At 37.6% G+C, this 72,089-nt stretch overlaps 1 long non-coding RNA gene across 1 annotated transcript; it reads right to left on the reverse strand.

Moving 5' to 3' along the window:
- Positions 1–30,369: 30,369 nt before the first annotated feature.
- LOC128283516 (uncharacterized) lies at positions 30,370–38,581 on the reverse strand. Its single transcript, XR_008273878.1, has 2 exons — positions 38,511–38,581; positions 30,370–31,388 (listed from the first exon to the last, which is right to left on the reverse strand). It is a non-coding gene; the product is annotated as an uncharacterized LOC128283516 (long non-coding RNA).
- Positions 38,582–72,089: the final 33,508 nt, after the last annotated feature.

The following is a 72,089-nucleotide window of genomic DNA, read 5'->3' on the forward strand; positions in this document are numbered from 1 at the left end:
ATAAGAAAATTAGTAGTCAAATTTTACCTTTTATGTAATTTAGTCCCTAAACTTGAAACTTGTAATTTCACCATTTTTAACCATAAATCATGCTAGCCATTTTTTACCCAATCTTATAACAGCCCATATTTATCAACAATTTATAATATTTTCCTTGAATTTTACCATTTTCATAAATAAGTCCCTAAACCTTTAAATCATCAAAATTACTTAACAAAATATGTTCATTTAACAACCAAACTTAACAATCATCATAAAACTTCAAAAACATATTAAATTCATCCATGACACAATTTATAACGTTTAACAATTTTACAATTTAACCTAGGGGACATGACTATCCTAAAAAACTAAACAAATATAACCATGCGCAAGGGAGAGCTTGGCTGAACCTCACACGCTAAGAAATGGTGGTTTTTCGGCACCTAGAAGATGAACATAAACAAAATAATAGAGATTTTACCTTTTTGTTTCTTAATATATTACTTTACTTTATTTTCATTTATTTTAACATATAAAATAAATCAAATTAAGGCACCAACCGTACCTAACATGAAATTATGGAATAATAACCACATAAAAGCTTAAAAATTTAGTAATTTAACAATTTAACCCTTTAACTATTAGATTTTAACATTTGTGCATTTTTCAATTTAGCCTTTTTACTTAATTAACTATTTAAACCTTAAAATTTCTTAACTAAATTTTAATACCACCCTAATAACCTCCTGTAAATATTTAATAGAAATATTTACCGGCTCAATTTATAGAAACAAGGTCTGATACCTCATTTTCTAAAACTACTTAACTTTAAGGATTTACCACTTGAACCAAATTACTATTTCAAATAACATAATTTATCAAATCAAAATTTATTATAATATTATATTTTACTTGTCAATATTAAATAATAATATTTATAAATCCAGTCATCAGATTTGTGGCCCCAAAATCACTATTTCCAACACCACTGAAAAATGGGTTGTTACAGTTGTCGACGAATAGCTCAGAGTTTATGATTTGTGTTTCTATAATTCAAACTCTTTGTAAATTATTTCATTTTGAAATGTTTGTGTATGGTAAAAATACTAGTTGAGTCATTTGCGATGAAGAAATGATTTGGGATGAATTGAATTGATTGATATATTTAAGGACTAAATTGAATGTTTATGAAAAATGTATATATATTATTCAAATATGAAATTGAGTATGTAGTGTGATGGTATAATGCTGTTATATGTAAAATTATATGTTTATAATGGAAATAAACGTGAAATCAGATATTTGAAGCTAATGGAATACGAAATGGGAACCCACTGTTCAGGTAGAGTCAGATATAGTTGGCATTCCATCAGATAGAAAGAGTTTAGGGTTACTTCGACTATGAGTCGATGAGGCAATGGGTTCCAATTTGCTCTAGTTTAACCGATGAGACACTGGGTTCCAATTTACTTTGGTTTAACTGATGAGACATTGGGTGTCAAACTTATTTATAGCATTGGGCACAACTATTGGCTTCGAATTTATCTGAAAAGGCACTGGTTGCCAATTTGGTGTGTTGGTTGGATCTGTGTATCCATCTGATGTAACACCCCGAACCCGAGACCATCGCCGGTGTCGGACACGAGGGGTTAGCAAGCCAAGTTCACTTGTTTTGCCCATCCATTGGACATTTCCAGTCAGGCTGGAAAAACTGCGTCACTGTCGCCTTAAAAATCATATCTCGAGTTTCAAAACTCGGAAACTGGTTTCGTAAATTTTCCCTGAATTTAGACTCATATATCCATCCATGGATTTATTTCTAGAATTTTTGGTCGGGCCAATTGGTACAGTTTATTAGTTAAAGTCACCCATGTTACAGGGATCGACTGCTCTGACCTTCGCGCGGTATAACTTGAATATCTCTCTGTACAGGGCTTTAATGCTGGTGCCGTTTGTTTCAAATGAAACTAGACTCAAAATGGAATCTGTACATATAAGGTATGTCGCCTAATTCTTTCTGGATAATTTATAGTAAATTTTAAAGTTGCGACAGGGAACCCAGAAACCATTCTGGCCCTGTCTCACAATAGCTTTAATATCTCTTAACCTGTAACTCCTATGACCATTTCGTTTCTTCCATAAGAAAATAGACTCATCAAGGTTCATTTACATAGCTTATTCACTATTTAATTCCATTCCTATGAATTTTGGTGATTTTTCACATTCACGCCACTGCAGCTGGCAGCATCTGTTTTAAGGTAGGTCTTACCTATTTGGTAGTCTCCATGAACCAACTAGTCTTGCCATACATAGGTTCATATATGATCATTTTAACCATGCCAATGGCTGATCATATGACCAACATTCCCATTTCCAATCCATAGCCACATCATGACACCAAATATATACATACAAACCACAATTAGTCTAAGTTCATGCTTCCTTTTCGAGCCATTTTCGCATGGCCGTACATACTTACATTACAACATATTTAACAAACAAGAGGTAGTCCTATACATGCCATCTCAAGTTCAACCAAAATTTATACCAAAATGGAGGCTTGATAGTGTGGATGACTTCGACTTCAACGATCCCGAATCCGATTGCTATCGAGCGAAATCTAGAAAACCGAGAGCCAAAGCAATGAGTAAGCATTTTTATGCTTAGTAAGTCTCAAGGAATATAATCAACTCTAATTACAGCAATACATTCACATAGTTAAATGCATCATTTCATTAATGCACATTCACATAATCATACTTACTTCACCATCCCAACTCTTATGTTCATACACAAATAACGGCTTCATTAAGGCCGATAACTCGTTCCATCATAGGAGCGGATATTCACACGCTCTTACTCCTAGCGCAAAGCACACACCGCACTTACCTTGTCATTGGGAAATTTCACAAGTGCATTAGCTGAAATTTTCCAGCAAGCTTATAATTTTCAAATCACATACCTTCGAGTTTAACCGGATGTCGCTACTCGATCAATCGCCTTGGGACATAGCCCGTTATGGTAACCCGTACCAAGGCCTACGGACTTAACCCGGATATCACGATTTGCACAAATGCCTTCGGTCTTAGCCGGATAGAATGACTCGCACGAATGCCTTCGGTCTTAGCCCGGATGTAGCCACTAGCACAATTGCCTTCGGTCTTAACCCGGTTATAATTTCCAGCATAATTGTCTTCGGCTTAGCCCGGATATCATTCAATTTCTCATGCACACATACATCAATAATCATTGGACATACATATTTCATTTTCACGTTACTAAGGCTCAAACACAATTATAATCATTAGCATATTCGCCGGGACTTAGCCCGGTGGAATTCAAATACTCATACACACATAATCAATAATCATACACATCCATATTTCATCTCACCTAATTCAAGTAAGGTCACTTCTTGAGGACTTACCTCGGATGTTGTCGAACGGCTTTTACGGCTATTCGATTACTTTTTCCTTCCCTTGTCCAATTGTGGCCCTCTTAGCTCTTGAGCTAATTCAAACAAATTCAATTTATCAAAACCTCATTGTGCTAGCTTATGGCGAATATGACAAGGAATTTAAATGGTCATATGGCCACCCTTTAGCTTGAATACACAATGGTCATGCACATTTTATACTACATCAAGCAATTCAATACAATTTATTCGAGCATCAAGGAAAAGCTAAGGCCTTCAATAGGCTACCCAAGGCCGAATATTCATGTACATGTTGAGGTCAATTTTGCACTTAATACCTCACAAAACAGCATGCAATTTACTAATTAATGCTTTGCACATTGTGGCTCAAAACTTATAATATAGCATCAAGCACTTATATGTGTGCTAGGCGAATTGTGCTTGCAATTTCACAAGCATTCTTCCACATTTTCTTCTTTAAACCAATATATTCATCACTTAGTTCATAACCAAACATAATGTGCAATCATATATATGCGTATATGAGCATGGCGAATTTTCAAGGTGTCCATAGCCATCCAAAACACAAATTTTTAACTAACATGCAAGAAGCATGAATCATGCTCAAGAATGCATCATGGCGAATATGACAATCATGCTCCTTTTCAATTTCAATCATGATAAAACAAAGAGAAAACTCAAAATCTTACTCAAGAGTAGACAATCCATCATTGCATGCATCATCATCAAGCTTCACACTTAGCATGCAATGGCTTTATCACCATAACAACTTTGGCCAAATACCATTTCCATGGCTTAACAAAGATTTGAGCCATGGCTAACATGCACATCAAGTTAGCAACCAAAGCATGCATGAAACTCCTAACACAACCTCATACATACCTTAATCTTGATGCAAACTTAGCCAAATCTCCTTCTAGATCTCTTCCAAACCAAGCATGAAGCAAAAATCCTCCTTCTTCCTTAGTTTTGGCTCAAAGAAAGGATGAACAAAATTTTTTCTTTCCTTCTCTACAACTCACGGCAATGGGGGATTACCACACTCACACACATTTTTTTTCATTTTTTATCACCCATACACCTTTGTTTATTATTTCACCCTAATGCACCAACAAAACATGTTTCATGACATGTTTAGCCCATCCTCCTTGTCATGGCGGCCACCACCTATAAAGGGGAATTTGACATGCAAGTCCATTATTTTGCATGCATGCTTTAATTAGTCATCACACATTTCCTATCATACTTTCAAAGTTCATTACTAAGTCCTTTCTTGTGGAATTCACCCTTATAACACTAAATCAATCATCATAAAATGTCATACATGAGCACACACATATTATAGGCATCAAAATAAATTTTAATTATTTTTATGCCTCGGTTTTGTGGTCCCGAGACCACCTTCCGACTAGGGTCAATTTTGGGTGTCACAACTCTCCCCACTTAAGAAATTTTCGTCCCGAAAATCTTACCGTAAATAGGTTTGGATATCGCTCTTTCATAGAGTTCTCGGTCTCCCAAGTAGCTTCTTCTATCCCGTGCTTGAGCCATAACACTTTTACTAGCGGAACCCACTTGTTTCACAACTCTTTCACTTCTCGTGATAGGATACGAATCGGTTCTTCCTCATAACTCATATTAGCTTGAATTTCAATTTCGATGGACTAATCACGTGCGATGGATCGGATCTATAGCGTCAAGCATCGAAGCGTGAAAGACATCGTGAACCTTTTCGAGTTCGGGGCAAAATCAAACGATATGCCACTGGATCGACTCGCTTCGGATATCTCATATGGCCCAACGAACCTCGGGCTCAACTTGCCCTTACGGCCGAATCGAGTATCTTTTTCCAAGGCGATACCTTGAGAAACACTTTATCACCCACCGATACTCGATATCCTTACGCTTCAGTCCGCGTCGACTTCTCGACGATCGGAGGCTATCTTCGACTTTCACGGATTACTTTCACTTTCATTCAGCATCCCTAATCAAATCCACCGAAAATCTTGCTTTCACCGAGCTCGGTCCAAAACAATGGTGTACGGCATTTACGACCGTACAAGGCCTCGTAGGGTGCCATCTTAATACTTGATTGAAAGCTGTTGTTGTGCGAATTCAATCAATGGCAAATACCGCTCCCATAAACCACTAAACTCGAGGACGCAACATCTTAACATATCCTCAAGTATCTGAATTATCCGCCGGATTGACCATCGGTTTGGGGGTGAAAGGCGGTCTGAAATGCAACTTGGTACCCAAAGCCTCTTGTAATTTTTTTCCAAAATCGCGACGTAATCTTGGGTCTCTATCCGACACGATAGAAATAGGCACCCCATTCAATCGAATAATTTGGGAGACGATAATTCGCCAATTTATCGAGCGAAAAATCCGTGCGGACAGGATAAAATGAGCGGACTTGGTCGATCTATCAACAATGACCCAAATCGCATCTTTCTTACTTGCCGACACCGGTAATCCGGATATAAAATCCATTGTCACTCGATCCCATTTCTATTCGGTATCATGATTGGTGAAGTAATCCCGATGGCACTTGATGTTCACTTTCACTTGTTGACATATCGACACCTTGAAACAAATTGAAATATCTTATTTCATACGGGCCACCAAAATTGGCGTTTGGTCATTGTACATTTTAGTACTACCGGGTGGATTGACATTCGACTCTGTGAGCCTCGCTCAAAATCATCGAAACAAGTTCGAATCCTTGGAATACATAATCGACCCTTGAACGTCAAGCGGTCATTGTCGTCAATCTGAAATTCGATTCTTCATCCAAAACACATTCGCTCGCTTAGCGACCAATTCAGCGTCGACCTTTTGAGATTCAAGTATTTGATGAATCAATAATGGTTTGGCCTCTAATTCGACTACTAGCACCTCCTCGGGTGAAACGGATAAATGAGCATCCATCGCTCTCAAAGCGAGCGGTGCCTTGCGACTTAAAGCATCGGCCACCACGTTGGCCTTTCCGGTGATAATCAATGCTTTGAGTTCATAGTCTTTCAACAACTCAAGCCAACGTCGTTGTCGCAGTTTAAATCTTTCGAGTCATCAAATATTTTAGACTCTTGTGGTCCGAATAAATATGACACCTTTCTCCAAACAAGTAATGCCGCCATATCTTCAAGGCGAACACTATGGTGCTAGTTCAAGGTCATGGGTCGGATAGTTTCTCTCATGCGGCTTTAGTTGTCTCGACGCGTAAGCCACAACTCGACCTTCTTGCATCAACACACAACCTAACCCAAGCAAGGATGCGTCATCAGATATGACAAACTCTTTACCGGACTCATTTGTACTAGCACTGGGGCCTCGGTTAAACAAGTTTTTAGTCGATCGAAACTTTCTTGACAACGTTTCGACCACTCGAACTCAACATCTTTTTGGAGTAGTTTCGTCATCGACGCAACTATCATCGAAAAACCTTTCACAAATCGTCGATAGTATCCGCAAGCCCCAAAAGCTCCTAACCGGTAACATTCCTTGGAGGTTTCCAATTGACTATGGTCGAAATTTTGTTCGGGTCCACCCCGACACCGTCGCGGACACCACATGCCCCAAAAAACTAACCTCTTTCACCAAAATTCACATTTACCGAACTTTGCGATAATCGCTTATCTCGTAAGATTTGCAACACTAGCCTCGGTGTTCGGTTTCATCTCGAATTGACCTAAATGTCATCGATAAATACAACTACGAACCAATCCAAGTATGGTCTGAAAATTCTATTCATTAAATCCATAAACACCGTAGGGCATTAGTGAGCCCAAACGGCATCACTAGGAACTCATAGTGACCATATCTCGCTCAAGGCGTCTTGGGTACGTCCGAATCTCGGATTCGCAATTGATAATAGCCCGATCTCAAATCTATTTTCGAGAACACCGAGGCCCCTTTAGTTGATCGAACAAGTCATCGATACGTGGCAACGGATATTTGTTCTTTATTGTCGCTTTATTAAGTCGACGATAATCGATGCACATATATTGGTTCCATCCTTCTTTTCACGAACAACACCGGCGCACCCAAGGCGAAAAACTCGGGTGAGCAAAACCTCTATCCACCAATTCTTGCAACCGAGCTTCCAACTCCTTTAATTCCGTTAATGCCATACGATACGGAGCTATCGAATCGGAATGGTACCAGTACCAATTCGATGCCAAATTCTACTTCCGAACGGTGGTAAGCCGGCAATTCTTCGGGAAAACATCCGGTATTCACAAACCACGAGCACAGATTCGGGTTTCTTTTCGATTCCTTGTCATCGAAAGCACGACGCAAGGTACGCCGCCCCTTTTCTTACATATTTCGGGCCAACATCGCCGATATTACGGTGGCAACTCCTTTAAGTCCGTAGACTCAACCCAGTATTATCTTGTTATTCGAGCTCCTCAAATCGATAGTCTTGCTCTTTCAATTTACAACCGCATCGTGCATGGTCAACCAATCCAGACCAAGAATAACGTCGAACTCATCGAACGGCAAAAGCATCAAGTTCGCCGGAAAACAAGAACCTCGGAACACTAGGGGACTTTTCTTGCACACTTTGTTGACAAGCACGTAATGACCCAAGGGTTTGACACCGAATTACAAACTCGATGAGACTCAATAGGAAAAGTCTTCTTTGGATGCTAAGGTTTCACATATATAAGATTGAGTAGAACCAGGTCAATCAAAGCAATCACATTAGTATTGAAAAGAGTGAAAGCACCGTAATGACATCCGAGAGGCAACATCCTCGCGTGCGCGTATGGCATAAGTCCTCGCAGAGCACGAGCCTCGAGATCGATGGTAGCATCTCTAGATCCTCTCGACCGCCATCGACATTGCCCATATTTCTAGGTGGCCTACCTCGAGCAGCGAGAGTACCCGAGTTTCCACTCGACTCACATTCTGCTCAAGCATCCTCGGGCAATCCTTCCTAAAGTGGTCGGCCGATCCACACTTATAGCAGGAGCGATCACGAAACCAACAGCTCCCGAATGCCATTTGCCACAATGTTGACACTCCGCCTCTCTCGGCGATCATTTCCACCATGGCGATCGAAGTGACTCGTGTGGTCACAGGGGTCGATCGCGTCCTCGTCTAGAAAAGCCCAAAGCGCCTCTAGACCGGTTCACATCATCTCGAAATCTCTTGATTGCTGTTGAAGAGACTTTCCGAGGACCTCTTCGAATTCTCCAGTTCCCATATCACTTTTGTTTCTCCTTTCTAAGCTCTTCGACTTTACAAGCTCGCTCAACAAGTACTACGATCTCGTATTTCGAGAATGCCAACGAACATCCTTATATCATCATTCAGCCCATCCTCGAAGCGTTTACACATAATAGCTTCGGACGAAATGCATTCTCGCGTGTACCGGCTAAGCCTCACAAACTTTCGTTCGTAGTCGGTAACGGACATAGAACCTTGCTTAAGATCAAGGAATTCCCTCCGCTTTTGGTCGATGAATCTCTGACTAATATACTTTTTTCGGAACTCGGTTAGAAAGAATTCCCAAGTCACTTGTTCTCTAGGCACCACAGAAGTCAGAGTACTCCACCAATAGTAGGTGGAATCACGTAGCAAGGAGATGGTACACTTTAAGCACTCATCGGGTGTACAAGATAGCTCATCGAGCACCGGATAGTGTTGTCCAACCAAAATTCAGCTCGTTCGGCATCATCATCATCCGTAGCTTTAAATTCAGTGGCCCCATGTTTTCGAATCCTATCGACTGGGGGCTTACTTGACCTTATTTGGTCAGTTACCAGAGGTATTGTATGTGCGGGGGTTGCATTTGTCGGGAATGGAGGTTGTGGGACAGCCGTGTTAGTTCGAATGTATTGATTAAACCATTCGTTCATCACACTATAAAAGGCTTGCCTAGCCTCATCATTCGGATTGCTGGCCATAGGTTGAGAGTCATGGCGCTGTCCCTTGTACGGAGCAGCGCCACACTCTCCACATCATCAGCTATTGCTCGGTTGGGATCGGGATCCATTGCTATAAACAAACTCAAAGTCAAATTGTCAGAAATCACCACACTATCGATTCATCATTTAATGGCATGTATAGCTAGACCCCAAACACCTCACGGTAGTCCTAGAATCGACTAAACCGTGGCTCGATACCAATAAAATTGTAACACCCGAACCCGAGACCATCGCCGTGTCGGACACGAGGGGTTAGCAAGCCAAGTTCACTTGTTTTGCCCATCCATTGGACATTTCCAGTCAGGCTGGAAAAACTGCGTCACTGTCGCCTTAAAATCATATCTCGAGTTTCAAAACTCGGAAACTGGTTTCGTAAATTTTCCTGAATTTAGACTCATATATCCATCCATGGATTTATTTCTAGAATTTTTGGTCGGGCCAATTGGTACAGTTTATTAGTTAAAGTCACCCATGTTACAGGGATCGACTGCTCTGACCTTCGCGCGGTATAACTTGAATATCTCTCTGTACAGGGCTTTAATGTTGGTGCCGTTTGTTTCAAATGAAACTAGACTCAAAATGGAATCTGTACATATAAGGTATGTCGCCTAATTCTTTCTGGATAATTTATAGTAAATTTTAAAGTTGCGACAGGGAACCCAGAAACCATTCTGGCCCTGTCTCACAATAGCTTTAATATCTCTTAACCTGTAACTCCTATGACCATTTCGTTTCTTCCATAAGAAAATAGACTCATCAAGGTTCATTTACATAGCTTATTCACTATTTAATTCCATTCCTATGAATTTTGGTGATTTTTCACATTCACGCCACTGCAGCTGGCAGCATCTGTTTTAAGGTAGGTCTTACCTATTTGGTAGTCTCCATGAACCAACTAGTCTTGCCATACATAGGTTCATATATGATCATTTTAACCATGCCAATGGCTGATCATATGACCAACATTCCCATTTCCAATCCATAGCCACATCATGACACCAAATATATACATACAAACCACAATTAGTCTAAGTTCATGCTTCCCTTTTCGAGCCATTTTCGCATGGCCGTACATACTTACATTACAACATATTTAACAAACAAGAGGTAGTCCTATACATGCCATCTCAAGTTCAACCAAAATTTATACCAAAATGGAGGCTTGATAGTGTGGATGACTTGACTTCAACGATCCCGAATCCGATTGCTATCGAGCGAAATCTAGAAAACCGAGAGCCAAAGCAAATGAGTAAGCATTTTTATGCTTAGTAAGTCTCAAGGAATATAATCAACTCTAATTACAGCAATACATTCACATAGTTAAATGCATCATTTCATTAATGCACATTCACATAATCATACTTACTTCACCATCCCAACTCTTATGTTCATACACAAATAACGGCTTCATTAAGGCCGATAACTCGTTCCATCATAGGAGCGGATATTCACACGCTCTTACTCCTAGCGCGCAAAGCACACACCGCACTTACCTTGTCATTGGGAAATTTCACAAGTGCATTAGCTGAAATTTTCCAGCAAGCTTATAATTTTCAAATCACATACCTTGAGTTTAACCGGATGTCGCTACTCGATCAATCGCCGGGACATAGCCCGGTTATGGTAACCCGTACCAAGGCCTCACGGACTTAACCCGGATATCACGATTTGCACAAATGCCTTGGTCTTAGCCCGGATAGAATGACTTCGCACGAATGCCTTGGTCTTAGCCCGGATGTAGCCACTAGCACAATTGCCTTCGGTCTTAACCGGTTATAATTTCCAGCATAATTGTCTTGGGCTTAGCCGGATATCATTCAATTTCTCATGCACACATACATCAATAATCATTGGACATACATATTTCATTTTCGTTACTAAGGCTCAAACACAATTATAATCATTAGCATATTCGCCCGGGACTTAGCCCGGTGGAATTCAAATACTCATACACACATAATCAATAATCATACACATCCATATTTCATCTCACCTAATTCAAGTAAGGTCACTTCTTGAGGACTTACCTCGGATGTTGTCGAACGGCTTTTACGGCTATTCGATTACTTTTTCCTTCCCTTGTCCAATTGTGGCCCTCTTAGCTCTTGAGCTAATTCAAACAAATTCAATTTATCAAAACCTCATTGTGCTAGCTTATGGCGAATATGACAAGGAATTTAAATGGTCATATGGCCACCCTTTAGCTTGAATACACAATGGTCATGCACATTTTATACTACATCAAGCAATTCAATACAATTTATTCGAGCATCAAGGAAAAGCTAAGGCCTTCAATAGGCTACCCAAGGCGAATATTCATGTACATGTTGAGGTCAATTTTGCACTTAATACCTCACAAAACAGCATGCAATTTACTAATTAATGCTTTGCACATTGTGGCTCAAAACTTATAATATAGCATCAAGCACTTATATGTGTGCTAGGGCAATTGTGCTTGCAATTTCACAAGCATTCTTCCACATTTTCTTCTTTAAACCAATATATTCATCACTTAGTTCATAACCAAACATAATGTGCAATCATATATATGCGTATATGAGCATGGCGAATTTTCAAGGTGTCCATAGCCATCCAAAACACAAATTTTAACTAACATGCAAGAAGCATGAATCATGCTCAAGAATGCATCATGGCGAATATGACAATCATGCTCCTTTTCAATTTCAATCATGATAAAACAAAGAGAAAACTCAAAATCTTACTCAAGAGTAGACAATCCATCATTGCATGCATCATCATCAAGCTTCACACTTAGCATGCAATGGCTTTATCACCATAACAACTTTGGCCAAATACCATTTCCATGGCTTAACAAAGATTTGAGCCATGGCTAACATGCACATCAAGTTAGCAACCAAAGCATGCATGAAACTCCTAACACAACCTCATACATACCTTAATCTTGATGCAAACTTAGCCAAATCTCCTTCTAGATCTCTTCCAAACCAAGCATGAAGCAAAAATCCTCCTTCTTCCTTAGTTTTGGCTCAAAGAAAGGATGAACAAAATTTTTTCTTTCCTTCTCTACAACTCACGGCAATGGGGGATTACCACACTCACACACATTTTTTTTCATTTTTTATCACCCATACACCTTTGTTTATTATTTCACCCTAATGCACCAACAAAACATGTTTCATGACATGTTTAGCCCATCCTCCTTGTCATGGCCGGCCACCACCTATAAAGGGGGAATTTGACATGCAAGTCCATTATTTTGCATGCATGCTTTAATTAGTCATCACACATTTCCTATCATACTTTCAAAGTTCATTACTAAGTCCTTTCTTGTGGAATTCACCCTTATAACACTAAATCAATCATCATAAAATGTCATACATGAGCACACACATATTATAGGCATCAAAATAAATTTTTAATTATTTTTATGCCTCGGTTTTGTGGTCCCGAGACCACCTTCCGACTAGGGTCAATTTTGGGCTGTCACATCTGAGTCCGAGTCGTGTTAATAGGGAAACAAATGGTAAAATCGAGATATTTGATATTGAAATGGAAAAATGTTGAGAAATGGAAGTGATATGTGAAATGAAATATGAAATGGTGGATTGAACTATGAATATTGATTGTGTTTGTTCAATGAACACTTGAAATGATGAATTGAAATGAAATGTGTCATTACATTAGTTGAATTTGAAAATGACTTATGAAATGTGATTGTCATGTCTTAATATTGGAAAAATAAGCATGTTGGCCTATTGAATTTACATATTGCATATCATCTTTATTAGGTTTAGGCATCATTATAACTTATATTATTTTTTAAATGTTTGGATTATAGAAATACCACCGAGTTATACCCAACGTATGATTTTGATTTTCTGTGTGCAGGTTAGGTACTTAGTGATTCAATCATCGACTCAGCATCCAACGATAATCCCGAATTCAAGTGTTGGTGAATTATTCTTTTACTCTTGGCATGTACCTAGGGATGTTTCTATGCTTATACTGATTATTTTTGTTTTGTTGTTGGTATTTTTAAGGCTATGTATAAATGTGTATAACTAGTATGACAATAGTCATGTTGGTGATGATTGTTAGGTTGCTTAAATCGTATGCCTAATGTCCTCATAGATTAGAAAATATCATGTTATGCAATGTGTTTTGATTTATGCTTGGATACAGAATGATGGATGATATACTTAGGTTATGTTTAGGAAATGTTTTGGTAAGTTTGATACTTAAATATGTGATGGTTGAATGTAAAAATGTGTGTGGCTTGATTATTTGAGGTACCATTGAAGGTATATTGGCATGAATAAATGTAGTCATTTGGCTAGTTTTGAATTATTGATTGAGGTGCCAGTTCTGGTATATTGGTTAGGCACTTAGGATGGTTGTTTAAATTATGATTTTGACTTGAATTGAATGCTTATGAATAGGTTGAAATGTGGCTTAAATGGTAGCTTGTGGCATAAGTGTTTCATGGTTGAATAGCTTGTTTTGGAAGGTATTTTCCAATTACACATGGCTTAAGCCACGACCGTGTGCCATACATGGGCTCATGGAATGACCATGTGCCATACATGGGCTCATGACACGACTGCGTGGTCTGTAAAAATTTAAGTGATTTTGGTTCACACGAGCATAGAAAGTTACACGGTTTGCTCACATGGTTGTGACCCACCCATACGGCCATGTGACCTATTCACACAAGCATGACTCTTGTACATGATTTAGTGACACAACCGTGTGGTTCATCACACACGGGCTAAGCTTTTGCACACGTCCAGGGGACATGACTATGTGACCCCTGTATGTAGTTTTTCCTATTTTTTTGAATTTGTTTCAATTTGATCCCTAATGAGGCTTGCTTAGTTTTTACCTTTCATAACCTTGATATTAAATTGAAATTGATTGAAATGTATTTTAACTTGATTATTTATGAATTATTTGAAAATTAATTGAGATTTTAAATTATAAATTGCTTGTAATTTCTTAGTATTTGTTCGTAGCATCCTATTACTCGGGTCTGGCGGTCGAACTAGGTGAGAGGTATTATAGATACTCCTTAATTGTGCGTTGTTGCATAAGCCAATGTAAATTAGCCCAAGCCTCCTCCCCAGAATACTCTGAGTAATACTTCCCCTTGAATTCACCATGGAACTCTTCCCAAGTCCCAAAAAAGGTACCACCTCGTCTCTCATCTGTGGACCTACGGCACCACTATAACAAAGAAACATAAAAAAAATACATGGTAGCAGTATCTACATTGGCAACATCATTCATGATGCCTTTGGCACGAAAGGATTGCTCTATTCTCCACAAAAAGTTATCCATATCCTTTGCGGACCTCATCCCATTGAACTCTTTTGGCTTCAGGACATCTACCTTAGGCTTGGGTGCTACAGATAACACCCCATTACCCAAATTACCTTTGCAAATATTGAGCTCCTCTTGAGCTCTTCAATCTGTTCCTTCAAGGCCAACACTATAGCCTTGAGAGCATCGTTCTTCTCAGTTAGTTCACCGATAGTGTTATTAACGATCCCATTCTTCACAAACAATACACAAGGTTAGGATATGGACTTGGCATTGAAAGGTCTCAGCTTAGATTATTTTTGTTAAAGCATTTTAGACATAATATTATAATTTTTGTTATTTAGGAACAACAATGTCTTCTATATTTACTATAGCATGGGATTTTTAATTTAGGGTTTATTTACCATGCATGTCATTTAAATTGATTTTAGGCTGTTGAAATATGGATTTTGAGTTAATTTTATTGCAAATATGATTTTCATTAAAATTATGTTAAATATCAATTTTCCATTGCGATATTATGTAAATGAGAATTTGAAAAGTAAATAAATTAGAAATCAATTAACTTTTCAAAAATAGTCACCATAATAAGGAAAATGTTGAAATCAAATTGTTTTAAAAAATCATAAGTTTTTGTGAAAAAGAGATATGATGCTAAGTTTTTCTTCAAAGGTAAATAAGTGTTTTAAAAAGACTGTTTTAAAAACTCTGGTAATTTTACTAGGCTATTTTAGTGGCTAACTTAGCCTTCAAAATTCAGTCGTAAAGTTTAGGTCGAGTTAGAGAGGTTACATTTGGTGGTATCAGAGTCACGTTCAAAACTCGAACTATAGATTTTTGAATGAGTCTACGTGAATGTCTTAAAAATGGGGTATTTTTGGAAAAACCAAGCCACAAACTTTTGAAAAAGGATTTTCTTCAAAGAAATTAAATTCGAGACTCCGATGCCAATCCTGACTTATTTACTATTATTTCTGAAAACTATAGTCAAACTTTGGACTAGAAATTGTAACCTTTAGATTATAAACACTCAAGAAAATAATTAATTCTTGAACTTTTATTTGAAAACTATAGATATACTCTAGACACTAAATTTTTGGGAATTCATTATGAGTACCCGAGGCAGACGTGGTAGAGGTAGGCCGTATAGGGTTGCTCCTGTTGAGCCGATTATCACTTAGGATGAAAGCCCAATTCCTGAGGTGGATTACATAGAGGATTTATCTACCATTGGTGGTAGATAGTATGATAATGGTGATGATGCAGTATCGTAAGCGATGCTAAGGGTTCTTCAAAAGGTTGTTGGAGCCCAAACTTGATCTGGGAACCATGGATCTGTTATTGAGAGGCTCCGGTCTAATGGGTCTTAAAAATGGGGTATTTTTGGAAAAACCAAGCCACAAACTTTTGAAAAAGGATTTTCTTCAAAGAAATTAAATTCGAGACTCCGATGCCAATCCTAACTTATTTATTGTTATTTCTTAAAACTGTAGTCAAACATTAGACTAGAAACTGTAAACTTTAGAATATAAACACTTAAGAAAATAACTAATTCTTGAACTTTTATTTGAAAATTATAGATATACTTTAGACTTTAAATTTTTGGGAATTCATTATGAGTACCCAAGGTAGACGTGGTAGAGGTAGGCCGCATAAGGTTGCTCCTGTTAAGCTGCTTATCACTTAGGATGAAAGCCTAACTCCTGAGGTGGATTACATAGAGGATTTATTTGCCATTAGTGACTAATGGTATGATAATGGTGATGATACAGTATCGCAAGTGATGCTAAGGGTTCTTCAAAGGGTTGTTAGAGCCCAAACTTGATCTAGGAACCATGGATCTATTATTGAGAGGCTCCAGTCTAATTGGGCTGAATTATTTAGGGATGTTGCTGGTACGACCCCTACTGTGGCAGTACTAGATGGATACCATAGATGTAACACCCCGAATTTGGGCCTAGAAGTATTGGGCCTTGAATGGGGGTCCGTAAGGAGGTTGTATATAGGTATTTAATTGTGCAATGAAATGACACAATTAAATGTCCGCTTTGGTGGTTAATGGCCCTGAGAAGTGTTAGAGAAATCTTGGGTTCAAACTTGGGCTTTAGCAAAAATTTTGGTATTAAGTGAAAAAACCTGGATGTTTGGATGAGGGTTTTAAATTATTGTGTTAAATAAATGACACAAGGAAGCTTGTAGTCTAGTGGTTGTGGCGTCATTAAGGTTGTATGGGAGCCCGGGTTCGTGCCTTGGCTCTTGCAATTTATTTTGGGTTTTTAAAGGAACCGGACTTTGGCCTCTAGACCTTATAATTAATTGGGGATAAAATATGACACAAAAAGCCTTGTGGCTTAGTGGCAAATAGCGTGTGGAGCATCTAAGGGGAGGCATGGGTTGAATCCCATGGCAAGCAAGGAGCATTTATTTTACTAACGGGGGCAAGAGTTGGTGTTGAATTTAAACTCTAATGTTGGAGGATCCCACATCGGAAGCTAACATAAGAGTGGATACAAAGCTGGCTTTAAATAGAGGGAACCATGAGGAGAGTAAAGGCACCTTTCTTGGCTGATCCCTTTCGTTGTATGGCGTGCTCGTTTGGGTTGGGCATCGGCTAAGAGTGCTCGGAGTGTGGATTAACTCCGGTCTCCTATCGTGTGTATTTCTTACTACTCTAGTGTAGGATGGCTACTTTGCATGATGGGTCGAAAGGGGTCGTGGGCCTAATGGGCCTACAAGCCCAATTGGATAAGTTGTTTGATTGTGTAGTAAATTTGGGCTAGGCTAGGTGAATCTAATATTTGTGGCTAGATTTGGGCTAAAAGGGCCACACGAGCGTGTGGGCCCATTTAATGAGAATGGGCTTTAGAGCCTTAGTATTGTTATCCATGTTTAGAATACTTTAGTTTACTAAAATTACCGAAATACCCTTAGTTTGTAAAAATATTGAAATACCCTCGATTTGTAAAATTACTGAAATACCTTCGACTTGTAAAATTACCAAAGTACCCCCGATTTACAGAATTATCGTTTTACCCCCGATTTACATAATTACCATTTTACCCCTGATTTACATAATTATCGTTTTACCCTCGACTTACAGAATTATCGTTTTACCCTCGATTTACAGAATTACAGTTTTACCTCGATTTATAGAATTACTATTTTACCCTTGATTTACGTAATTACTATTTTACCCTCGATTTATAAAATTACTAAAATACCCTTAGTTTGTAAAATTACCAAAATACCCCTAGTTTGTAAAATTATCAAAATACCCTTGGTTTGTGAAATTACCGAAATACCTCAATTTGTAAAATTACCAAAATACCCCGATTTACAAAGTTATAGAAATACCCTTGACTTTCTAAAATTATAGAAATACCATTGGTTAACAAAATTTGAAATACCCTTGGTTTGTAGATTTACCAAAACACCCTTGTAGGATGAAATGACTAAAATACCCTATTAGGTAAAAAGACCGTAAAGCCCTCGTAGGGTAAAGTGGTATAATACCCCGTATGGTAAAATGACGAATATGCCCTTATGTTCCGTATGGTGATGTGCTTAGGATTTACATATATTGATATTGGAATAGTTAAGTTTGAGTGATGTGGTGGTTATCGAGGTGATTGATTATGGAAACGTTTCAACTTCAACCCGTAATGTGTGTACTAACCTCGTAATAGCTTAGATTAATATTTCTTTGAAAAGCGAAAGCTTCATATTTTAGTGATTTGGGAATTAATATTTAGATCTATTTTCACGCACGTTTAAGTTGGATTCACAACGGATATGGGGTAGGAAGGTATTTGGAACGTTCTTCAACGAGTAGATCTCTTGGTAAGTATTCAACCTTCTTTCCATTTGTATCTTGTGGTTTAAGAAAAGTGAAAACCCTCTATCGACTAAGGCTAAAAGGGTTTTGGTGTTATTTGGTTTGTTGGTGCTAGTGAGGATTAAAGGCTACCAATCGAGGAGTGTGTGAAAAGCTTGGATCATCGGAGTGACTAAATCTAGTCATCAACTTGGCAAAGGTATGAACCCAAGGGTCATTGTGGATGGTGGCGAATGTGTAAGTGATTATAATAGGTAGTTTTCGATTTGGTTTAATAATAACATGGTCTAATCTATAAGTGGTTGATTATAGGAGAAATCGCATAGGAGATCTCGTCAAGGAATATCGCAAATCGGTGTGTAACGAACCCTTTTCATAGCTTAAAGTGATAAATGTTAAAAGCGAAATGCCAAATTTCGGCATTTCGAGGACTTGTGAGCAAGTTTAACGCTCACTAGTTAGTTAGAATCGATGAGATGATGATTGGGAGTAATGGAAACGAAGGACGTGATTTTGGCGTTCACAGGTAGGTTGGGCCTCGAGGGGCTGAATTAGGGCCCAATAGGCTTTCGGGCCCATTTGGGTAAATTTGGTAGAAAATGGGAAATCTGTTAAATTGCATGATAAGACTGTTAAAACCGTTATGGAATATAGGCTAAATGGGCCTAGATGACAAAATCGGCTAAGTAGGGCCATTAGGGGTTTTAAGCCCAATAACTCGATTTCGCTAAAAAAATGGGCCAGAATCACTGTTTGCACCCATGAATTGTTGTAAACGTTAATGAACATGGAAACCCTAATTTTTGGTAAAATTACAAGATTACCCTTATAATATGAAAATGACCGTTTTGCCCCTAGGTAAAAATGACCATTATACCCCTAGGGTTTATACATGAACTTAATGCATGGGATTTTGATAAACATGATATGTATGATATGCACATGATATGTATGATATGCACATGACACGTATGATATGCACATGATATGTATGATATGCACACGAGATGTTCATAAATGCATTGGGTTGGGTATTTATATGGATGGAGGAAGTGCAAAAGGGCTTATGCCCCGCTTATTAAAGGGCTTATGCCCGCTTATTAAAGGGCTTATGCCCCGCTTATTAAAAAGGGCTTTGCCCGATTATTAAAAGAGGCTAGGCCTCAGTTATATGATAAAGCAACTATCTTTGCCAAAGGAGAGTTATGGCGGGTGGGTCGAGTTAATCCCACATGGTGTGTTGGTTGGTACGGTGGAGAGTAGCGGATGGTGGGTTGAGTAGTCTCCCCAAATGGGTTGCATTCTTTCATTGACATTATATGTGATATTGAAATGGGCCTATGGGCCATACCGTTTCTGAGAAAGGCTTGACCAAAGTGTTATGAAATGTGAAATGTGAAAAGGGCTATGGCCCAGTGCATGTTTGAGATTGGATTTGGGATTTGGGCTTAGACCCAACAGGCAGTTATTGTTTTGGGCTCTGAAAGGGGCTTGTTGCACACTGAGTTTCCAAACTCACCCCCTTTCCTTAACCTTGCAGGTGAGCCTTGATGTGGGGACTTGGGCCGGAGGGGATTCAGAGTGGCCACGGTGATTGTCTTTGGACTTTTAAATAAGCGTTGGTTTTCATTAAATTTCCTTTATTATTTATTTTTGGTTTGTAATAAAGCCATTTTTAACTTTTCTTTCATTTCTTTTCGGGATTATTTTATTTTCAATAACTTTAAAATTGGTTGATAATTATTCAAAAGGGGCTAGACTTAGGACGTGATTTCAAAACAATATTTGATTTCAAAATATCACAACACCACGATTAATCGATTTATCAAAGACGTCCACTTAAACAAACTTAAACTCGATATAACAAAGTGTGGCTATGGTTGTAGGCATGTCTAGGATTGGATCCAATCAAAGAGCTTGGTACTTAAGTAGCCTTCATGGCTCACCTCCTCTGTCTCGGATACCTACCTGGTGCCCAGCTTCCATACACTTTGTTAACTCAACAAAATATATGGTTTTTAAAACACTAAAACGGAACATGGGTTTTCAACTCCAATGTGGCACGTCAAATTTGGCCATAACATCTGGGCCGGGTTTGGGGTGTTACAATAGAGAGGATTCTGGAGAACCTGGATTGTACTTTAGAATGGAAATTAAAGGGTACTGTGTCCTTGTTAAGGGATGGGGTCTACCATTGGTGGTAGTCTATTGTAAGGGGCACACAGGCTTAACAGTTGACCGAGGAATATTTTCAGGAAGTTTTTCGGAAAAAGTATGTGGGCATGAGGTATGTGGAGGACCACTGACTTGAGATCATTGAGTTCAAACCTGAAGCTAATATTTTGGTTGAATATGAGACCAAATTTCTAAGGCTCAATCGCTATGTTCAGGGTATGGTTACTACTAAGCAGGATAAATGTGTAAGGTTTGTTTGATAGACTGCGTTATGACCTCAAGATTGAGGTTACTTTACACTAGGAAAGGGTATTTGAGACTCTAGTGGAGAAAATTCAGACTGTAAAAGAAATTAAGCGTGTGGAAAGTAAAAAATAAGAGAAAAATAAAGTCTCGATTAAGAGATATTCTAGTCCCACTAGTTCAATTTCCAGTCCCTTGAAACGGGCCTGAGAGGCTAGACCACAATAATGGTTTGTTGTAGCTAGTTTTAGGGTAGGACTCCCAACTATGCGTATTTTGATAAGCGCCATTCGAGAGAGTGTTGAAAGAATCTAGGTGTTTGTCCGAGATGTGGGTCAACTGAGCATAGAATAAAAGATTATACTCGTCGGGTCGATCATGTGCAAGCTTTGACTCAGAATTAGGCCCAGAATCAGAGAATGGGTCAGTTACCTTCAAGGGGCCGAGGTCAAAATAAGGTCATAAATATTGTTATGACTGGTAATCAGGGTCAGTAAGCACTAGGTCATGGTGCGAACAGAACTGAAGCTAGGCAGTCAACTCTTGTATATGCTTCTAAGGGTCGTTAGGATAGAAATGCGTCCGATGTTATACTAGGTAATTTTATCATCCATTCTATATTGATTAAGAAGGAGAGTTCACCAAATTAGTAGTATGTGTTTGGCATGAACAGTTAGCTTTCAGTTATGTATTGAAATTTCTTAAAGTTAGAAAAATTTTGAGGATGAAATTTTGTTAAGGGGAGGAGAGTTGTCACATCCCAAGTTTAGCGGGTCTAAGATTTAGGCATATTCTAGTAAAAAATTTGTTCGGCGAAGTGTGATCCACCAAATTGTTTCTTTTGGCATATGTGTGGGTGTATAGTAATGGTCATATAAGTAAGTGAAGATTTCATTTCAGGTTATTCTGCTATTTAAAGAAAAATGTTTTCTTAAGAGAAAATGTAATTATGGTATGAGTTATCGCCAAAGGTATAGTACACCCTATTTGTTTGAAGGAAAGTGCTAGTTAGCCTGTAAAGTAACCTGGTTAGGAATCAATTGGATAGACCGGTCTGATATTTATTATGCAAGACTCTTATTTAAGTCTCTCTCAGAAACTAAAGGGAAAGTCCTAAAATTTGTGACACTTGTTAAGTTCCACTATGAGTAAGATGGGTCATATTTATATGTATGAAAAAGGTTCTGTGAAAAGCTTTTCCTTTCTTGAATACACTACCCTCTGGTTCTTTTTCTTTAATTCAATGGCACATTTTCGTCATTAAACTAGAAGCTACAGTTTTGGATCTAATCAGTGCTTATTCCATCTCTAGGTAAGTATTACAACTCTGCATGTTAGGTGTCTTGAATGAGCAATTTTGTAAAATGTATATGAACAGTAAGTTGTAAGTATAAGTTTTTGCATGGGGGTTATCAGAGTTTGAGATGATAGTAATTTGTATGTAAATGAGTTTTAATGGTGGTCTTATGTTCTGTAAGCAGTTGTTGTTGCTGGTTCGAAAAGGATGTCTGAGTTTGGAGCTTAGAATTGTATTAGATGAGTATCAGGTGAGTCTTTATACTGACTCTTTTATGCAAATTGTTCAAATAAGAAGCATATGTATATATGGGGTGATGATGTCTACAAAAATTTGTAAGAGTATGAGTACAGTAAAGATGAGAGATGTGCTATGATGGTATGTATATAGTTCTGTTAAAAAGAATAATGTTTGGTAAGCATACAGGTAAGGTCTGATATATGAGATGTATGAACCAGTAAAAAGGTGATCATCTAGGTAAGTGAATGTTGAGCAAGTGTTCCCCTGTGATGCCTCTATTAGTGCAGTTATATTGCTAACTAGAATGTCAAATCACAATATGACAACAAATGTAAGATCATTAGGTTGAGACCCATGGCATCTTAATATGATTTGGAAACACTCATGGTGTAGCTTCCAGTAAGATGAAGACTGGATTAACAGATTACAATATATGAATGTGTGCAAGTCCATGTGGTTGAGACCCATGGCAAGATACTTATGTATGTTCATGGTGTAGCGTTGATAATGTGTAAATCAAATTGGCAGATCACGATACATGAAATTATGGAAAAAGTCCATGAGGAATAAAACCCATGGCATCTTCTGTGAAAGTCTATCGGGATAGTAAACATGTGAATCTGTAGGTTTGTGTAACAACCTATTTTCTAATAGTGTCGAAAATAGTGGTTTTGGGACCACAATTTTGACGTGTGTGTCCATAAATGTTAATTATTTACTACTTACGAGGTCATTAGTGTCATATAAAAAATTGGTTAATAAGTTGTAATGTTTAGATAGTTAATTAAGGAAAAAGGACTAAATAGTAAAAAAGTACAAAGTTAGTTTCTAATAGTTAAATGTGTTAAATGGCTATTGAAATGTGAGTTGATTAAACTATATAAAAAGTTAGTGGACAAATATGGACAAACCTTGGTTAGTTGTAAAGTTATATTTATAAGGGTAAAATAGTAAATTAATAATTAAGAACACATAAACTAAAAATAAGACATAATTTATCAGCATTTTCATGCTTACCACCAAAAATATAAAGGAGAAAACACCTTAGTTGAAAAAGATTCGACCAAGCTAGGTTGGGTGCATTAAGTGATTTTTGGTTCCATTTTTAGTAATTTTTATGTTTCTATAATCGTTTTAGCTTAATCTATCTAACCCATGGGTTAATTTGTAAAACTGTTAAATGTTTTGGAAGATGTCATTAATGAGTTTGATGTCATTTTGAAGTTTAATGGTAGAATATTAAGCTTGGTTGTTAAATAGAATTATTTTGTAAAGTATTTTTGTATAATTTTTAAGTTTAGGATTTAATTGAAAATAATGAAAATGACATGTTTTTGTTGTGAAATTTTAACTTATGAGGATTTATTTGGGACGTTTATGAATAAGGTTCAATGGGTATAAGGTTTAATTGTGAAAATAATCATATTTTGGTCTTAAGGATCAAATTGAATAAGATGTAAAAGTTTGGGGCAAATGTAAAAAATTGTAAATAGGAAGTCATATGCATTAAATTGAATATAATTTAATGTTGAAGAAAATAAATTGAAATAAACTACTTTATAGATCTAGAACAAGTAGATAATCTTGGAAAAGGGAAAGTTGCTGACTAGTCCCTAAAATTTTTAATATCTCTGCAGTTTAACGTTGGTAAGTTTGTTCGATTTAGTTTAGTATAATTTGAAATGTTATATTGATTGTGAATTTTAGTTGCTGAATATTTTTGGTATAATTGATTTGTTATAAACTGTTGTGAGTTGAGAAAGTAATTGACTTGAATATTCTTAAAACGATGAAATATTTTGAGCCCGGATGAACGTAGGATAGGGTACAATTGACATGTCAATTGTTATATTGTGCACTGTACGAGATTGAATTGTGATGAGATGATGATTCCTCACTTGTTATTATCCACTGGATATACCAGAGTTCAACATTTGTTGCAGACTATCATGTTATATTTATAGTGATTATGGCGTGTTATCAGGGGCAAATGTAAAGCCTTCAGGCTTGGCACTTGGTGCCGAGGCGTATTTTCGGAAGGATCTTAGCCTATGGGCTAGGCACTTGGTGCCAAGGCATGTTCTTGATTGGTTTGGCTCCTTTGAGCTTTCTAGTGTGTTTCGGGTGGATAACCACATACCTGTATCTGTTATATTGTTGATTGGGAAAATTTCTAGTGGTAGATGACTTTTTACTGAATCATATAAATTTTTGCACAATTTTTCGATATTATCGTGACTTGATGTTGAATGATCTTGTGTGATTGAGTAGATTATGAAACTAGTGTATGTATATATAAACTCACATGTTGAATGATTATTGTAACACCCCAAATCCCGCCTAGCTGTTATGGCCGAATCTGGAGATGTCACAAAGAATTCTGAAAACAAGTTGACTCCATTAACTAATCACTAATAAAACTCACATTCCTTCATGTTTATTACAGAAAACATTATTTTAATAGTTCATTTTCCAAAACACTTGTCACAACGGAAGTTAAACAAAACCAGAACATTTTAGAAACCCATTTCGTACTTTTAGAAAACCTCTTTTTAGCCTAAAATCCATTTCCGTAAAATATTTTATCAAGCATGTAACATATCGAGCATATCAAACCAAATCAAGTTAAAAACCAAAATAGTCCAAAGAGTCCCAAAAATTACAATCTCTCATAATTATATCCCAAATTATTAAATAAACCATAAATTAATAAATCTAAACAGCTTTATGGAAGAGTGGTCACCGTCGAGTCCCTGCCGCACCGATCCGCCTAAGACTGTGGATTACTTGATGGTACAGAAAAATAGATGTGAGTTTGCGTAAACTCAGTGTGTAACCCAGCAGAGTTAAGCATGCAATCATACAGAATCATGTACACAGTTGAAAACAGATACAGATACAGATTCGGGCTCAAGCCCATTTCAATTACAGATACAGTAAACAGAATTAGACAATTAGAATCCTACCCCCATCCTCTACACACCATCTCCGACCATCCCAAAACACCATGTGGGGTTAAAAACACTCACCCATCCCTACACACCAGATTGTGCCGTTACCACACGTATCAGATATAGTGCAGCCAAGCTGCTAGATAATAGGCAATGATTGCCAGGCATAACACTTCCTCCATCAATACAAAACCCACCCCACAATCATATACTGAACAGATACAGAATAACCTACTAGACATGTTCAACATGTTATGTACAGATATCAGAATAATTAAAAATGCATGGTATTATCATACTCAGAACAAATCATCAGTCTATCAAATCTACAGTTTTGGGGTTACGTTAGCCCTTACCAATCCTACGGTAGGCCCACTATTGATTGGGATGACCTGTGCGACCCTAGGAGAAATTTTAGAAATTCTGGCCCACATGCCCATGAGGCTTGCCGTGTAGGCCCACACGCCCATGTGGCCTACATACCCAGATTTGCCTTGCCAGTGTGGCCCACACGGCCTGGCCCAGAATCCACACCCGCGTGTCATGCTCGTGTAGACCTACAATGCCCAACTCGGCCTAACTCGTGTGGTCCACACGGTGACACTCGTTCCATTGCACGGTCATATGCTGCACACAACCATGCCTTCGTCGACCGTACGGTCGTGTTCTCGCACACGGCCTACCACATGGGTGACCACACGCCCGTGTGGCATCGACAGAACTATGTTTTGGCTTTTTCTAAAACCTTGATTTTTGTATTTTGGGTACACACCTGGGATTGATTTGATACGAAATCACACCCGAGCCTTCCAGAACCTAGAATCAACATTTCCAAAGTTTGAATTTAGTACCACTCACAAATCTCCACCGAGACAATTTCACAACGGAACCTTACAACATTAAACAACGTACGCGAATACTTACTGCTAATGAACAGCACCCCGAAAACTTAAATCATCGCAGAAACCTCAATCGATCCTTGACCTTTGCCTAAATCAAGAGTAACAAACAAACCCTCTCATTAAACACTTAATCTAAAAATGTTAAAATTCTAACAATACAAACTTACCAAAACGAGTGCAGTCAAACATTGCACAAAAAGAACGAGATAGATTCAGAAAAGAAATTAAAAAGAAGTGGGGAAGGGAGAGACAGAATTTCCGCAAAGAGGAGAAGAGAAAGAACGTTAGTTTTTTTTCTGGAAACAATTTTGAAAAAAAAAGAATAAAACAGAATTATGCCAAATCCCCATTTTTCTCCCACTAACTCCCTAACATCCAACATCTTCAGACTTTCAATTCAACCAAAACTCCTTCTGACAACCGAACAAAAAATAATTACCTAAACTAACGCAAGAATTTGAACACAGGACCTCCAACACACCACTCCCTTACCACCTGAACCAGCAGGCTTATTCTGATATGAGTTTACGGGCAATTAAATATAAGCTCGCTGACGAAGGATAAGGCTTAGATTCAAAATAACCAAAATTTGCTAAAGGTAGAACTTGAACTTGGGACCTCTCACACACACCCAAAACACTTAACCACTGAAGCAAATACACATTTTTGTCGAAAACTTACAAAAACAGAAATAAGAAAATCAAGGTGTCACAACTCTACCCCTTAAAAGAAATTTCGACCTTGAAATTTACCTAATCAGAACAGATAGGGATACTGCTGACGGATCAACTCCTCAGGTTCCCATGTAGCCTTCTCAGCACCATGATTCCTCCACAGAACTTTTACTAACGGAATGGACTTCCTCCTCAGAACCTTGATGTCACGATCCAGAATCTGAACCGACTCCTCCTCAAAGGTCAAATTTGGCCTAACCTTGATCTCCTCAACAGAAACAACATGAGAAGGGTCAGACCGATACCGCCTCAACATCTAAACATGGAAGACATCGTGGATATGGTCCAACTCTAGAGGTAGCTCTAACTGATAAGCGACCGGTCCCACACGCTTCAAAATCTGATACGGCCCAATGAACCTAGGGCTCAACTTACCCTTACGACCGGATCTCAGAACTTTCTTCCACGAAGAAACCGTAAGAAAGATGAAATCCCTCATAGAATACTCAATATCACATCTCTTCAAATCCGCATATATCAGAAGCCACCTTTAGTCTATCTTGAATTAGCCTAACCTTGTCTTCGATCTCAAAAACAAACTCAAGACCCAAAACCCAACGTTCACCCAACTCAGTCCAACACAACGGAGTACGACACTTACAACCATATAATGCCTCGTAAAGTGCCATTTGAATGCTAGACTAGAAGCTGTTATTGTAGGCGAACTCTGCTAACAGCAGATAATCCTCCCAACTACATCAAAAATCAATCATGCAACTTTGAAGCATGTCCTCCAGCATCTGAATCACCCTCTCCAATTGACTATATGTCTGAGGATGGAACGCAATACTGAAGTCCAACCTCAAATCGAAAGCCTCATGCTACTTTTTCCAAAACTGAGATGTGAAGCAATGATCCCTATTAGAAATAATCAACACAGGAACCCCATGCAGTCTAACTATCTCGAAGATATAGAGCTTCGCTAACTTCACAGAGAGTAGTCTATCTGAACCAGAATGAAGTGAGCAGACTTGGTCAAATGATCTATGATGACCCAAACAGAATTCTTCCTAGTAGGTGTTAAAGGCAGCCCACTAATGAAGTCCATTATTACTCGTTCCCATTTCCACAAAGGAATCTTAATGGGTTGGAGCAAACCTGAGGGCAACTGATGATCAACTTTAACTTGCTGTCATGTCGGACAACAAGCAACGAAATCAGTAACCTCACGCTTCAAACTCAGCCACCAGTACAATTCACAGAGATCTTGATACATCTTATTACCACTGGGATGCATAGCATAAGAGCTACTATGTGCCTCCCTCAGAATCAATTGCTTCAAATCAGAATCAATCGGCATGCGGATTCGACCTCAAAATCATAGCACACCATCATTATTCAGCCCAAAATCTGAAGTACTGCCACTCTCAATCTGACAGAGCCATAAACCCAGAGTCTCATCCCCTAACTGCTTATCTTGAATATGCTCAATCCAAGTCGGCTTAACTTGCAACTCGGCTAACAGACTCCCATCATCAAACAGACTAAGGTAAGCGAACATCGCCTTCAAATCAGTCATCGCTCTACGGCTTAGAGCATCGGCCACCACATTGGCCTTACTAGGGTGATACTCTATCGTGCAATCATAGTCTTTGGGCATTTCAATCCATCGACACTGCCTAAGATTCAACTCCTTCTGAGTAAGGAGGTACTTGAGGCACTTATGATTAGTGTAGATAATACATTTTTCACCATACAGATAATGCCTCCAGATTTTTAATGCAAAGACTGCTGCAGCCAATGCGAGATCTTGCGTCGGATAGTTCCCTTTGTATGTCTTAAGCTAACAGGATGCATAAGCCACAACCTTACCATCCTGCATCAAAACGCAACCCAAACCAATGTGCGAAACATCACTGTAGACCACAAACTCGTTATCTGATTTAGGCTGTATCAAAAAAGGAGCCTGAGTCAGAACAGACTTGAGCTTCTCAAAGCTCGATTGTTGTGCCTTCGTCTAGACAAACGACACACCTTTACACAGAAACTTAGTCAAGGGAGCTGCAATTAGAGAGAATCCCTTGACAAACCAACGATAATAACCCGTCAAACCCAGAAAGCTGCTAATCTATGACACATTCTTAGGCTGTTTCCAATCTAGTACAGCCCCAATCTTCCTCAGATCTACATGAATCCCCTCAAAAGACACCATATGCCCCAAGAATGTTACCTCTCACAGCCAGAACTCGCACTTACTCAACTTAGTGTAGAGTTGCTTTTCTTAGAGAATCTGACGCACAACTCTAAGATGCTTATCATGCTCATCCTCAGTCTTAGAGTAAACCAGAATGTCATCGATGAAGACTACAATGAACTAATCTAGATAAGGCTGAAACATTCGGTTCATTAGATCCATGAATATAGCCAGAGCATTTGTCAGTCCAAAAGGCATAACTAGGAACTCATAATGTCTATATCGAGTCCTAAATGCAATGTTATAAAAATCAGTTTCCTTAACCCTCACTGATGATACCTAGATCAAAGATCAGTCTTAGAGAACACTGAAGCTCCTCGAAACTGATCAAACAAGTCGTCGATCCTCTAAAGTGGATATTTATTTTTCACAGTCAGCTTATTCAACTGTCGGTAGTCAATAGACATCCTCATGCTCCCATCCTTTTTCTTAACGAACAGAACTGGTGCCCTATACAGAGACACACTAGGACTGTAACACCCCGAACCCGTGACCGTCGCCGGTGTCGGACACGAGGGGTTAATGGGCCAAATCTTCTCAAGGTACCAACCAATTTGGCATTTCCAGACAGGCTGGGAAACTGCGTCACTGTCGCCATAAAAATCATATCTCGAGTTTCAAACCTCGGAAACTGATTCCATAAATTTTTCCTGAATTTAGACTCATATATCTATCCATGGATTTATTTCTAGAATTTTTGGTTGGGCCAATTGGTACAGTTTATTAGTTAAAGTCACCAATGTTACAGGAGTCGACTACACTGACCTTCGCGCGTTAAAACTTGAATATCTCTCTGTACAGGGATTTAATACTGGTTACGTTTGTTTCTAATGAAACTAGACTCAAAATGGAATCTGCACATATAAGGCATGACTTCTAATTCTTTCTGGATAATTTATAGTAAATTTTCAAAGTCACGACAGGGGACCCAGAAACCGTTCTGGCCCTGTCTCACGAGAACTTTAATATCTCTCAATATACTGCTCATATGGTCGTTTCGTTCCATCCATATTAAACTAGATTCATCAGGGTTCAATTGCATAATTTATTCACTATTTAATTCTACTTCTACTAGTTTTAGTGATTTTTCAATCTCACCTCACTGCTGCTGTCTGCAACAGTTACTGCAGTAGACTATGCCAATTTCATGAATCTTTCCTTGGCCTTAATCATCCATCAAACATGACACAAATTATGGCCACCTTATCAAAATTAAAGTTTCTAAGACTCGTGGCTATAGGTTCTAGCATCCCACTCGACGACCACATAGGCCATTTTCACATGGCTTAAAGTTTACAACCCACAGTTCAACAAAATATAATAGCCTATACATGCCAATTGTTCTTCAACAACGAAGACAATACCAAAATATTTCAGCCGGTGTGATGACTTCAACGACGGTTCCGAGCACGCAACAATACGAGTCCACGAGACCTAAAATGGGTGACAAGAAAACACCGAGTGAGTTTATAACTCAGTAAGTCATAAGCACTTTACAATTATCCATTAGCTAAATTCATCACAAAGTGAAACAATGAAACAAGGCTAGGTACTTCATCCATATCGGAACTATACCATAATTCCTCGGACCTTTCGGTTCAATCTCATACCAAGCCATACATCCACATTTCATATTTATACGATAAGATATTTGAGGCATTTTCACACACTAACTCATTTTCACCACAATCACACAATTGCAATCATCACATAGATTTAAAGCTTACCAAGCTCAACCCCGAGCATGAACATATTGTCTATTCGTCATGAGCTCAAGGTACTTACCCGATTCGCTGTCCGGGATTAACTCGATAATGTCGCACACTCAGTGCCAATTGTAATACAAGAGCATATAGTGAATCCGCACACTTAGTGCTATATATTTTCAGCTCGCACACTAAGTGCTATAGAATCAAACTCGCACACTTAGTGCTGTACAATTTTATACCCGCACACTTAGTGCCAATCTTGTCACCGTCTCCATTTATACCCGCACACTTAGTGCCGTGACCAATACCTTATGCATTTTGCTGCCTTTATACATTCAACAATGGCATCATTCCATACACATACATTTTCATTTACACATCAATTCATTAAACACAATTGCATATATATTATGATCATTTAAATCAATACAAAATATATGCTTAATGACTTACCTCGGATGTTGTCGCACGCTTTCAATGGCTATTCGATTACTTTGTCTTTCCCTTGTCCAACTTTGGTCCTTTGAGTTCTTGAGCTAGTTCACACAAATTTAACTTATTAAAACCTCATTATGCTAGCTTATGGCCGAATATGACAAGGAGTTTAAATGGTCATATGGCCACCCTTTTGCTTGGATACACATTGGTCATGCACATTTTATATTACATCAAGCAATTCAATACAATTCATTCAAGCATCAAGGAAAAGCTAAGGCCCTCAATAGGCTACCTAAGGCCGAATATACACATCAACATATGTATTCGCTCATGTGGCCGAACATACACATTCATGTTAAGGCCGATTTCCACACTTGATACATTCAACAAGTAAGGTCGCTTGTATCGACTTAACACCAATTTGATTCAAGTTCACAACTAGGCTAGTATGCATATATACACTAGTAAATCAAACACTAACATTTGTACTTCACCTTACTAGCACTTCTCATTCAAATGACATGAACAACGAACATAGTTTCCTTTTATTTCCTACCATGGCCAAATGCCATACAACACCATACCATGCATCATTACAAGCTTTACCTTTAGCATGCAAATAACATCCACAAATCCACCTTAGTTGAACCTTAACTCATCTTCATGCCTCACCACCACAACATCAAACATCAAACATCAATGATACCAAGAAGACAACACCCATGGCCGAATATCATCCCCATTTCATGGTAAAGGTTTAGACCATGGGTTAGGTGGAACTCAAACTATCAACTAAAAACATGCATAAATCTCATGGATAACATCAACATACCTTAGTCTAGCAAACTCCCATGGCTGATTTTCTCAAGCTTCCCCTTTCTTCTTAGTACATTCGCCAAGCAAGTAGAAAATGAGAGAATGAACACTTTTTTTTTTTCTTTCTTTCTTTGTTTTGTTTCTCCCATGTACTGCAAGGGGGAGGAAAGCATCCACACTTTTTTTTTTTTTTGTTATCATCATTATCTTTTTTCCATTTCTTTAATGCTAACTTTCTTAATTTATTGTTTCCTACATGCATCACTAGTCTAACATGTTGGAGACATGTTTCCACCCATAGTATGGCCGCCATCATGCTTCATTTTGGCTAATTTGACATGCAAGGACAACACTTTCCCACATGTATTAATAGGCCACCTTACATTTGCCTAGCACGTTTCTAAATTTTCTCACATAAGTCCTATTTGATAAAAATTCACTTACAATTAACAAAATCCAAACATGAAATTTTCACACATGCATATATACATATAATGAGCATCAATTATGATGGTTAATTATTATTATGACTCGGTTTAGTGGTCCCGAAACCACTTTCCGACTAGGGTCAATTTAGGGATGTCACAGCTCTCCCCCACTTAAGAAATTTTCGTCCCCGAAAATCTTACCGGTAAATAGGCTCGGGTATCGCTCTTTCATAGAGTCCTCAAGTTCCCAAGTGGCTTCTTCCATTCCGTGTTTATGCCACAACACCTTCACTAACGGGATTTTCCTATTGCGCAACTCTTTTACTTCACGCCTCATAATGCGAACCGGTTCATCTTCATAGCTCAAATTAGGTGAATCTCAATCTCGATGGAGCAATTACGTGCGATGGATCGACCTATATCGTCAAGCATCGAGACATGAAAACGCTAGAATCCTTTCGAGCTCGGGGGCAAAATTAATCGATATGCGATCGCCCAACTCGTTCGGATACTTCATATGGCCCGATGAACCTCGGACTCAATTTGCCCTTACGACCAAATCTAAGCACCTTCTTCCAAGGTGAAACTTTGAGAAAGACCTTGTCTCCAACTTGATATTCAACATCTTTTCTTTTCAAATCCGCATACGACTTTTGGCGATCCGGGCGACTTTCAAACTTTCCCGAATTACTCGAACTTTTGCTCGGCATCCTTAACCAAATCAACCTCAAGAATTTACCTTCACTAAGTTCACCCGTAATAATGGGGTACGACATTTACGATCAGTATAAAGCCTCGTAAGGCGCCATCTTAATACTTGATTGAAAGCTACCGTTGTAAGCGAATTCAATCAAAGGCGATACCGCTCCCATGAACCACTAAACTCAAGGATACAACATCTCAACATATCCTCGAGTATTTGAATTATCCGCTCGGATTGACCATCGGTTTGGGGGTGGAAGGCGGTTGAAATGCAACTTGGTACCCAAAGCTTCTTGCAACTTCTTCCAAAATCGCGAGGTAAATCTCGGATCTCTATCCGACACGATGGAAATAGGCACCCGTGTAATCTCACAATCGAGAAACGCATAATTGGCTAGTTTGTCCATTGAAAATCCGTGACGACGGGATAAAGTGAGCCGACTTAGTCACCATCGACAACGACCCAAATCGCATCCTTCTTACTCACCGACAATGGCAATCAATACAAAGTCCATTGTGACTCGATCCCATTTCCACTCGGGTATCGTGATCGGTGAAGTAATCCTCAAGGCACTTGATGTTCCGCTTTCACTTGTTGACATATTAAACATCTCAAACAAAATCGAGATGTCTCGCTTCATACCATGCCACCAAAACCGACGCGTTTCAAATCGTTGTACATCTTCGTACTCCCGGTGGATTGCCATTCGGCTACAATGGGCTTCGTTCAAAATTATTGGAATAAGTTCAATTCTTTGGAACACACGACGACTTCAACCTCAAACAATCGTCATCATCGATTTGAAATTCGAGTCCTTGTTCGAACACACTCATCCCGCTTTTGCAACCAACTCATCGTCGACTTTCTCGAGCTTCACGAATTTGACGATCAATAATGGTTTGGCTTTCAATTCACTACTAACACATTGTCGGGTAGGATAGACAAGTGTACATTCATCGTCATAAAGCAAATAGTGATTTCGACTTAAGGCATCCGCAACCACATTAGCCCTTCCCGGTGATAATCAATGACGAGCTCATAATCTTTTAACAACTCGAGCCATCGCTTTGTCGCAGATTTAAGTCTCTTTGGGTCATCAAATATTTGAGACTTTTGTGATCCGAATACACATGGCACTTCTCACCAAATAAGTAATGTCGCCATATCTTTAAGGCGAATACGATGGCGACCAATTCGAGATCATGGGTCGGATAATTTTTCTCATGTGGCTTTAATTGTCTCGACGATAGGCCACAACTCGCCCTTCTTGCATCAATACGCAACCCAACCCAAGTAGGGATGCGCCACTATAAATGACAAACTCTTTGCCCGATTCGGGTTGCACTAGAATTGGGGCTTCATCAAATAAGCTTTCATTGATCGAAACTTTTTCGACATTTCTCCGTCCATTCGAACTTAACATCCTTTTGGAGTAAGCCGTCATTGGCGTGGCTATCGTTGAGAAACCTTTACAAATCATCGGTAATAACCGCAAGCCCCAAAAAGCTCCTAACTTCGGTAACATTCCTTGGTGGTTTCCAATCGACTATGGCGAATTTTGTTCGGGTCCACCGACTCCGATGCGACACCACGTGCCCTAAAAAGCTAACCTCTTTCAACCAAAATTCACATTTATGAACTTTATGATAACGCTTATCTCGTAAGATTTGCAACACTAGCCTCGGTGTTCAAGATGTTCGGGTTTCATCTCTCGAATAGACCAAAATGTCATCGATAAATACAACTACGAACCGATCCAAGTATGGCCTGAAAATTCTATTCATTAGATCCATAAACACCGTAGGGCATTAGTGAGCCCAAACGGCATCACCAAGAATTCAGAGTGACCGTACTCGCTCTAAAAGCGGTTTTGGGTATGTCCGATTCTCGGACCTCAACCGATAGTACCCGACCTCAAATCTATCTTTGAAAACACCGAGGCTCCCTTTAATTGATCAAACAAATCGTCAATTCGTGGCAATGGATATTTATTCTTTATCGTCACTTTATTGAGTTGACGATAGTCGATGCACAACCTCATAGTTCCGCCCTTCTTCTTCACAAACAATACAAAGGCCCCATGGAGAAAAACTCGGTCGAGCGAAACCTCTATCCGTCAATTCTTGCAATTGAACCTTCAATTCCTTTAATTCCGTTAATGCCATACGACACGGGCTATTGAAATCGGCGAGTACCCGGTACAACTTCGATGTCAATTCCACTTCTCGAACCGGTGGCAATCTCGGTAACTCCTCGGGAAAAACATCCGAATACTCACAAACCACTGGTACCGATTCGAGTTTCCTTTCCGTCTCTTTACTTCCAAACACATACGCAAGGTATGTTTCACACCCTTTTCACATACCTCCGAGCGGTCATAGAAGATATTATCGTTGGCGCTCCTTTTAAATCAAGAGACTCGACTCGGACTACCTCATTATTTGCACTCCTCAAATCAATGGTTTTCCTTTTGTAGTCCACCATCAGATCATGTACGGTCAGCCAATCCATACCAAGAATAACATCGAATTCATGAAATGGTAGAAGCATCGATCGGCGGAAAACAGATTCTCAATTATTAGGGGCATCTCTTGCACACTTTATCAACGAGCACGTATTGACCCAAAGGGTTTGACACTGAATTACGAACTCAAGAGACTCAACCGGTAGAGTCTTTATCGATGCTAAGGTTTCACATACATATGAGTGAGTAGAGCGGGGTCAATCAATGCAATCACAATAGTATCAAAGAGAGTAAAAGTACCGGTGATAACGTCGGGAGGATGCCTCCTCTCGTGCGTGGATGGCATATGCTCTAGCAGAGCACGGGTCTCGGATCGGACGGCCAGATTAGAGGCTCCTCTCGATTACCACCCCTACCTCCAGAGATTCTCGGGGCCTACCTCCACCGTCGCTCCACTAGGTCTTGCACATTGCGCCTTATTCCTCTCATCTAGCTCAGTGCAATCTCTAATGAAGTGGTCCTTCAACCGCATCCATAACAGCCCTATTAATGCAGACTTACCCCAACATTCACCTAGGTGTCGTCTTCCACATTGGGGCATTCGTGTCTCTCTTGACGATTATTGCCCACACTAGCTATCAAGTAGCTCTGGAGTCCGTCAATGGTCGGGCTCTAATGGAAATTCTCGCGATCGTCCTCGACTTCGGGTGTCCTCCCGAACCTCTTTACTGTACCGAGAACGGAGCTTTACTCGTCGATCTTTTACGGTAATCTCTTGCTTCAAATTCAGCCTTCTTCTTCTCCTTCCCAAGTTCTTCCGCCTTGCAGCTCGTTCGACTAGTGTCACGAACTCCTTTATCTCCAAAATTCCCACTAGTAACTTTAACTCTTCATTCAATCCTTCTTCAAATCTTTTGCACATCGCAACCTCATCAGCCACACACTCCGAGTATACTGACTAAGTCTTACGAACTCATGTTCAGATTCGATATCTGGCCATCCGCCTTGCTTGAGTTCCAAGAATTCCTTACGCTTCGATCGATGAACTGTTGACTAATGTATTTCTTTGAAATTGGATTGAAAGAAATCCCAAGTAACTCGCTCATTTGGGACTATGGAAATTAAAGTCCTCCACCAATAGTAAGTGAGTCTCATAACAAGGATATAGCACACTTAAGACATTCATCGGTGTGCATGATAGTTCATCTAACACTCTAATGGTGTTATCGAGCGTAACTCGGCCTTTTCGGCATCATCAAGAACTATGGCCTTGAACTCCTCGCCCCACGCTTCCTAATCAAGTCCACGGTGGTTTACTCACCTCACGGTGATCAAGAATCGGAGGCATTGCGGGCTCTTGGGGTGGAGTATTTAAATTCAGGAATGGTTGGACAGTAGGGTTGGTTCGGGCATATTGCGCGACCCACTCATTCATCATGGTGAAGAAGGCTTGTTTCGCCCCTTCATTTTGATTATTCATGATGACTGAGGCTCAACGGGCGGTGTCCCTTGCGCAGAGCAGCCGCTACACTTTCAACGTCATTCGCCAAGGGTCTCTACCCGGGTTCCATTGCTAATCAAAACAAAAAAATTTCAACCGTCAAGTCATCACATTATTAAGCACTAACAATTTGGCATGTATAGCTAGACTCACACGCTATGGTAGTCCTAGAACCGACTAAACCATGGCTCGATACCAATAAATGTAACACCCGAACCGTGACCGTCGCCGTGTCGGACACGAGGGGTTAATGGGCCAAATCTTCTCAAGGTACCAACCAATTTGGCATTTCCAGACAGGCTGGGAAACTGCGTCACTGTCGCCATAAAAATCATATCTCGAGTTTCAAACCTCGGAAACCGATTCCGTAAATTTTCCCTGAATTTAGACTCATATATCTATCCATGGATTTATTTCTAGAATTTTTTGTTGGGCCAATTGGTACAGTTTATTAGTTAAAGTCACCAATGTTACAGGAGTCGACTACACTGACCTTCGCGCGTTAAAACTTGAATATCTCTCTGTACAGGGATTTAATACTGGTGCCGTTTGTTTCTAATGAAACTAGACTCAAAATGGAATCTGCACATATAAGGCATGACTTCTAATTCTTTCTGGATAATTTATAGTAAATTTTCAAAGTCACGACAGGGGACCCAGAAACCGTTCTGGCCCTGTCTCACGAGAACTTTAATATCTCTCAATATACTGCTCATATGGTCGTTTCGTTCCATCCATATTAAACTAGATTCATCAGGGTTCAATTGCATAATTTATTCACTATTTAATTCTACTTCTACTAGTTTTAGTGATTTTTCAATCTCACCTCACTGCTGCTGTCTGCAACAGTTACTGCAGTAGACTATGCCAATTTCATGAATCTTTCCTTGGCCTTAATCATCCATCAAACATGACACAAATTATGGCCACCTTATCAAAATTAAAGTTTCTAAGACTCGTGGCTATAGGTTCTAGCATCCCACTCGACGACCACATAGGCCATTTTCACATGGCTTAAAGTTTACAACCCACAGTTCAACAAAATATAATAGCCTATACATGCCAATTGTTCTTCAACAACGAAGACAATACCAAAATATTTCAGCCGGTGTGATGACTTCAACGACGGTTCCGAGCACGCAACAATACGAGTCCACGAGACCTAAAATGGGTGACAAGAAAACACCGAGTGAGTTTATAACTCAGTAAGTCATAAGCACTTTACAATTATCCATTAGCTAAATTCATCACAAAGTGAAACAATGAAACAAGGCTAGGTACTTCATCCATATCGAACTATACCATAATTCCTCTGACCTTTCAGTTCAATCTCATACCAAGCCATACATCCACATTTCATATTTATACGATAAGATATTTGAGGCATTTTCACACACTAACTCATTTTCACCACAATCACACAATTGCAATCATCACATAGATTTAAAGCTTACCAAGCTCAACCCCGAGCATGAACATATTGTCTATTCGTCATGAGCTCAAGGTACTTACCCGATTCGCTGTCCGGGATTAACTCGATAATGTCGCACACTCAGTGCCAATTGTAATACAAGAGCATATAGTGAATCCGCACACTTAGTGCTATATATTTTCAGCTCGCACACTTAGTGCTATAGAATCAAACTCGCACACTTAGTGCTGTACAATTTTATACCCGCACACTTAGTGCCAATCTTGTCACCGTCTCCATTTATACCCGCACACTTAGTGCCGTGACCAATACCTTATGCATTTTGCTGCCTTTATACATTCAACAATGGCATCATTCCATACACATACATTTTCATTTACACATCAATTCATTAAACACAATTGCATATATATTATGATCATTTAAATCAATACAAAATATATGCTTAATGACTTACCTCGGATGTTGTCGCACGCTTTCAATGGCTATTCGATTACTTTGTCTTTCCCTTGTCCAACTTTGGTCCTTTGAGTTCTTGAGCTAGTTCACACAAATTTAACTTATTAAAACCTCATTATGCTAGCTTATGGCGAATATGACAAGGAGTTTAAATGGTCATATGGCCACCCTTTTGCTTGGATACACATTGGTCATGCACATTTTATATTACATCAAGCAATTCAATACAATTCATTCAAGCATCAAGGAAAAGCTAAGGCCCTCAATAGGCTACCTAAGGCCGAATATACACATCAACATATGTATTCGCTCATGTGGCCGAACATACACATTCATGTTAAGGCCGATTTCCACACTTGATACATTCAACAAGTAAGGTCGCTTGTATCGACTTAACACCAATTTGATTCAAGTTCACAACTAGGCTAGTATGCATATATACACTAGTAAATCAAACACTAACATTTGTACTTCACCTTACTAGCACTTCTCATTCAAATGACATGAACAACGAACATAGTTTCCTTTTATTTCCTACCATGGCCAAATGCCATACAACACCATACCATGCATCATTACAAGCTTTACCTTTAGCATGCAAATAACATCCACAAATCCACCTTAGTTGAACCTTAACTCATCTTCATGCCTCACCACCACAACATCAAACATCAAACATCAATGATACCAAGAAGACAACACCCATGGCGAATATCATCCCCATTTCATGGTAAAGGTTTAGACCATGGGTTAGGTGGAACTCAAACTATCAACTAAAAACATGCATAAATCTCATGGATAACATCAACATACCTTAGTCTAGCAAACTCCCATGGCTGATTTTCTCAAGCTTCCCCCCCTTTCTTCTTAGTACATTCGGCCAAGCAAGGAGAAAATGAGAGAATGAACACTTTTTTTTTTCTTTCTTTCTTTGTTTTTGTTTCTACCATGTACGGCAAGGGTGGGGGAAAGCATCCACACTCTTTTTTTTTTTTTGTTATCATCATTATCTTTTTTTCCATTTCTTTAATGCTAACTTTCTTAATTTATTGTTTCCTACATGCATCACTAGTCTAACATGTTGGAGACATGTTTCCACCCATAGTATGGCCGGCCATCATGCTTCATTTTGGCTAATTTGACATGCAAGGACAACACTTTCCCACATGTATTAACAGGCCACCTTACATTTGCCTAGCACGTTTCTAAATTTTCTCACATAAGTCCTATTTGATAAAAATTCACTTACAATTAACAAAATCCAAACATGAAATTTTCACACATGCATATATACTTATAATGAGCATCAATTATGATGGTTAATTATTATTATGACTCGGTTTAGTGGTCCCGAAACCACTTTCCGACTAGGGTCAATTTAGGGATGTCACAAGGACGGATGAAACCACAGTCCAGAAGTTCTTAAAGTTGAGCCTTAAGCTCTGTAAGCTCTTTTGATGCCATACAGTAGGGAGCAATAGACACCGAAGCAATACTCGAAAAAATCTCAATCCCAAACTCAACCTCTCGATTCGGAGGTAAATTCGATAACTCCTCAGGGAAAACATCCAAAAAATCCCTTACAGTTCTAATATTCCTAACAAAAGAGCCCCCAGAATCAGAAACACTGACGTAAGCCAAGTATGCCTCACACCCTTTTCCGACCAATTTCTCAGCCATAAGAGCGAAGATCACATTGGATAGATAATCTCAACATTCGCCGATCACGACCATTTCCTTATCATCCTAGTCCTCAGAACGACCCTCTTAGTCGCGCAGTCCAAACTAACTCAGTGCTTGACCAACCAATCCATGCCCAGAATTAAGTTGAACTCCCCAAATGGAAGCTCCATCAGATCTGCCAAAAAAACAACCCCTTACACCTTTAACGAAACATCCATATAGAGTTTACTAACCCTAACAAACTACCCCAATGGACTCAGTACAGTGATCTCACTAGAAGTGCTCTCAACGGTAACCCCCGAGTTTTCATATACAATGCTAGCAACATACGAGTGTGTAGAACTTATGTCTATAAGAGCAGTATAAGGTACATTAGAAATTAAGAACGTACCGATGATGACGTTTGGAGCATCTCTATCCTCTCGGCTTCAAGCAGCATAGACAAGTGCAGGCTACCTCGCTTCTGTCTAATTAGCACCTCTTCCCGGTGTTCTCTGCCCATGGACCAAACCATTATCACCCTTAACTACTCCACGGCCCTTAAGTGGCTACTGAACTTCCTCTGAGGCTACACAGAATCCAGAGCTAAGCTTACATCTGATTTGCCCACTGTGGACATTCTTTAATATGGTGCTCTAATGACCTACACCTCAAGCAAACCCCAATCCTTCTCCAACACTCCCCCGGATGACGCCTACCACAGCCACCGCACGACTGAATACCAGTAAGAGCAACAAAAAGCTAGCCCATCAGACCTAGCCTTTTTTTTAGGCTTCTGCATAGAACTAAAAGGTTCCAAAACCCTCTTATTCTTGCCTCTCTCTATCCCTATTCTGGCACTCCACGCGGTTAACATCCTTGGTGATCTTCGCCTTCTCTACCAGAACAGCAAACTCTTACTCCCGCTATGGAGAAATCAATACCCTCAGACTGTCTCTTAACCTATCCTCAAATAGAACACGCCTCTCATATTCAAATGCCACTATGCCTCGAGCGTAACGGCCCAATCCCAGAAATTTGGCCTTATACTCAACCACTGATTTATCACTTTCATGAGATTCATGAAGCCTATGAGCATCCACATAGCTCGCTCTCACATACTTACACTAAAAAGTGGTCTTAAAGAAATCCCAAGTTAGACGATCAGGCTGAGCACCCTCCTCAACCATTAACCACCATCGGTACGCCTCATCGCGAAGCAAGGAGACTACACCCATAAATTTCTGCTCAGGAATGCAGTCTAAGTTGTTCATAATCCTCTCTGTGGCCTCCAACCAGTACTTAGCCACACTAGGGGCGACTCCAGTAACACCTTAAACAGCTCAGTACCATTAGACTGGAGTTGTTCAGTTACCGATCGTAAACTAAAAAATATATAGGATTTTTCCTATGTAATCTATCACCTTTTTACTTAAATTAATTGTTAAAACTAAGTAATTGTTTAATAAATTAATTAAATATGTGAAAATATGAAATTAGGACATAGAAATTATTAAAATGTGATTTTAAGCTTTATAATATAGTTTTCATGCATAAATGGCTTATTTTATATTGATTTGAGCTTATTATATTTTTAAGACATAAATGGGCCATTCATGATTAAATTAAATAATAAAATATAAATTTATACTTAATAATTCATTTTAAAATATTTCATTAATAATTTGGGTTTTAATTAATTAATTAAATTGGATAAAATTTATTCTTTGATCCTTTAACTATTTGATTTATTTTGGACAGGTCTAATAGCTTTGTTGGATTATAAAATCGTCCAAATTGGAGACCAAGTCAACCCAATTTCTGGCTACACTTGGCTGTCCACGTAAACCACTTTTTGGTTAAATTGCACAAGGTCCTTGCAATGTTGAAGAAATAGAGATTTTCCTGAGGATTTGCACTTGACTGAGTCTCAGTCCTGAGTTGTTATGACACTTAAATTGAGCAAAAATCAACTCAATTTCCTCTATTCATGGCCAGCCACCCCTTGAATATGCTTGAAGAGATGGAACCTCCTATTTTTTGCAAACTATCCCCCTCTCCTCACCTATAAATAAGACCCCCTCATTCCTTCATCAATCATCATTCCCTCTTCTCTCCAAATTCTCTTAACCTTTTCTATTCCCTAGGCCTAGCATCATCTCTTCATAGAGATTTTAGCAATTAAGCCTCTTAAAGAGCCCTTGGTCGGCCACCTTGGAGACCATCAGCAAAGAAGCAAAATGAAGAAGCTCAGGAGCCTAGTCAGTCAGAGTCTTGGGTGACAGCCACTTTGATTTGGGTTTAATCATTCATTTCTTTAATTTAATCTAAAAATGTTTGCTATGTGTTCTTTGTTCTTGTTTACAACAAAGTTAGCTTAATTTTATTTAAGCTAGGATGATTACTTTGATTAAATAATATTTATTTGATTCATGCTTATAATGTTTGTGCCTCAATCGATCATGTTTTCAATTAAAATCAAGTCTATATTTTGTTCATACATGATTGAAATGCACCTGAATTAGCTGAGCGATCCTAACCAGACGATGTCTAATGGACGCATAATTGAAATGTGCATGCTCAATTTAAATCCTAACCCAATTAAATTGCAAGTTGCAAAACAACTCTAACCAAGCTCTGTTATCTGCATAGTTTTTAGATTTGTGTGATTAAATTGTTTCAAACTTAACATGCCCCTGTTACCTCACACGAATACTACGAAACCCTTAGTAAATAAGGATCAATAAAATGTGTATTTGCTAAGTAAAGGATTTCGAAAGGACCTAATGTGGTTTCCAAACTCATGAAAGATCGAGTTTCCATGGGATGTTTTTCCGAATGTTATTAAGCATGTTGATAACAAATTGAGTTTAATTAAATTAATTGTCCTAGATTATTTATGTTATAATTGTTGCAAATTGTGTTTAATTTTGCTAAAATCTATTTCATTCATATAGTTTGCACACTTAGGATAATTTGCTTTTGGGATCATTGCATTTAGTTTAATATATTTTAATCATCACTTCTCAACTATATTGTGCTTTTATTTACCAAATTGTTAATATAATTTTACAAGTTAAGTGACTTAGCACAAATACAATCCTGTGGAGATGATAACTCGATACTTAATTTTTACTTGATAATGACTATGTACACTTACACAAACCTACGCGTTACAAGTTTTTGGCGACGTTGCCTGAGATTGTTAATGTTGTCAAAATCATTTCTTCTTATGAAATTATTTACTTCCAATTTGGTTTATTTCTAACATTACTAACTTATTCTTTTTAATTTTGTGATTTTCTTTTCAAGTGTTTATGTAACACCCCAAACCCGAGACCATCGCCGGTGTCGGACACGAGGGGTTAGCAAGCCAAGTTCACTTGTTTTGCCCATCCATTGGACATTTCCAGTCAGGCTGGAAAAACTGCGTCACTGTCGCCTTAAAAATCATATCTCGAGTTTCAAAACTCGGAAACTGGTTTCGTAACTTTTCCCTGAATTTAGACTCATATATCCACCCATGGATTTATTTCTAGAATTTTTGGTCGGGCCAATTGGTACAGTTTATTAGTTAAAGTCACCCATGTTACAGGGATCGACTGCTCTGACCTTCGTGCGGTATAACTTGAATATCTCTCTGTACAGGGCTTTAATTCTGGTGCCATTTGTTTCTAATGAAACTAGACTCAAAATGGAATCTGTACATATAAGGTATGTCTCCTAATTCTTTCTGGATAATTTATAGTAAATTTTAAAGTTGAGACAGGGAACCCAGAAACCGTTCTGGCCCTGTCTTACAATAGCTTTAATATCTCTTAACATGTAACTCCTATGACCATTTCGTTTCTTCCATATGAAAATAGACTCATCAATGTTCATTTACATAGCTGATTCACTATTTAATACCATTCCTACAAATTTTGGTGATTTTTCACATTCACGTTACTGCAGCTGGCAGCATCTGTTTTTAAGGTAGGTCTTACCTATTTTGTAGTCTCCATGAACCAACTAGTCTTGCCTTACATAGGTCCACATATGATCATTTTAACCATGCCAATGGCTGATCATGTGACCAACATTCCCATTTCCAATTCATAGTCACATCATGACACCATATATATATATACAAACCGCAAATAGTTTAAGTTGATACTTCACTATTACGAGCCATTTTCGCATGGCCGCATACATATACATCATAACATATTTAAACCAACAAGGGTAGTCCTATACATGCCATTTCAAGTTCTACCAAGAATTTATACCAAAATGGGGGCTTGATAGTGTGGATGACTTGACTTCAACGATCCCGAATCCGATTGCTATCGAGCGAAATCTAGAAAACCGAGAGCCAAAGCAATGGAGTAAGCATTTTTATGCTTAGTAAGTCTCAAGGAATATAATCAACTCTAATTACAGCAATACATTCACATAGTTAAATGCATCATTTCATTAATGCACATTCACATAATCATACTTACTTCACCATCCAAACTCTTATGTTCATACACAAATAACGGCTTCATTAAGGCCGATAACTCGTTCCATCATAGGAGCGGATATTCACACGCCTTACTCCTAGCGCCAAAGCACACACCGCACTTACCTTGTCATTGGGAAATTTTACAAGTGCATTAGCTGAAATTTTCCAGCAAGCTTATAATTTTCAAATCACATACCTTCGAGTTTAACCGGATGTCGCTACTCGATCAATCGCCTTGGGACATAGCCCGTTATGGTAACCCGCACCAAGGCCTACGGACTTAACCCGGATATCACGATTTGCACAAATGCCTTTGGTCTTAGCCCGGATAGAATGACTCGCACGAATGCCTTGGTCTTAGCCCGGATATAGCCACTAGCACAATTGCCTTCGGTCTTAACCCGGATATAATTTCCAGCATAATTGTCTTCGGGCTTAGCCCGATATCATTCAATTTCTCATGCACACATACATCAATAATCATTGGACATACATATTTATTTTCGTTACTAAGGCTCAAACACAATTATAATCACTAACATAATCGCCTTCGGACTTAGCCCGGTATCATTCAATACTCATACACACATAAATCAATAATCAATACATCCATATTTCATTCCACATAATTCAAGTAAGGTCACTTCTTGAGGACTTACCTCGGATGTTGTCGAACGGCTTTTACGGCTATTCGATTACTTTTTCCTTCCCCTTGTCCAATTGTGGCCCTCTTAGCTCTTGAGCTAATTCAAACAAATTCAATTTATCAAAACCTCATTGTGCTAGCTTATGGCCGAATATGACAAGGAATTTAAATGGTCATATGGCCACCCTTTAGCTTGAATACACAATGGTCATGCACATTTTATACTACATCAAGCAATTCAATACAATTTATTCGAGCATCAAGGAAAAGCTAAGGCCTTCAATAGGCTACCCAAGGCCGAATATACTTGTCCATGTTGAGGCCAATTATGCACTTAATACCACACAAAAACAGCATGCATTTTACTAGTTAATGCTTTGCATATTGTAGCTCAAAACTTACAATATAGCATCAAGCACTCATATGTGTGCTAGGCCGAATGTGCTTACAATTTCACAATTATTCTTCAACATCTTCTTCTTTAAACAAACTTATTCATCACTTCCTTCATAACCAAAACATCATGTGCAAACATATATATACATATATGAGCATGGTCAATTTCAAGGTGTCCATAGCCATCCAAAACACAAATTTTAACTAACATGCAAGAAGCATGAACCATGCTCATGAATGCATCATGGCGAATATGACAATCATGCTCCTTTTCAACTTCAATCATGATAAAACAAAAGAAAGCTCAAAATCTTACTCAAGAGTAGACAATCCATCATTGCATGCATCATCATCAAGCTTCACACTTAGCATGCAATGGCTTTATCACCATAACAACTTTGGCCAAATACCATTTCCATGGCTTAACAAAGATTTGAGCCATGGCTAACATGCACATCAAGTTAGCAACCAAAACATGCATGAAACTCCTAACACAACCTCATACATACCTTAATCTTGATGCAAACTTAGCCAAATCTCCTTCTAGATCTCTTCCAAACCAAGCATGAAGCAAAATCCTCCTTCTTCCTTAGTTTTGGCTCAAAGAAAGGATTAACAAAATTTTTTCTTTCCTTCTTTACAACTCACGGCAATGGGGGATTACCACACTCACACACATTTTTTTTTCATTTTTTATCACCCATACACCTTTGTTTATTATTTCACCCTAATGCACCAACAAAACATGTTTCATGACATGTTTAGCCCATCCTCCCTTGTCATGGCCGGCCACCACCTATAAAAGGGGAATTTGACATGCAAGTCCATTATTTTGCATGCATGCTTTAATTAGTCATCACACATTTCCCTATCATACTTTCAAAGTTCATTACTAAGTCCTTTCTTGTGGAATTCACCCTTATAACACTAAATCAATCATCATAAAATGTCATACATGAGCACACACATATTATAGGCATCAAAATAAATTTTTAATTATTTTTATGCCTCGGTTTTGTGGTCCCGAGACCACCTTCCGACTAGGGTCAATTTTGGGCTGTCACAGTTTATGAGCATAGATCAAATTATCGATTTGCTCCTTATAGACCCTGAAATTGAGTGAACTTTTAGAAAAGAAGACGTAAACGAATAGCTCAAAGACAAGTCGAGATGGAACTTGGAAATCAAAATCAAGAACAAGGTAATGAAGTCGATCATGTACGAAATCCCATCCTTATTGTCAATGATAGGGATCGATGCATCAGACAATATGCTGTGCCACTTTTTAGTGAGTTAAATCTAGGAATTAGAAAGCCAGTTATTGAGGCAACCCAATTTGAATTGAAACCAGTGATGTTTCAAATGCTCCAAACGGTGGGCCAATTCAGTGGTATGCCTATGGAAGATCCACATCTCCATCTTCGATTGTTTATGGAGGTGAGTGATTCATTCAAGATAACCGGTATGACTGAAGACGCACTGGGGTTGAAGTTGTTTTTGTTGTGAGATCGAGTACGAGCATGGCTCAATTCATTGCCACCAAGTTCCATATTTAATGGAAAGAATTAGTAAAGAGATTTTTGGTTAAGTATTTCCTGCCTAGCAAAAACGCTAAGTTGAGGAACGAGATCAAAACTTTCCAACAATTGGATGACAAGCCTTTGTATGAGGCTTGGGAGCTATTCATGGATTTACTACGTGAGTGTCCTTATCCTGGGATTCCTCATTGTATCTAGTTGGAGACATTCTATAATGGTCTCAATGCACATACAAGATTGATAGTAAATGCTTCTGCGAATGGTGCAATTTTGTCCAAGTCTTATAATGAGGCTTTTGAGATCATTGAGAGGATCGCGAGTAATAAAAATCAATGGCCAACAAATTGAACAGCTTCAGGAAGACGTGCAGTTGGAGTTCATGAAGTTGATGCCATCACTTCGTTATCAGCTCAGGTATCGTCTATTTCCTTTATGTTAAAACAGTTTACCGCTAATAGTGCTAATCATTTTGCAACTCATCCACCAAGTCCGTTTGAAGTAGTTTCCTATATGTACTATGGGGAAGGTCATTTTTTTGAGAATTGTCCATCAAATCTCGAGTCAGTATACTATGTGGGGAACCAACATCAAAATAAGAGCGGACAAGGACCCCAGTCCAACTTATACAATCCTTCATGGTGTAATCATCCTAACTTTTCTTGGAGCAACCAAGGAAATGTACCAAACAACAATTTTTTGCAACATAGACCCAACCAATCTCAAGGGTTTAATCAGCAAGCTCCAAAACCACCTCAAGTTGAGGCATCAAACAATTTGGAGAACTTGTTCAAAGCGTACATGGCAAAGAATGACGTTTTGATCCAAAAGCCAAACAGCAACATTGAAAATTTTAGATAACCAAATGGGACAGTTAGCCACGGAGCACTACGGAGCTTTGTAATAGACCACCAGGAACCTTGCTGAGCGATACTAAGAATCCAAGAAATTTATGTAAAGAACATATCAAGGCAGTGGCATTGCGAAGTGGTAAAATTTTAGAACCCCGTTGATGTTAAAGATAAGCCCGTTGAGAAGAATCAACCAGCTATTTAAATTCCTACACCAAAAGAGTCAGAATCTGCAATAACTAACAAGGTAAATCCTAACTTGGTGAATTCAGATACTTTAACATCTTCTTTGGATGCATATTTACCTACTCAAAAGAATTATCCAATTCAACCGAAAGTTCCATCACCTCCATATCCACAAAGATTGCAGCAACACAAGTAGAAACATGAGGTGTAATTTAAGAAGTTCTTAGATGTTCTGAAGCAATTACACATCAATATTCTGTTGGTGGAGGCTTTAAAACAAATGTCGAATTATGTAAAGTTTATGAAGGATATACTATCCAAAAAGAAATGATTAAGTGAGTATGAGACTGAAGCTTCGACAAAAAAATGCAATGCGTTCTTGCAGAACAAACTGCCACCAAAATTGAAAGACCCAGAAAGCTTTACTATACCTGTAGCATTGGTGAATCTTACTGTGGTAAAGCTTTGTGTGACTTAAGAATGAGTATCAACTTGATGCCTAAGTCTATTTTCAAGATGCCAGGGATAGGTGAAGGAAGACCTACAACTGTGACGCTTCAGCTAGCGGATTGATCTTTAGCATATCCCGAAAGAAAGATCGAGGATGTTTTGGTAATAGTCGATAAATTTATTTTTCTTGCTGGTTTCATTCTCTTAAATTTTGATACAGATAAGGAAGTGCTGATCATCCTTGCGAGACCTTTCTTAGCCACGGGAAGAACGTTAATTGATGTGCAGAAAGGTGAACTCACCATGCGAGTTCAAGACGATCAAGTAACATTTAACATTTTTAAAGCGATGAAATTTCCCGACCCAGCAGAAAAGTGTTCAGTTATGGAAAAGATAGAAACCTTGGTTTCTATGGAAAGCAATTTTGAAGAAGATCCACTGGAGAAAGCTTCAGATCTTGACCCTTTGGAGGATAAAGAAGGTGAAGAAAATATGTCTTTGATGGAAGCCAATTCGAGAAATTTTATTCAATCCACACAGTTTGAACCGTTGAAGTTAGAAGTCAGAGAATTTGTGCAACCCAAGTTGTCAATTGAAGAACAACCTAAACTCAAACTAAAGGTACTTCCTTCCCATTTGAAATACGTTTATTTAGGTGACTATTCCACTTTGCCTGTGATTATTTTAGCAAAACTGACGAAAGATCAAGAAGAGCAACTAATTGTTGTTCTAAAGAAATTTAAGAAAGAAATTGGTTGGACCATAGCTGATATTCGAGGTATAAACCCTTCTTTTTGCATGCATAAAGTTATTTTAGAAGAAGTTAAAAGAGCTCGAATTGATGGGCAAATGAGGCTCAATCCTATTATGAAAGAAGTTGTGAGAAAGGAAGTGATGAAATGGTTAGATGCAAGAATCATCTATCCTATCTCAGATAGTTCGTGGGTAAGTCTGGTGCAGTGTGTGCCTAAGAAAAGTGGAATCACGGTTGTTAAAAATGAGCATAACAAGTTGATTCCAATGAGAACTATTAGTGGTTGGAGAATCTGTATTGATAACAGAAAATTGAATAAGGCCACTCAGAAGGACCATTTTTCGCTGCCTTTTTATGGATCAGATGTTAGATCGACTGGCAGGTAATGAATTCTATTGTTTTCTAGATGGCTATTCGGGATATAACCAAATAGTTGTAGCTCCGGAGGACCAATATAAAACAACCTTTACTTGTCCATATGGTACATTTGCTTTTAGGAAAATGTCTTTTGGTTTATGCAATGCACTAGTAACATTTCAACGATGCATGATGGCAAAATTCACTGATATGGTTGAAAATTTTGTTGAGGTTTTCATGGATGATTTTTCTGTTTTTGGTAACACTTTTGATAATTGTTTGAGTAATTTGGCTAAGGTACTGAAGAGATGTAAAGAGACGAGTCTTGTCCTTAACTGGGAAAAATGTCATTTTATGGTTAAGGAAGGGATTGTCTTAGGGCATAAAATCTCAAAAAGAGGAATTGAAATTGATAAAGCAAAGGTGGACAAAATTCAAAGATTACCGGCCCCAATTAATATGAAAGGAGTCAGAAGTTTCTTAGGACATATTGGTTTTTACTGAAGGTTTATCAAAGATTTCTAGAAAATTTCTAAACCATTATGTTTGTTGTTAGAGAAAGATACAGAGTTTGATTTCAGCAAAGCATGTTTGGAAGCTTTTAAAAATCTAAAAAAAAGGGGTTAATCTCAGCCCCAATAATTGTTACACCTGATTGGAGCTCACCTTTTGAGTTAATGTGCGATGCAAGTGATTATGTCGTTTGAGCTGTGATGGGTCAAAGAAGAAACAAAGTGTTTCACCCTATTTACTATGCAAGTAAAACTTTGATGGGAGCCCAACTCAATTATACAGTAACTAAAAAGGAATCTTTGCTATAGTTTTTACTTTTGACAAATTCCGCTCATATCTTATAGGTACCAAAGTTATAGTATTTACTGACCATGTAGCCATTAAATACTTTCTCATGAAGAAAGATGCAAAACCAAGGCTAATTCATTGGATACTTTTACTCCAAGAATTTGACCTTGAAACCCAAGACAGAAAAGGTGTCAAAAATTAAATAGTTGATCATCTGTCGAGGTTGGAACAAGATGAGGTAACTCGATCATGTGTGCCTATCAACAAGAATTTCCTAGATGAACTCTTATTTGAGGTAAGTCGAGTTCATGAAACACCTTGGTTTACTGATTTTTCCAATTACCTTGCATGTAGAATAATTCATCGAGAAATGACAGACCAACAAAGGAAAAAATTCCTTCATGATAGTCGATATTATATTTGGGAGGATCTATTTTTGTTTAAACAGTGTACAGATAATATAATCCGAAAGTGTGTAGCTAAAAGTGAGATTGCTGAGATCTTGTATCATTACCATTCATCTCCAAGTGGGGATACTTTGGTGGTTCACATACTGTAGCTAAGATTTTGCAAGCAGGTTTCTTTTGGCTACGTTATTTAAAGACGCTTATGCTTATGAGAAGAACTGTGATGAATGCCAAAGGACTGGAAATATATCAAGGAGGAATAAGATGCCCTTAACAAACATTTTGGAGATTGAATTATTCGACGTATGGGGCATTGACTTATTAGGCCCGTTTCCTTCTTCGTATGGGAACAAATACATCTTAGTTGCAGTGGACTATGTATCCAAGTGGGTTAAAGCTGAAGCATACCCTACAAATGATGCTAAGTTAGTCATGTGATTCCTACATAAGTATGTCTTTACATGATTTGGGACACTAAGAGCTATTATTAGTGATGAAGGTTCTCACTTTGTGAACAAATGGCTTAAGTGGTTGCTTGAAAAATATGATGTGAAGCATAAGATTGCTACTTTCTATCACCCCCAGTCTAATGGGCAAGTTGAAAGAGTGAACTATGAAATCAAAGGTATTCTTGAAAAAGTAGTACGCCCTAGCAGAAAAGATTGGTCTCGAGGGCTCGATGATGCATTATGGACCTATCGAATAGCATTTAAGTCACTGTTAGGAATGACTCCTTATCGGTTAGTCTTTGGAAAGACATGTCATCTTCCATTAGAGTTGGAGAATAGAGCTCACTGGGCTTTGAAGCAGTTAAACTTTGATCCTAAGCAAGCCGGTGAGAGAAGGATGTTACGACTTGATAAGTTGGAAGAGCTGAGGTTGGTTTCCTATGAGAATACCAAAATGTGTAAAGAAAGATCAAAGAGATGGCATAATAGTCATATGCAACCTCGCGATTTTAAAGAAGGTCAGAAGGTTTTGTTGTTTAATTCAAGGTTCATGTTCTTTCTTGGGAAGCTTAAATCCAAATGGAAAGGACCCTATACCATCTACCAAGTTTATCCTTATGGAGCTATTGAATTATATGACAATTACAGAGGTACGTTTAAAGTTAATGGTCAACGTCTCAAACATTATTGAGATGGTGAAGTTGAGCGAGTTGAATCCTCGTTCAAATTAACAGACTCTTGATTTTTCATGAACTCATTTTGTAAATAAATAATTAAAACTTATTTTCATAACTTATTACATTTAATTAATTATGTCTAAGGAGATTGGAACTTAAGCGGGACCGCTGTGACCCCTCCAACCTTTCTTGGGAATTAATTTAATGTAATTTGTTAATAAGAAATTTTCTAATTAAGATTTAAAATTTTTAAGTTTCATATGTTTTGTTTAAATTTTAAATTTTTATGTTAATAAAGGGGGTCAAATTTGGCCCAAGTACTAATCAATTTTTTCTTAAACAAGACAGTTTGAGTTTGAGGCCCAAGATAGTAAAAAGGAGGGAAAAATCCATGCCTTACCATCACACCCATTACTTACTGCCCAAGTAACCCTAATGTAGCTAAATTTTTGCTACATGTTGCCCTAATTTTTCCCTATATAAACCCCTCTCCATTCTACTAATTTTCATATCCCTCAAAGCAATTAGCTTAAATCCTAAAAAATCCTTAAATCTCCCTTTTATGCCATCAACCTCAAATCTCGAAAGAAACCCTATTTCTCTTCCCTTTTGCCTGAAATCACCTATTGTCACCGCAAGAAGATTGTCGAAGCGCCACAATTGTTGTCGCACGCCGTTGTTGCTGTCGTACTATTCTTGTCGTCGCAAGATTGTTGCCGTAGCAAGTCTTCACCACCTTGTCAATTTCTCTTTTCCCCCTTTGAGCAGAAATTTTGTCAAAAGTTTTGGGAAAAGATATCATGTCTCGCAAAGAATCAGATATTCAAAGACTACTCTTGAAAACCAAATTTTGATTGATGAAAAAGTGAAAGAGAGATTTGATTCAATCTTTAAGCATTAACCAATGTTGCCGGAAAAAGGTTTTGACTTGAAGAGTAATGATTTGATGGTTGTTCCTATACTGATTAGAAAGGAAATCAATGCTCTCAAGTGGGAACGATTTTGTGATACTTGTTCACTTCCCGAAGATGAACTATTTTGAGAATTCTATGCTAGTTTGACTACGCAAGATGCTATTGAAGTCATTGTTCGAAAGAAAAAGGTACCTCTTACTTTTAAGTCCATCAATGATTTGTTTAACTTACCTGATGTTCAAGAAGATGAGTACTACCCTATGATGAACAATATCAATTGGGATTTTCTTCAACAAGTGTTTAATGTTGTGACAAATCTGGGATCCCAATGGATTATAAGAAAGTATGGGAGCCATTCTTGTCGAAGGGAACATTAAAACCTGTAACACCCCAAACCCGGCCTAGACGTTATGGCCGAATCTGGCGTGTCACATCAAACCATTTTTCAAATTTGACCGTTCCGGTGAAAATCCATTACTGAATCTAAATTCCTTTATTATTATTAAACTAAAGTTCTCATCAAAATGTTTACCAATTTGTTTGCCTTTGGTATATTAGCTCATTTAAAATCACGGAAGCATTTTGAAAACTTTGTTGTTGGAAGCTCGTGTTCCTTAGAAGAATCATGCCATTTTGAAATCTCGAGTTTTCCTAGACTAGCAGTTTAGTGTAAGAAATCACAATCCAAATTAAAACTTAATACTCACCAACGGCATTATTACATAAATTAAAAACCCAAAATGAAATCTAATTGCAATTAAAAGAAACAGAAACAGTAGTGTGGCCATCTCCGAGTCCCTCGCAGCTCCAAACCATCTAAGCTTATGGATTACCCGACATTAGAAACGGGTGAGTTTACAAAAACTCGTGTGTAATCCCAATAACAAACAAATAGTGAATAACATGGTATCAGTACAATCTGGGCCATAGCCATATTCATTCTCGACATATATCGGGTCAAGCCTTTCGCTTAATCTGTTATTGGTCAAGCCTTTTCATAAATCATATCACCGGGTCAAGCCTTTATCAGAAACTATATGGCCCATAGGCCCATTTCACTATCACATGAAATACCAATGAATGTATGCAAGCCCATTTGGGAGACTACTCAACCCACCATCCGTTACTCTCCACCCGTACCAACCAAGCTCTCCATGTGGGGAATAACTCAACCCACCCAACCAAACTCTCCACTGGCGGCATAGTTGCTTTATCATATAACTGGAGGCCTAGCCTCTTTTAATAATTGGGGCAAAGCCCTTTTTGATAAACTGGGGCAAAGCCCGTTTTGGTAAACTGGGGCAAAGCCCTTTTAGGTAAACTGGGGCATAGCCCTTTTAGCACTTCCTCCATTTATAAAACCCAACCCATGCAACATGTCATGTATGCAGAATGTCATGCCCATATTTGAATCAAACAATCACGGTCAAGTTATTCATATCACCAGCATATATTCACAATCAAATCCGTCAACCACACAGTCCAAGTCAGCCACTTGCCCATAAGGGCAAAACAGTCATTTAACACCATAGGGGCAAAATGGTAATTTTACCCCACAATGGTATCTTGGTAATTCTACCCTACAGGGGTATTTCGATATTTTACAAATCGAGAGTATTTCGATAATTTCACAAATTAGGGGTATTTTGGTAATTTTACAAGCCAGGGGTTTTTTTGTAATTTTACAAACCAGGGGTATTTTAGTAATTTTACAAACTAAGGGTATTTTGGTAATTTTACTAATCGAGGGTATTTTGGTAATTTTGTAAACCAAGGGTATTTTAGTAATTTTGTAAATCGAGGGTAAAACGGTAATTCTGTAAATTGAGGATAAAACGGTAATTCTATAAATTGAGGGTAAAACGGTAATTTTATAAATCAAGGGTAAAACGGTAATTCTATAAATCGAGGGTAAAATAATAATTCTGTAAATCGAGGGTAAAATGGTAATTCTATAAATCGAGGGTAAAATGGTAACTTTGTAAATTAAGGGTAAAACAGTAATTCTGTAAATCGAGGGTACTTTGGTAATTTTACAAATTGAAGGCATTTCAGTAATTTGGTAAACTAAAGTATTCTAAACAGGGATAACAATACGAATGGGCCTAAAGCCTATTTTCGGCCCAAATAGGCCCACACGCTCGTGTGGCCCTCTTAGCCCAAATCTAGCCACAAATATGAGATTCACCTAGCCTAGTCCAATATTTACTACACAATCAAACAACTCATCCAATTGGGCCAGTAGGCCCATTGGGCCTACATGACCCCTTTCAGCCCATCGCGACCCGAAGTAGCCATCCTATAGCTAGAGTAGTGAGAAAATACACACCTGATTGGAGACTAGAGTTAATCCACGCTCCGAGCACTCTTAGCCGACGCCCAACCCAAACGAGCACGCCATAAAGCGAAAGGGATCAGCCAAGAAAGGTACCTCTACTCTCCTCATGGTTCTCTCTATTTAAAGCCGGCCAGATCCCTCTTATGTTAGCTTCCCAATGTGGGATCCTCCAACATCGAGTTTAAATTCAACACCAACTCTTGTCACCGTTAGCAAAATAAATGCTCTTTGATTGCCATGAGTTTCGAACCCTGGACCTCCTTGGCAACACTATGACGCCACCTTGCCACTTCACCACAGGCTCTTTTTGTGTCATATTTTATCCCCAATTAATTACAAGGTCTAAAGGCCAAAGTCCAGGTTCCCTTAAAAAAAACCAAAATAAATTGCAAGAGCCAAGGCTTAAACCCAGGCTCCCATACAACCGTAATGACACCCCAACCACTAGACTACATGCTTCTTTGTGTCATTTATTTAACACAATAATTTAAAAGGCCCTCATCCAAGTATCCAGGTTTTTTTTTCACTTAATACCAAAATTTTTACTAAAGCCCAGGTTTGAACCCAAGATTTCTCCAACACTTCTCAGGGCCATTAACCACTAAAGTAGACATTTAATTGTGTCATTTTATTGCACAATTAAATACCTATATATAACCTCCTTACGGACCCACACTCAAGGCTCAATACTTCTAGGCCCAAATTCGGGGTGTTACAAAACCAGTAGCAAAGATATGGTTTATTTGGTTCACTACAGTTTTATGCCTATCTCACATAGTTCCACCATCTCGATAGAATAAATGCTTTTGTTATATGAAATCTTGACAGAAAAGTCCATTAATGTTAGGAAAATTATTCTCAAGGAGATTCATGATTGTGCTAAAAAGAAGGCAGGAAGTGTTTATTTCCCATCATTAATCACTTCACTTTGCTAAAGGGCCCGTGTTAAAACACAAGCAAATCTGAAAGGGTGATATGTTCAAGGATGCATTACAAATTATGATCTTGAAAAATTAGTAGAGAGGGTGCATGAGCTAAATCAAGGCGAGCAAGAAAAGCCAACTAAACCAGATACTGAGGAGTCAACAAATGGAACTGAGACTGAAGCTAATTCAGTTACAAACACTAAAGAGGAAGAATCTGAAAAGGAACCGAATAGCCCTAAACCAGTTGAAGGATCTGAAAACCCTAAACCAAGGGTTGAGCCAGAAGAAGAACTAGTCAGGCTAAGTGTTGAACCTAAACCTACAACTCCTAATGCCGACTTCGCAAGTAAATCGGAGTTGTCAGTTTTGATGGATATCTGCAAGTTTACGCACAATCAACAACAAACTTACTGGAAATATGCAAAAATTAGAGATGTCTCAATTCAAAATTCTTTTAATAATATCTCTAATACTTTTGTTCCTAAGTTCCCAAATGCTATCTTTGAGACATGGACGGAAGATATTGACGATGCAAGTGGAGATAGAGCTAAATGGGTCAGAAAAATAAAAGGGGGGATTCTTATTTTGTTATTTATTTAATTATTTTTAGTTATTAGGAATTTATTTCTTTCATAATTAGGATTTAATTTCTACTGAATAAGACATAGTAAGAATGAATAAACATAACACTTTTTTAGAAAGAAAAAGACTAAGTGATGTGGTAATGGGAATGAACAAGTGAAAGACTTGGTATTTAAGCAATCTGAATGACTTACCTCTTTTTTTTTACAACCCTACTTGGTGTTCAGTTTTCATTCATTACTTTGTTCTTGCAATGAGGACATTGCTTCTTTCTAAAGGGGGTAAGGCAAATAAATTGCTCAAATTTTTAAAATTTTTAAGTATGTTTCAATCATTTCTTTTATAAGTATGTTTTAATAAATGAATGTTTAGAGACATTTTTTTGTTAATGAGATAGTTTGTATACAAATATGAATGATGATTTTATCTAAGTGAAAGTATGTTATCATAAAGAATGAAATGCTTGTATGATCTTAGCCAAAGTAATGTTTGCCATGAAAACTTAGTTTCTTTTGAGGTTAGACATGCATGAAGATTTATATCTTTAGAATTGACTTAGTAACTTTCTTGAGGCGAAATCCTAGGGGACATAAAAATATAAAATTATATAGGCACTATTTCTTTGGATCGATTGAGTCTGTTCAAGCCAACCCTATGATATTAGACCCTTGAAACTGTAATTTTGAGCTTAAAGGCCTATTTATTGTAATGAACCTACATTATAAGCCACACTACCATCTTTTAAAGTTATCCTAATTTTGTGCACCCATCTTAACTAAAGTTGTCTTGGTAATCAACATTTGAGGAAATTTTCAAAAAGATGTATGTGCTCATGCTTAAAAAAAACCAAGGAAGAGCTAAGAAAAGTTTGCTCAGTCTTCAAAAAGGAAAAATGTATGAGCTTGAGTTCAAAATAAGTTTGGGGGTGTTCCAAAGGATCACTTAAAGAGAAAGTTTGTTTTACGAGAAAACCAAGACAAAGTTAAAGGTTAAGATTTTTAAAACTGAAATGTCCCATCTCTTAAAATCCCTACCTTTAACCGAGCCCCATTACAACCTTATAAAAGACCTATTGATTTGATGACTTTGTCACCTACATTAGTAGAGAGGAAGACCTAAGCTCAACATATGAAGATCATAAATAAGCCTTATGATTATTTGCATGATTGATAAGAAATTATGTTGAATGAAGAATGCTATTTGTGGTTGTGACATACATGCAAACTATAATTCATGTTGGCATATTTTGAAGCTTAATATAATCTTAAGGAATGTTTGCATATGAATTACTTGTTAATAAAAAAGATTGATGAGCATGAAGTTATTAATGCATGATTATAGGACAAAGATTGATGCTGCTTACACAATTAGCAATTTTACCTTAGCAAGACCTTTTGTTGTGTATAAACATTACTCGGGATGAGCAATGATTTAAGTTTGGGGGTGTGTAAACTGAAAAATATATAGGATTTTTCCTATGTAATTTATCACCTTTTTACTTAAATTCGTTGTTAAAACTAAGTAATTGTTTAATAAATTAATGAAATATGTGAAAATATGAAATTAGGACATATAAATTATTAAAATGTGATTTTATGCTTTATTATATAGTTTTTATACATAAAATGACTTATTTTGTAACGCCCCAACTTTCGGGAATTCTGTGAATGTTGGCATAGGTTTAATTATGTTAGTGGGCCTCTAGAAGGCCCAAGCTTAAGATAGAACCCGGCAATTTTAGTTAATTTTTGTTCTATAAGAAAAAGGGGGTGAAATTTTGAAATAGGAACTATGTGAAAATGTTTGAAAATGTTATAGGCTAAATTGAAGTGGCCAAATAAATAGGAGTGCAAAATAGGAGGATTTGCATGACAAACCTCCCATTTTACATGAAGTGGCCAGCCATTATGTTGTTGTAGACAATATGAGCACTTGATATCCATAATTCATGGTACAAATTGATAATGGGTTAGGTAAATGTTCCATGATAATGGATTAGGTAAATATTCTATGATAATGGGTTAGGTAATTGTTCCATGATAATGGTTTAGGTAAATGTTCCATGATGGGCATTTCATGTCTTTTGTATTAAAGAATTAAATGGATGAAATATGAAATTTTATTAAAAGAAAAAGGGGTGAAAAGAACAAAGTTTTGTCCATCTTTGTTCATCATAGCCGAAAGTTAGAGAAGAGAAAGGAGAGGAGAAAGCTCTTGAATGTTCGGTCACTTGGGGAAGAAAATTGAAGGTAAGTTCATGGTAGTTTGCTTCTATCTTGATGTTCATGAGTTCTTCTTGATTCTACCTTAACTATTGAAGCATATTTTGGTTTTTAGTTGTGTTGTGAGAATTTAGTCATGAATTAAAATGAAGGAAATGGTTGTTGTTTCATGTTCTTTTGATGAAAAATGGAAGATAGGTGAAGTTGAGCCAAACAAATGAGCATGCATGTGCCTTAGATGCTAAGGGAAAAAATCGGCTAATATGTTGTGCTTTAAAATGATGAAATGGAGATTATACTTAACTAAAATCATAGATATGTGATGATTGATTGGTGATATACATGTTTAAATAACAAGCATGCAAGTTAGGTGTGAAAGAGTGATTTGGTAATAAATCTGCTTGGGACAGCAGCAGTAACGTGACTTTGGAAAATCACCATAAATCATGGGAGATGAGTTAGAAGCTGCATAAATTATGTAATTAAAGCTTAATGAGTCTAGTTTCAAATGGAATAAACGAGAACATATTTTGAATTCTGTACAATGAGAAATTTGATTCGTAATGAAGAGTGGTTAGATTAGTCAACCAGTGAAACATGGGAAACTTTAAGAAAAATATGGTATTGATTGGCCATACCAAAAATTCTGAAAATTTTATGGATAGAAGATATATGAGTCTATTTTCAGAGAAAATTAACGGCACTTGATTTAGAGTTTCATAGCTCCAGTTATAAATAATTTAGTGACTGTTGCTCAGGAAGACAGCTTGCAGTGAAATTATGATTATGTGGTAAACATTGACAAAAATTTGTTAATGAGTTGCTTATTGATTTCTTATAAGCTTACTATGATCTGTAGGTGTGGTTGGCCGAATATTGTAAGGGGTTAATACGTAGCTTGTATTTGAATAGTTAGATTAACGTGTTAGTAATCCAATTGCAGGCGGTTCGTGTGTGGATCTCGTCAGCATATCGTCGCAAATAGGTGTGTAACTGACACCCTCTCATAGACTAGATTGGCAAAAACCGAAAAGTTGAAATGCCAAAAAGTCGGTATTTTGGGAATTTGCGAGTGTGCGAATGGTCGTAAGATAGTTGGGTTTGTATATTTGGTAATCTAAAGTAATAAACTGCAGTACGCGCGATTTCGTACATTTTGATAATTTGGGCTTAATGGGCCAAAGATCGGGTTCATGGGCCAACGGGCCCAATTCGGTAAGTATGCACGGTAAGTGTTCTGATAGTACGTAAATAGTTAGGATATGTATGAAAACCCTAAAAGCAGCTAAATTACTATAATACCCCTATGTATGGAAAATTAATGTTATACCCCTAGGTGCAAAATTACCGTTATACCCCTAGGGTTAATTTTGACTGAAAATGTAACACCCCGTACCCGAGACCGTTGCCGGAGTCGAACACGAGGTGTTAACGGACTTAATTCATTAATTAAACAGCTCATACAATTCATTTTAAAATTTCCAGACAAGCTGGCTAACTGCATCACAGTCGCTTTAAAAATCATATCTCGAGTTACGAAACTCGAAATCCAATTCGTAAATTTTTCCTGAAACTAGACTCATATATATATCTACTAATTTTTTCTAGAATTTTGGTTGGGCCAATTAGTACAGTTTATTAGTTAAAGTCTCCCCTGTTTCAGGGTTCAACTACTCTGACCTCTGTGTATTACGAATCAGATATCTCCCTGTACAGAGCTTCAATAACTATGCTGTTTATCTCTAATAAAACTAGACTCAATAAGGAATCTTTACATATAAAGCATGACTTCTAATTATCTTTGTAAAATTTATGGTGAATTTCCAAATTCAGAACAGGGGATCCAGAAATCGCTCTGGCCCTGTTTCACAAAAATTTAAACATCTCATAAAATATAGCTCATATACCTGTTTCGCTTATTCCATATGAAAATAGACTCATCAAACTTCGATTCCATAACTTATTCATTATTTAATTCCATTTCTACTATTTTTAGTGATTTTTAAACTCACGTCACTGCTGCTGTCTGAATCTATTTTATGGTAAATTTTACCTATTTCATGGTTTCCATGGATTAGCTAGCAATTTGACATACATAATACCAAATATGATCATGATTAGCCATTCCAATGGCTAATCATTACCAAGCATTTCTATTTCCATACCACTCAATAACCATATCATAAGACCATATATACAAAATGATTATAATGCTATACATGCCATACTCAAAATATACAAGCCATTATGCCAAGATGGTATACGGATAGTGTGAGCGTGCCTCCGACCGCTTCCGATTTCCGAGCTGGCTTGTCAACACTACAAGGAATGAAAAGGAGGAGTAAGCATAAATGCTTAGTAAGCTCACATGCAAATAGCAAGTAACATAACCATATAAGCAAACATAAAACATCATTTGCATAATCATCACCAAGACATTCATATCACCTTTTCATTTATCATCTTACCATATTGTTGTTATATCGAGTTTTCAACCCGAGGGTTAAGTACATACCTGTTCAAAGTATCCATTTCACAACACTTACCAATACGTCCCTTTCATCTTGAGTATTCCTCCATTTGAGTAGAACTTTACCCGTTGAACACATCGAATATAATTCGGATACATGGAAAGTTTGCACATAAGTGCCACATATGTAGCCAAGCTACCATGTAACCCGCCCATAAGTGAACTCGGACTCAACTCAACGAGCTCGGCGTTCAGATCCATAAGTGAACTCGGACTCAACTCAACGAGTTCGGATGCCTAGTTACATCTCACGAACTCGGACTCAACTCAACGGGTTCGGATGCTCAACCATCCTAGTGACATGTCACTTGTATCCTAATCTATTCCTAAGGTTCAAACGGGCTTTTTCCTCTAACACTTATCCTTGCCGCCTTCCGTAGAATGCCAAATCAATACTCTCAGTAACAATGATATTTAACAAGTAGTTCACATAATTTACATATTATTTGAAATTAACCACAAAGCATACATTTCATAATAAAATTCAGCATAACACATAATTAATATCAATAACTTAAAATAACAATTATGCTACATTATTTACACATGAACTTACCTTGGTACCAAAATACAAAGATTTTGCAATTTAGTCCACAATCTTTTCTTTTCCTCGATTGAGGTCGATTCCACGCCTTTCTTGATCTAAAATAACACATTTAGCTTATTTAATACTCACATTATCAAATTAATCCTTAACTCAAATTTTGGCAAAATTACAATTTTACCCCTAAACTTTTGCATATTTACATTTTTGCCCCTAGGCTCTGGATTAAACTTTATTCCTTATTCTTATGTTTTACAACATGCTGATCACTTTTCTCTTCTATGGCAACATCAAATTCTCACTCTAACATGTACTTGTGACTATTAGGTATATTTTTACCGATTAAGCCCTTTTACTCGCTTTCACTTAAAACCGAGTAGCACAAGTTGTCTAACATAATTTAAAACTTCATATTCTATCATAAAACACCAAAATACACAAATTTCACCTATGGGTATTTTTCCAAATATAAACCCTAGGTTAAATTATTGCTAGCATAAGCTAAATCGAGCTAGGGACTCCAAAAACGTAAAAATCATTAAAAACGAGGCTAGAACGAACTTACAATCGAGCTTGGAAGCTTGAAAACCCTAGCCATGGTTTCTCCTTGCTATATTCGGCCATGGGGTTGAAGATGAGAAAATTGGCTTTTAATTTTGTATTTTAATTCATTTTACCCCAGAATGACCAAAATGCCCTTACTACTAAACTTTCCAAAAATTCCATCCATGTCCAATTTTTGTCCATAGACTTAGAAATTGGTAAAATTTCTCTTTAAGGACCTCTAATTAATAATCTAATTCAATTTTATGCAAAATACTTCTAGAACACAAGTTTTGCAATTTATTCAATTTAGTCCCAAATTTCAAATTAGGCACTTTATGCATAAAATTTCTTCACGAAATTTTCACACAATCATGCAATCATATCATAGACCTTAAAATAATCATAAAATAATTATTTCTATCTCGGATTTTGTGGTCACGAAACCACTATTCCAACTAGGCCCAAAATCAGGATATTACAGAAAAGCATGACGATCTGATTACGTATGATGTATGCCATGATTATATATCCGCTGCATGGGGACATGGGTTATATTATGGAGGAAGCGCCCGGTGGCTATGCCACAATTATCGATCTGATGGCTCGCCACATATATCTGCTCGTGGCTATGCCACGATTATCGATCCGGTGGCTCGCCACATATATCTGCTCGATGGCTCGCCACAATATTCAGATCTGGTGACTTCGTCACAATATCCGCACCTCATTGCGATTTTGCGGTGTGTAGCGGTTGGGTGGGTCGAGTAGTCTCCCACATGGTGTAAGGCTGGTACGGGGTGTTATGGATGAATCGGGTTGGGTTTCGCATAAACATGTAATATCTGCTCGTTCATTATGGGCCTATGGGCTTTATTCTAAATTTTGTTCGGCTAAGGCCAACTTATTCTATTTCGTGGTTTGAGTGATATAGGCTATGGTTGGGTTAATTTACACACCGAGTTTCCCCAAACTCACCCCTTTTATTTTCATCCACGCAGTAATCCCCAACCATAGTGGGCTTGGAGTCGTGAGGGAATTGAGTGGCCACCCGCTCTAAAAGTTTGATTTTCTTCCGTGAATGGACATCCTTTTATTTACGTTTGAAGTTTTGGGTTTTAAATGTAATAAGGCCGCTTAATTATTTTTGATGGTTTTAATATGTATTACTAAGATAGGTATTACTTATTTTAACTGTTGAAATTGGATAGCTTTAGGCGCTTTTCAAAAAAAAACAACAATTGATTTCAAAATAACACGACAACAAGCAAAGCTTCCGCAATGAAAGTATTTTCCAAAATTAATCACTTTTCCTAAAATGACTTAATCAAATCGGTTTCCTAGAAATATCCATGACGTTAAGGTGTGGCAATGGCGGTATGCATGTCTAGGATTGGATCCGAAGGAGCTTGGTACTTAAGCGGTCCGATGGACTCACCACCTCTTTTCCGGTTTCCTACCGGTGCATGACTTCCATTCACTTTAACCTATAATGAAATTATCTTTTAAAACACTAAGTAAGTTTTTCGGATCAACAATATAAAATGTTTTTAAACACTTCGATGTGGCATGTCGGATCCGGTCATAACGTCTGGGCCGGGTTTGGGGTGTTACATATTTTATATTGATTTGAGCTTATTATATTTTTAAGACATAAAATGGGTTATGCATGATTAAATTAAACAATAAAATATAAAATTATATTTCATAATTCATTTTAAAATATTTCATTAATAATTTGGGTTTTAATTAATTAATTAAATTGGATAAATTTTATTCTTTGGTCCTTTAACTATTTGATTTATTTTGGACAGGTCTAATAGCTTTGTTGGATTAAAAACCGTCCAAATTGGAGACCAAGTCAAGCCAATTTTCGGCTACACTTAGCTGTCCACATAAACCACTTTTTGGTTAAATTGCACAAGTCCTTGCAATGTTCAAGAAATTAGAGATTTGCCTAAAGATTTGCACTTGATTGAGTCTCAGTCTTGAGTTATTGTAGCACTTAAATTGAGCAAAAATCAACTCAATTTCCTCAATTCATGGCCGGCCACCCCTTGAAGATGCTTGAAGAGATGGAACTCCTATTTTTAGCAAACTATCCCCCTCTCCTCACCTATAAATAAGACCCTCTCATTCCTTCATCAATCATTCCTCATCATTCATCATTCTCTCTTCTCTCCAAATTCTCATAGCCTTTTCCATTCCCCAAGCCTAGCATCATCTCTTCATAGAGATTTTAGCAATTAAGCCTCTTAAAGAGCCCATGGTTGGCCATCTTGGAGAGCCATCAGCAAATGAGCAAAGCAAAGAAGCGAAGGAGCCTAGTCAGCCAGAGTCTTGGGTAACATCCACTTTGATTTGGGTTTAATCTTTCCTTTCTTTAATTTAATCTAAAAATGTTTGCTATGTGTTCTTTATTCTTGTTTACAACAATGTTAGCTTAATTTTATTTAAGCTAGGATGATTGCTTTGATTAAATAATATCTATTTGATTCATGCTTATAATGTTTGTGCCTCAATCGATCATGTTTTCAATTAAAATCAAGTCTGTATTTCGTTCATACGTGATTGAAATGCACCTGAATTAGCTAAGCGATCCTAACCAGACGACTACTAATGGACGGCTAATGGACGCATAATTGAAATGTGCATGCTCAATTTAGATCCTAACCCAATTAAATTGCAAGTTGCAAAACAACTCTAACCAAGCTCTGTTATCTGAATAGTTTTTAGATTTGTGTGATTAAATTGTTTCAAACTTAGCATGCCCCTGTTACCTCACACGAATACTACGAAACCTTTAGTAAATAAGGATTAATAAAATGTGTATTTGCTAAGTAAAGGATTCCGAAAGGACCTAATGTGGTTTGCAAACTCATGAAAGATCGAGTTTCCATGGAATGTTTTTCCGAATGTTATTAAGCATGTTGATAATAAATTGAGTTTAATTAAAGTAATTGTCCTAGTTTATTTATGTTATAATTGTTGCAAATTGTGTTTAATTTTGCTAAAATCTATTTCATTCATATAGTTTGCATACTTAGGATAATTTTCATTAGGGATCATTGCATTTAGTTTAATATATTTTAATCATCACTTCTCAACTATATTGTGTTTTTATTTACAAATTGTTAATATAATTTTACAATTTAAGTGACTTAACACAAATACAATCCCTGTGGAGACGATAACTCGATACTTACTTATTACTTGACAATGACTGTGTACATTTGTACAAACCTATGCGTTACACCGACCCAAGACCCCCAGATCCAGAATGGTGTCCAACAACCCTCTCTAATATCCTCAGCATGGCCTAGGACAGTGCGTTGTGCTTAGCCGAGCGACTCTCAGACCCAGTCTCAATAACAGGCGAAATAGGCGTCTCACTCGTATCCAGATGTGGCATACTACCCAATAAGGAAGACTCAGCTCAAGCCCCCTATGGCCCTTTCCACAGCTATGAGTACCCCGTCCGCGAGTTCCACGAGTGCCCATAGTGTAATTTGAATTTATCTACATTACAAAGTTTTATGCATCAGTTCCAGTTATTTATTAACAGATGTTTTATGCATAAATTATCAAAAGTTCAGAAGTGTTTTCAGAGGTTTCTGTCTCTAACTATTTCAGTACAGTCTCAGAAAGTACTAACCAAGTGTTTCAGAACTGTTCTAAATAAGTTTCAGAAGTATTTACAGGATCGGCACCAGAAACTCGGTGTACCACATACTCTATCAAATTATTCTAGAAATTTGAAAACCAATTCTTTTCAAACACAATTTTCAAACCCAAAATGCACAGCCGAGTTTTGCAACCTGGCTCTGATAGCACTAAATGTAATACCCTAAACCCGGCCTAGACGTTATGGCCGAATTTGAATATGTCACAAAGAATGGGTTCTGAAAACAAGTTGACTCCAATAACTAACCATTAATAAAACTCACTTTCCTTCATGTTTATTACAGAAAACATTATTTTAACAGTTCATTTGCCAAAACACTTGTCACAGCAGAAGTTAAACAAAACCAAAACATTTTAAAAACCTATTTCATACTTTTACCAAACCTCTTTTCAGCGTAAAATCTGTTTCTGTGAAATATTTTATCAAGCATGTAACATATCGAGCATATCAAACCAAATCAAGTTAAAGACCAAAACAGTCCAAAGAGTCCCAGAAATTACAAACTCTCAGAATTATATTCCAAATTATTAAATAAACCATAAATTAATAAATCTAAATAGTTTTACGGAAGAGTGGTCACCGCCGTGTCCCTGCCGCACTGATCTACCTAAAACTATGGATTACCTGATAGTACATACAAACAAATGTGAGTTTACGTAAACTCAGTGTATAACCCAGTAGAGTTAAGCATGCAATCATACATAATCATGTACACAGTTGAAAACAGATACAGATATAGATTCAGGCGAAGCCCATTTCAGTTACAGATACAGTAAATAGAATCAGACAATTAAAATCCTACCCTCATCCTCTACACACGATCTCTGACCGTCCCAACATATTATGTGGGGTTAAAAACACCCATCCATCACTACACACCAAGTTGTGTCATTACGACACATATCAGATATAGTGCAGCCAAGCTGCCAAATAATAGGCGATGATCGTCGTACAGAACACTTCCTCCATCAATACAAAACCCACCCCACAATCATATACTGAACAGATACAGAATAACCTACTAGACATGCTTAACATGTTATGTATGGATATCAGAATAATTAAAAATGCATGGTATTATCATACTCAGAACAGATCATCAGTCTATCAGATCTATAGTTTTGGGGTTAGGTTAGCCCTTACCGATCCTACAATAGGCCACAGTCGATTGGGACGACCCGTGCGACCCTAGGAGAAATTTCAGAAATTCAAGCCCACATGCCCATAAGGCTTGCCTGTGTGGGCCCATACGACCTGGCCTAGAATCTATGCACTCGTGTGTCATGCCCGTATGGGCCTACACGCCCAACTCAACCTAACCCGTGTAATCTACACGATCACACTCGAGCCACCACACGGCCGTGTACTACACACGGCCATGCTTTCATCAACCACACAGTCATGTTCTCATACACAGCCTGCCACAGAGGTGACCGAACGCCCGTGTGGTGTCAACAGAACTATTTTTTGGCTTTTTCCAAAACCTCGATTTCTGCATTTCGGGTGCATACTTGGGATCGATTTGATGTGAGATCACACCCGAGCCTTCTAGAACCTAGAATCGATATTTCCAAAGTCTGAATTTAGTAACACCAACAAATCTCCACCGAGACAATTTCACAACGAAACCTTACAACTTTAAACAACGCACGTGAATACTTACCGCTAATGAACAACAACCTCAAAAACTTAAATCGCTGCAGGAACATCAGTTGATCCTTAACCTTCGCCTAAATCAAGAGTAACAAACAAACCCTCTCGTTAAACACTTAGTCGAAAAACGTTAAGATTCTAACAATACAAACTTACCAAAATGAGCGCAGTCAAAAGTTGCACAAAAAGAAGGAGACAAATTCAAAAAAGAAATCGAAAAGAAGTGGGAAAGGGAGAGACAATATTTCAGCAGAGAGGAGAAGAGAAAGAACGTTAGTTTTTTTCTGAAAATAATTTTAAAAAAAAGAATAAAATAGAATTATCCCAAATCCCCCTTTTTTCTTCCACTAACCCACTAACATCCAATATCCTCGGACTTTCAATTCAATCGAAACTCCCTCCGACAATCGAAAAAAATTAATTACCCAAACTAACACAGGAATTCGAACACAGGACCTCCAACACACCACTCCCTTACCACCTGAACTAGCAGGCTCATTCTGATCTGAGTTTACAAGCAATTAAATATAAGCCAACTGACCAAAGATAAGGCTTAGATTTAAAATAACCAAAATTTGCTAAAGGTAGGGCTTGAACTTGGGACCTCTCACACAAACCCAGAACACCTAATCACTGAAGCAGATACACATTTTTGTCGAAAACTTACAAAAACATAAATAAGAAAATCAGGGCGTTACAATTATGGTTAACAAGATTGTTGTTTATTAATCTTGTTAATGTATAATTGCTATGTTTATAAGGTAAGTTTTATCATTTCAATAATTGAACTTACTAAACTCTATTGAAGCTTACTCGTATCATTTTTCCTGTTTCTTTATAGAAAACATTTTCTGGAATCGGGCGGTCGAATCAACCTGAAGATCACATTATCCAGATATTTATCGGTAGATTTTGACATTTTTATCTTTGGGTTATATGGCATTATTATGTGTTTTGTATATTTTTTTTATACTTATTACTTATGATGCATATTATACTTGGAAGATGTGTAAACTTGATTTTGGCTCACTTATGTATATGTCTTTGGTTTTTGGCTTGTAAAGGTCCATATGTATATATTTTGGTCATTTTGGTTTAAGCTATTTGTGAATGAATAGGTTATGGTAAAAATAGATATGAATGGTATGGATGAAGTGTAAGTTTGGTATTTGTTTAAAGCAAGTACTTGTGAACTTTGAATGTGAATTGGTTGGAGTATGAAATGTAGTGCCATTGAGGGCATATTGGTTAGGCGTTTAGGTTGTATGTTTTGATATTTTTTATGCTTGTTTGAATGTGTTTTGAAGGTATATGAATGCTTGTTTTTAAATTCGCTTAGCACCTAAGTTATTGGTTTAGTTTTGCCTTGCTTTGGAAGCTATTTTAGGTGCACAAGACCTAGGACATGGGATGTCACATGGCCATGTGCCACACATGGTCACACTACACGGCAGTGTGGACTATTTAATTTTGGTGCAAGTTTATCACACATGATCATAGGTTATTATACAATCTGGCACACGACCATGTAACCTTATTTCGAATTGTACACAAGCAAGTGCACAAAATACGACACGACCATGTGACCCTTATTTAAAATTGTATGCAATTTAGCCATATGGCCATGTTTCTGAGCCACATAGCTAGGCTCTGTCACATGGCCTGGCCACACAGCAATGTGACCCTTATTTCTAAAATTTTTCAAAATTTTCCATATTTTTTGTTTTGTTTCAAATTAATCCTTGATTGTTTCCAAACTATTCTTAAGGTCTCGTAAGCTCAATTTAAGGCTTGTTAGTGTATATATTCTATGCTTAGTGTGTGATTTGGATATTAATATTTGAATAATTTTATGATGTCATTGGATTGAATGTGTGTCGTAATACTCCGTAACCCTAACCCGATAACGAAAATGGGTTAAGGGTGTTACATTTGGTCGTAGTTGCATACTCAATAAAGTCTGTCTAATAGAATATGATATGCACCTTTATGGTAATTTCTAGATAAATTTTGATTTCTTTGTGATAGATATTGCTATGATAAGGTTATGATACGTTTGAAGTTAAGGGATTTAATAAGATCTGTGATGTACTTGAATAAGTCTTAAGGGATTTCTTGAAAAGAAATGTGTATTTGTATGTTAAGAATGATATCCACTATGATAATTTATTAGTATCGAAAATGGATGTATTCGTAGTTATAAGGCACATACAAAATTGTCAATGGGAGTTCGTCTATGTAATGTAATGGTTGAATATTAGTTATCTGGAATCCGCCATATTTGAGTTGTATTATATCTTATTTTGAAATCATATGGAAATTGAATTATTGTTATTGTAGGGTATCAAACAAGAATTTGATTCGATTAGTAAACTGATGGTATTCAAATCTGTGTAAGTACCCACGAAACGTGTATGTATCCATCGGTGATTAGTATATGTGAACAATTGTTTTGGAATATGTATATATGAAGAGATGGTTAGTGTAAAATGGGCTCTGAAGGTATATTCTTTTGAATAATACTTTTGTGGTTAAGAGAAAGAAGAGATTAATAAAATATCTAGAAGGACCTTAAGTTAGTCAAGTAAGAAAGACATGGGTATGTTAAGAGTATGATAATTGGAGTATAGGAGGAAGCTAAAATTGTAATAGTATCTGCTCAATACAGAAGTAAGTGGTTAAGAAGGATAGCTGGCACACAAATGTTCCTCAAACAATATAAAGTATCCACCAAGGTATTTTGTAATAAAGCTCACTAAATTATCTTTAACATAGAATGTTTATTTTTGTTTAAGGTGTTATGATAAGAGTATGCACTAAGAGGGATGATGCTAGGAGTACACCAAGATAGTAGCGAAGTGGGTTATTATGCATACAATGGAAAGTTACGTTGTTTAGGGTTACACCTTAAGAGTCTGTCTTTAACAAACTTTTACACTGTAATGAGTTATAGCAAGTCTAATGTAATATTTTGTTTTATTTTATTTTATTTTATTTTAAATACTTTCATTTTTTTCTTAGTTATAAACATATTTTTAGTAAGGAGTATTTGTCAACGGTTTGAGATTTTGTTAAGTATTGTGTATAGTAACACCCGAGATTAGGACACGATGAATTGGGTCAAGTTATGGGCATTACAACAATCTGTTGTTGTAAACAAAATCTCTAAAAGGTGTTCATTAGAGGTTCAGGGTGTAGTGTTTTCGGTTGATCTAATGGAATTTTATTTTAACGAGTTCAATTTAATTCTTGGAATAGATTGGTTGTTGAACATCACGTTAGTTTGGATTGTTCCAGTAAGAGAGTGACTTTGAAAACA

This window comes from Gossypium arboreum, chromosome 2 (genome assembly GCF_025698485.1).
Source record: "Gossypium arboreum isolate Shixiya-1 chromosome 2, ASM2569848v2, whole genome shotgun sequence".
NCBI classification, from domain to species: domain Eukaryota; kingdom Viridiplantae; phylum Streptophyta; class Magnoliopsida; order Malvales; family Malvaceae; genus Gossypium; species Gossypium arboreum.